Genomic DNA, 72,089 nt, shown 5'->3' with positions numbered 1-72,089 from the left:
CCTTGTAATATCCCGAGTATTTTATATAGTAAAGTTTGGTATAATTTTTATTTATTTTAAAAAAAAAATGTTCTTTAATTAGCGTTTGAGACTAAAGAAACAAAGTTTTTATCTAAATTAAGTTTCGAGGCGAAACTTCTTTTAAGTAGGGTAGATTGTAAACCCTATATTTTATTAACTTTAAGTTTCGGGACGAAATTTCTTTTAAGGGGGATAGATTGTAATACCCCAATATTTTATGATTTCATAAAATATAATTTATAGCAAAATAAAGTTATAATTCTTACTAATCATTTTTCCATTTTATTTAATCTCTTTTAATATTTTTGGAAAATTTAAAACGCTATTTTAAATTTAGTAGGACTCTTATAATAAGCACTATATATATTCCGTTAACCCTAATTAGCTCCCCGGCCGTCACACATTCATTCCCTAACTAATCTTTTCGCTTTAATGGCTGTTTATGCTCAAACTCAAGATTTCGTTTCCAATATTGTTCATGCGCACTTATTTATCATGCATACATGAAACCAATTTTGATATTTAGTTTCAATCCCTTTTTTTTAAACTAATGATAATGATTAGACCTCACTTGATCAGCCAAATCATGATCTTTTATCTACTGAAAATAATAACCGCAATCAGCCTTTTACCTGATTCTTCAATCTGTTCGGATACTTGAATATAAACAATCCTCGGAAGGTAATCACGCACACTTAGTCTCTTTAAATTATTCGTAATTAAGTATTGATCATTATATATAATCATGTATAGGCCTTTGGAGGTGTTTGTTATATATAGTATAAATTTTTATGTCTAATTATAAGTGAATAATGTGATAACGTGAATTAGATATATGCTCAACTCATGGAAAATATTGTTGATTTAGATTTCTTATTTTATTAGTCACTGTTATTTTGTATGTGTGTAGATATCTAAGGGTCTAGTTTATTTGCGGATTGATATTGGAAATTTGGATTGGATCAATCTATATATTCTAGAGTTTTAGATCGTTATAGAGTTTCTTGGCTTTATTAATTAGTAGTTAGTAATCACGCGCACTTAGTCTATTCGAGTTATTTGTACATGTTAATTGTAATCGCATACACTCAATCTGTTCGTATTACTCGTATATATTTGGAGACGTTTGAGTATATAATTGATTTTAAGTATATAGTAGTGGGCTTGTATACTGTGCGATGTATGCTATAGTATGTTGCGATATTATGTTTGTTGTTGGGTTTTATAGATAACAGTAGAAAGTTGCGTAAATGCTTGGTATTATGATGTGGCTGTTGTATTGATTATTAGGGTTTTTATTTTAAGGAAATTAACATTGTACTCTAGTGAGTCTTATCCTTGAAGTTCTAGGGTTACTCGTATTATTTTGAGAAGATAAATAATTATGGTTTAGAGTAGTATTTCCCTAAGTAGTTAAGGTTGAAAAGTTATATGAACCGGTCAAATAGCACATTGTGCTTTATTATTTGGTCGGAGCCATGAGCACGACCCTAGGCTTAATCTACTCCTTTGAGTTAAAAACACTCATCGGGGGGTGTGCACACTTAAAGACTAAGACCTATTTGGTGGTTACATCCAATAGTCCATTACTATTGGGTGGTGGACTAGATTCACATTTTTCTGGTGGTTACATCCAATAGTTTAATATATACTAATGGGTGGTGGACGCGATCCACATCTCTCTGGTGGTTACATCCAATAGTTCAATATATACTATTCGGTGGTGGACTCGATCCACATTCCTCTAATGTTGGACTTATAAGAAATTAACAATAAACCCTTGTTACCTATGGTTATAAGTACTAGTTTTATAAGAATTGTTTATCAATTTGTACTAATGTGTTTGTTAAATTATTATTATTATTATTATTATTATTATTATTGTTATTATTATTATTATTATATGTCTGGTTATTCAATAAGCGTTGATTACTCAGCTATTGCTGACGTGTGTGTTTATTGGCTATGTGTGTTTGCGGCCATGTCTTTTTCTTATGGTGGCCCTGCGACGACCCTTTTGGAATTTGTCCACTATGGTGAGCAGTCAAGATTGACTGGAGCAGATCAATCGTGAAGGATGCAATTACAAGTTGAAGGAGCTCAGTATTATCGTTTAGTCTTGTATGACAGTTTAATACTTTTAGTTTAAATAGACCACTTAGTAATCAAGTTTTAATAGTTTGAGTTTTGTAAGCCTTAGCACTTGACAATGTGATCAAGTGTGGCGGTGATACCTCTGATTTAGGTGTAAGCTTCCGCATAATTTTTATAAAGTCTTTTATATTCTTATTTATTTCTAGTTAGTAAATCGGGGGTGTTACAAAATGGTATCAGAGCCTATTCGGTCTTGGATTTACACAGGGATCTTCATATCCCAGTGTCTGGTTTGAGTTTTAGGATTAAAATGACTAATCAAGAGTTAAGCTTAAAAGATGTAGGACAAGCCGTTTTAAGAGAGTCTCTCTTTTTATGTGTTAGTTATGGGTTCCTTGTGATGTGATTATGAGAATTGTTTTAAGTTCGAGGACGAACTCATTTTTTTTTAGGGGGGTAGAATGTAATATCCCGAGTATTTTATATAGTAAAGTTTGGTAGAATTTTTATTTATTTTAAAAAAAAAATGTTCTTTAATTAGCGTTTGAGACTAAAGAAACAAAGTTTTTATCTAAATTAAGTTTCGAGGCGAAACTTCTTTTAAGTAGGGTAGATTGTAAACCCTATATTTTATTAACTTTAAGTTTCGGGACGAAATTTCTTTTAAGGGGGATAGATTGTAATACCCCAATATTTTATGATTTCATAAAATATAATTTATAGCAAAATAAAGTTATAATTCTTACTAATCATTTTTCCATTTTATTTAATCTCTTTTAATATTTTCGGAAAATTTAAAACGCTATTTTAAATTTAGTAGGACTCTTATAATAAGCACTATATATATTCCGTTAACCCTAATTAGCTCCCCGGCCGTCACACATTCATTCCCTAACTAATCTTTTCGCTTTAATGGCTGTTTATGCTCAAACTCAAGATTTCGTTTCCAATATTGTTCATGCGCACTTATTTATCATGCATACATGAAACCAATTTTGATATTTAGTTTCAATCCCTTTTTTTAAACTAATGATAATGATTAGACCTCACTTGATCAGCCAAATCATGATCTTTTATCTACTGAAAATAATAACCGCAATCAGCCTTTTACCTGATTCTTCAATCTGTTCGGATACTTGAATATAAACAATCCTCGGAAGGTAATCACGCACACTTAGTCTCTTTAAATTATTCGTAATTAAGTATTGATCATTATATATAATCATGTATAGGCCTTTGGAGGTGTTTGTTATATATAGTATAAATTTTTATGTCTAATTATAAGTGAATAATGTGATAACGTGAATTAGATAAATTCTCAACTCATGGAAAATATTGTTTATTTAGATTTCTTATTTTATTAGTCACTGTTATTTTGTATGTGTGTAGATATCTAAGGGTCTAGTTTATTTGCGGATTGATATTGGAAATTTGGATTGGATCAATCTATATATTCTAGAGTTTTAGATCGTTATAGAGTTTCTTGGCTTTATTAATTAGTAGTTAGTAATCACGCGCACTTAGTCTATTCGAGTTATTTGTACATGTTAATTGTAATCGCATACACTCAATCTGTTCGTATTACTCGTATATATTTGGAGACGTTTGAGTATATAATTGATTTTAAGTATATAGTAGTGGGCTTGTATACTGTGCGATGTATGCTATAGTATGTTGCGATATTATGTTTGTTGTTGGGTTTTATAGATAACAGTAGAAAGTTGCGTAAATGCTTGGTATTATGATGTGGCTGTTGTATTGATTATTAGGGTTTTTATTTTAAGGAAATTAACATTGTACTCTAGTGAGTCTTATCCTTGAAGTTCTAGGGTTACTCGTATTATTTTGAGAAGATAAATAATTATGGTTTAGAGTAGTATTTCCCTAAGTAGTTAAGGTTGAAAAGTTATATGAACCGGTCAAATAGCACATTGTGCTTTATTATTTGGTCGGAGCCATGAGCACGACCCTAGGCTTAATCTACTCCTTTGAGTTAAAAACACTCATCGGGGGGTGTGCACACTTAAAGACTAAGACCTATTTGGTGGTTACATCCAATAGTCCATTACTATTGGGTGGTGGACTAGATTCACATTTTTCTGGTGGTTACATCCAATAGTTTAATATATACTAATGGGTGGTGGACGCGATCCACATCTCTCTGGTGGTTACATCCAATAGTTCAATATATACTATTCGGTGGTGGACTCGATCCACATTCCTCTAATGTTGGACTTATAAGAAATTAACAATAAACCCTTGTTACCTATGGTTATAAGTACTAGTTTTATAAGAATTGTTTATCAATTTGTACTAATGTGTTTGTTAAATTATTATTATTATTATTATTATTATTATTGTTATTATTATTATTATTATATGTCTGGTTATTCAATAAGCGTTGATTACTCAGCTATTGCTGACGTGTGTGTTTATTGGCTATGTGTGTTTGCGGCCATGTCTTTTTCTTATGGTGGCCCTACGACGACCCTTTTGGAATTTGTCCACTATGGTGAGCAGTCAAGATTGACTGGAGCAGATCAATCGTGAAGGATGCAATTACAAGTTGAAGGAGCTCAGTATTATCGTTTAGTCTTGTATGACAGTTTAATACTTTTAGTTTAAATAGACCACTTAGTAATCAAGTTTTAATAGTTTGAGTTTTGTAAGCCTTAGCACTTGACAATGTGATCAAGTGTGGCGGTGATACCTCCGATTTAGGTGTAAGCTTCCGCATAATTTTTATAAAGTCTTTTATATTCTTATTTATTTCTAGTTAGTAAATCGGGGGTGTTACAATCCTTGTCGGTTTGGAAACTTGCGTCCCATAGCCTTTCACAATTAATTCATCATCTCCACCATGGACCAGGAAATCATCTTTGTGCCTTTTTAGGTACTTCAGAATATTCTTGGCAGGAGTCCAATGTGCCTCTCCTGGGTCTGACTGGTATCTGCTCGTAGAACTGAGTGCATACGCAACATCCGGGCGTGTACATATCATAGCATACATTATTAAACCAATCAATGATGCATATTGAATCCCACTCATTCGTCTACGCTCATCTAGTGTTTTTGGGCACTAAGTCTTGCTTAGAGTCATTCCATGAGATATGGGTAGGTAGCCTCGCTTGGAGTCTGCCATATTGAACCTTTCAAGCACCTTATTGATATAAGTGCTTTGACTAAGTCCAATCATATTTTTAGATCTATCTCTGTAAATCTTGATGCCCAGTATCACAATATGTACTGTGCTTCTCCTAGATCCTTCATCGAAAAACATTTCCCAAGCCAAATCTTGATAGAGTTCAACATAGGAATGTCATTTCCGATAAGTAATATGTCGTCGACATATAATACTAGAAAAGCAATTTTGCTCCCACTGACCTTCTTGTATACACAAGATTCGTCTGCGTTCTTGACGAAGCCAAAGTCACTGATTGCTTCATCAAAACGTATATTCCAGCTCCTTGATGCTTGCTTCAATCCATAAATTGATTTCTTAAGCTTGCATACCTGTTTAGCATTCTTTGGATCCTCAAAACCCTCAGGCTGTGTCATAAACACAGTTTCTGTTAAAACGCTGTTTAAGAAAGTGGTTTTGACATCCATCTGCCATATTTCGTAATCATAATATGCAGCGATTGCTAACATTATCCGAATAGACTTTATCATTGCAACTGGTGAAAAGGTTTCATCGTAATCCACACCGTGGACTTTCCTGTAACCTTTCGCAACCAATCTGGCTTTGAAAACTTCTAGTTTCCCATCCTTGTCCTTTTTCAGTTTGAAACCCCATTTGCTTCCTATGGCTTGGTAGCCCCATCTAGCAAATCGACCAAATCCCAAACTTGGTTTTCAGACATGGAGTCTAATTCAGATTGCATGGCTTCTTGCCATTGCTTGGAGCTAGGGCTCGTCATAGCTTGTTTGTAAGGCGCAGGTTCATCGCTTTCCAGCAATAGAACTTCATGGCTCTCGTTCGTCAAAATACCTAAGTACCTTTCCGGTTGAGACCTATATCTCTGCGATCTATGCGGGGTTACATTTCTAGATAGTTCTTGATTCTGACCAGATACTTCTAAAGATATCTGAGTTTCAACCTGAATTTCATCTTGAGCATTCTCTAGAGTTTGTTGTTCGACTCGAATTTCTTCGAGGTCTACTTTTCTCCCACTTGTCATTTTGGAAATGTGATCTCTTTCCAAAATGATATCATCTCGAGCAACACAGTGTTGATTTCTTAAGCTTGCATACCTGTTTAGCATTCTTTGGATCCTCAAAACCCTCAGGCTGTGTCATAAACACGGTTTCTGTTAAAACGCTGTTTAAGAAAGTGGTTTTGACATCCATCTGCCATATTTCGTAATCATAATATGCAGCGATTGCTAACATTATCCGAATAGACTTTATCATTGCAACTGGTGAAAAGGTTTCATCGTAATCCACACCGTGGACTTTCCTGTAACCTTTCGCAACCAATCTGGCTTTGAAAACTTCTAGTTTCCCATCCTTGTCCTTTTTCAGTTTGAAACCCCATTTGCTTCCTATGGCTTGGTAGCCCCATCTAGCAAATCGACCAAATCCCAAACTTGGTTTTCAGACATGGAGTCTAATTCAGATTGCATGGCTTCTTGCCATTGCTTGGAACTAGGGCTCGTCATAGCTTGTTTGTAAGGCGCAGGTTCATCGCTTTCCAGCAATAGAACTTCATGGCTCTCGTTCGTCAAAATACCTAAGTACCTTTCCGGTTGAGACCTATATCTCTGCGATCTATGCGGGGTTACATTTCTAGATGGTTCTTGATTCTGACCAGATACTTCTAAAGATATCTGAGTTTCAACCTGAATTTCATCTTGAGCATTCTCTAGAGTTTGTTGTTCGACTCGAATTTCTTCGAGGTCTACTTTTCTCCCACTTGTCATTTTGGAAATGTGATCTCTTTCCAAAAAGATATCATCTCGAGCAACACAGTGTTGATTTCTTAAGCTTGCATACCTGTTTAGCATTCTTTGGATCCTCAAAACCCTCAGGCTGTGTCATAAACACAGTTTCTGTTAAAACGCTGTTTAAGAAAGTGGTTTTGACATCCATCTGCCATATTTCGTAATCATAATATGCAGCGATTGCTAACATTATCCGAATAGACTTTATCATTGCAACTGGTGAAAAGGTTTCATCGTAATCCACACCGTGGACTTTCCTGTAACCTTTCGCAACCAATCTGGCTTTGAAAACTTCTAGTTTCCCATCCTTGTCCTTTTTCAGTTTGAAACCCCATTTGCTTCCTATGGCTTGGTAGCCCCATCTAGCAAATCGACCAAATCCCAAACTTGGTTTTCAGACATGGAGTCTAATTCAGATTGCATGGCTTCTTGCCATTGCTTGGAGCTAGGGCTCGTCATAGCTTGTTTGTAAGGCGTAGGTTCATCGCTTTCCAGCAATAGAACTTCATGGCTCTCGTTCGTCAAAATACCTAAGTACCTTTCCGGTTGAGACCTATATCTCTGCGATCTATGCGGGGTTACATTTCTAGATGGTTCTTGATTCTGACCAGATACTTCTAAAGATATCTGAGTTTCAACCTGAATTTCATCTTGAGCATTCTCTAGAGTTTGTTGTTCGACTCGAATTTCTTCGAGGTCTACTTTTCTCCCACTTGTCATTTTGGAAATGTGATCTCTTTCCAAAAAGATATCATCTCGAGCAACAAACACCTTGTTCTCAAATGTATTGTAGAAGTAATACCCCTTTGTTTCCTTTGGATAGCCCACAAGGATACATTTGTCATATTTTTGTTGAAGTTTGTCTGAAATTAATCGTTTGACGTATACTTCACAACCCCAAATCTTAAGAAAAGACACATTTGGAGGCTTTCTAAACCATAACTCATATGGAGTCTTTTCGACAGCTTTAGACGGAGCTCTATTTAGTGTGAGTGCAGCTGTGTTTCGTGCATGTCCCCAAAATTCTATTGGAAGTTCGGCCTGACCCATCATTGATCTAACCATGTCTAGCAAGGTTCTGTTCCTCCGTTCTGACACATCGTTCCATTGAGGTGTTTCGGGAGGAGTCAATTCTGATAGAATTCCACATTCTTTCAGATGGTCATCAAATTCATAGCTAAGATATTCACCGCCTCTATCAGACCGCAATGATTTAATCTTCTTGCCTAACTGATTCTCCACTTCACTCTCAAATTCCTTGAATTTGTCAAAGGATTCAGACTTATGCTTCATTAGGTAGACATAACCATATCTACTTAAGTCATCAATGAAAGTGATAAAGTAGCTGAAACCACCTCTAGCATTTGTGCTCATTGGTCCACATACATCTGTATGGATTAAACGTAATAGTTCAGTTGCTCTTTCTCCAACTTTAGAGAAATGTTGCTTTGTCATTTTTCCAAGTAAGCATGATTCGCACTTACCGTAATCCTCTAAGTCAAATGGTTCTAGAATTCCTTCCTTTTGAAGTCTTTCTATGCGCTTCATGTTAATATAGCCTAATCGACAATGCCACAGATAGGTGAGATCTGAATCATTCTTTTTAGGTTTTTTGGTATTTATGTTATAAACTTGTTTGTCGTGATCTAATAAATAAAGTCCATTGACTAATCTAATAAATCCATAAAACATCTATTTAAAATAAAACGAGCAACTATTATATTTTATTAAAAAGGAAAATCCCTTAGCATCTAAGCAAGAAACAGAAATGATGTTTTTTGTAAGACTTGGAACATGGAAACACTCTTCCAGTTCCAAAACTAGCCCAGAGGGCAACGACAAATAATAAGTTCCTACAGCTAATGCAGCAATCCGTGCTCCATTTCCCACTCGTAGGTCGACTTCACCCTTGGTTAATCTTCTACTTCTTCTTAGTCCCTGTGAATTGGAACATAAGTGTGAGCCACAACCTGTATCTAATACCCAAGAAGTTGAATTAGCAAGTATACAGTCTAGAACGAAAATACCTGAAGATGGAACGACCGTTCTGTTCTTCTGATCTTCCTTAAGCTTTAGACATTATCTCTTGTAATGGCCAATTCCATCACAATAAAGACAGCTTGATGTGAACTTGTCCTGCTTTGTCTTCTTTCTGGGAACTGACTCAGCATTGCCCTTTGACTTTCCATCTTTCTTGAAGGGTCTCCCTTTAGCCTTGAGTAAATCCTTGGCTTCACAGTCGAGTATTATCTCGGCCTTTTTGACCAGGTGAACAAACACTTCAACTGTTTCTTCTCTTGGTTCACTCATGTATAGTTACTTAAAGCGACCAAACCCACTGTGGAGTGAATTGAGTAAGATTGAGACTGCCATCCTTTTGCTAATTGGTGATCCTAGTAGACTTAAGCGATCAAATAATGAAAGCATAAGGTCTACATGAAACCTTAGTGGAACACCAACCCTTTGTTTAGTGCGAAGGACCTGAACATGTGTTTCTTGGACTTCCATCCTAAAACATCTGTTATGAGAACTATCCTTCAGGCCTGACATTGATTCAATCAACTCATGCATATTTAGGTCTTAATGCTCCGTGTTTCCACGACAGATATCCCTTAGATTCTTGATGAGCATAAAAGGTTCGTAAGCTACAAACCTCCAAGCCCAATCATCAGGGATGTTGTTCAGCATGAGACTCATAACCTTCTTGAGATCCGCATCCCAAGCGGCATGTCTTTCAGGGGTCATGTCTTTGGCGTAGTAGCTTGGCATGGGATTGAACAGTACATACTCAAATCCATTGAGTCTCACTACTTCAACCAGCTTAGCTTCCCATTCAAGAAAATTTGTTAGGTTCAGCTTGATCATAAGCTCAGAACCCATGATGATGTTTTGATTGTTGTTTTCCATAGTTAAAACTACAATTGAAAAGAATAAACAAATAAATAACCATTCACAGATTCTCTTAATAAACTTAAATTCTAGCATTCATGCATATTTCAATATTTATTAAGAATTTTATTCAAGTTACGTGTTCCGGCAGGTGTGAATAAAATGATTCCAAGACCCTTAAATCATTGAAGAATTAAGCACATTATGTATTTAGACTCAATTCTAAAATATTTTAGGTAAGCAGATCCTTTTGCTAATAGTCTAGAAACTACTCTTGGTTGATAGGTACGTCTAAGGACTTATTAGGTAAACCTATATGTTTTTCCACGACATAAAAGGACTCCTTACTTATATCGTTGAGTTTCACCAAAACTAACATGTATTCACAATTATTTGTGTACCTTACCCCTTTAAGATCAATAAGTAACACCTCGCTATGGCGGAAAACTATTACTAAGATTGATGTAAAGGTTATCCAAGTAAGTGTTATTTTGGCATGGCACCTTTTAACTCAATTTTTAAAGTTTGGAACTTAAGGCCGGCCCTTACTATGCTGGTTAGATTTTAAGTGAACTAAAATCCTTAATCATGCAACATAATCAAGCCACAATCTCATGCATAATTAAGACATACTTAAAGCAATAAATAACTTAAAGCATGCATAAGATATAAATGTGATCTAGTATGGCCCCGACTTCATCTTGAAGCTTCAACTTCAAACTCCGTCTTGAAAATGGATTGGAAACTCCGTCTTATATTTCACCATGGGAGGCGCCATTTTCTTCAAATAGGATAAGTTATAATTGAAACTAATTACAACTATTTGATGGTACGCAGACCATATTTAAAATTAAAAACTTTGGTGCATTAGAACAATTTTACATTCAAATTAATGGTACGCATACCATATTTTCTATCCTATTTGTGCCATACTAGTCACTTTCCATAACCTGCAAAACAGTACATTTACAATATACCATTCACCCATTCATTTATCAATGAATCGCCCACATAGCAAGTTAGTAGAACATATTATGCATCACATAAATATTTGCAGCAATTAATCAAGGTTTCCAATAATCTACAAATTATTCAATTCTTATTAATTCTAATCGAGTTGTTTTAACCTTAAAGGAATGTAGACCTAATCAAGAGTTTAATGACTAAAAGCTCCCACTAAAACCAAGAAATTTACATGCTTTACGAATTTTAAACGTAAAATTGTATTTCCTAGTCCAACCGGAAACTTACAAATTTAATTAAAATTTAAAGCTCATATACAATATTATTTAAATCCTTTATTTTATTTTCAGTTGATTAAATTAATTAATTTAAATTTTATCAAGGTTTTAATTTTAGTAAAATAATTAGTATAAATAAATTAATAATAATTAAATTATTCAAAATTAAATTCCGAGACAAAACTAAATTACGAATTTAAATTTAATTAAAATCGGTTTCAACCGAAAAATTAAAACGAACCAATCGGGCAAGACAAGGCCATAGGCTTGCGCCCATGCCTGGTCGAGGCCTTGTAGCAGCAGCTCCTATGGGCTGCCACTCGCATCGGTCGTAGCGCAAGCACGAGCAGCCACGCGTAGATGCAGCAAGCCGAGCAAGCCACGCCTACGCGCAGCAGCTCCCTCGCTGGGTGGGGCAATGCTCGCTGGGCGAGCCAGCGCACACTGCCCGCACTGCCCGGCCTTCGTGCTCGATGCCTTGCTCTCGCCTCTCGCCCACGTGCACACAGCACACACCGCACAGCGGGCCTGCCCCGCGCGCGTGTGCCATGCCTTGCTCGCTGCATCGTACTGCATGGGCGACGAGCTCCCTTGCTCGTCGTCGTGTGCCATGCCTTGCTCGCTGCATCGTACTGCATGGGCGACGAGCTCCCTTGCTCGTCGTCGCATGCCCGCACTATGCAACACCCCTTAAGGGTAACACTTAGCTTCCATTGCTTCGTGCGTGCAAGATTCGTGAACGAATTTTCATAAAAATTAAAATTTGTCGAAAATTTATTATTCAAATTAATTCTCAAATATATTTATTTTCATGGATTCAAATCTAGGTCATAAAATTTTAAAAATTTTCAATTTTAACAAATTTTTGGTGGTTTTTAATCATAGGATCCTAATTAAATTGCTAATTAATTATGAAAATCAAATCAAATTCTAAATTATTCGAATTTCAATAAATTAATTATAATTACAAATTAGGTTGTATAATTAACAAGATTAGGCTTTAAATTTGTTAAACATATACAGTAGGTCAATCATATATTCAAGATTTACATACAAGATTCGCAAATATTTAATTTAACATCATAATTATAAATTTTGCGTTCGAAAAACTAAAACCTCCAAAAAGTCATAGTTAGGCTTCGGCATCAAATCTTTGATTCTATTCAAAATTTTAAAACGTCGTTTACATGCGAAATTCACTATAAAATTAAACGATTCCGACCATTAAATAATCGCATGGATTCGCAATTAATTACATACAACGAAATTAATCACCCCTTTAATTCATTGCAAATTTAAAAAATTTAACCATTTTAACTATAATTGATTATGGAATTGATTAGAGGCTCGTGATACCACTGTTAGGTTATGAAAAATATAAAACATTTATTCGTGCGGTAAAACCATAAAGCCAGGAATTCAAATTAATTGCCACATAGTCAATTAGCATAATTTAGGATACATACATGTGACGCGTGCCTTCCCTAGCTGTTCCCGAACCGAACAAGAACAAGTTTAGGAAGCCAAGTGTCGCCCCTCCGTAGATAGCCTACAACACGTTCGGATCCGCCTTAGATTCAATTAACTAGAATATTATCTAAGGTTTTATGTTATTCGAAAGCTTAATTATTTAGACAAATTATTAAGTTAGTTTAAACTTAAAACTATATGAATACTTATGATTATTGTGATGTATAAATTGTGATTATGTATCACCTATTTACAGGGAGGAAATATCGGACTTAGATTTCCACTAGGATTCAATCTACTAATTCGATTAGAATTCTACTTAAATAAATCCTTTTGAATAATGTGTTTAATCAAACAACTAACTCTTGTGGATTTAGGGAAACCATTAATCGGACAATCCTAAGCGTCTAAGGATTCGTAGCATCGCACGAACACATACACACACACAGCCCACGAAGGGGAGCGTTGTGCGCGGCTCGGCCCAGCAGCGCTGGAAGCACGCGGCCCATTGCTTGGGCGCTGCTGCTGGCCTACCTTGCTTTGCTCGGCTTGGATTGGCCTTGCTCCGTGCTCGGCTAGGCCTGCCTTGCTTGGTTGTGTTCGTTGCTGCTGCATGCTCGTTGTGCGGGCTTCGCTAGGCGCGGGCCTGGCTTCGTGCTGGGCCTTGCGTCTAGCAAGCTCGTCCGATGATTATTTCGTACGTCGCGCTTTCAATTTGTTTTCCGATTCCGGAATTCATTTCCGATTCGAACAATATTTAATATTTCCGATTCCGGAATTTATTTCCGTTTCGAACAAATATTTAATATTTCCGATTCCGGAATTTATTTCCGATTCTGATAATATTTCCAATTCCGTCAATATTTCCGATTCCGGCAATATTTCCATGTCCAATAATATTTTCTGATACGTACCATTTTTCCGTTTCCGGCAACATCTACGACTTGGATAATATTTATATTTCCGTTACGATCCATATTTCCGTTTCCGGCAATATCATCGTTTCCGGAGTATTCATATTTTTCCTTTTGACGATTTCAGCTCCCACTGGAACCGAGATCCGTCGATTCCGAATATTCCTAGATGGAGTATTTAATTCACTTAAATACTTGATCCGTTCACGTACTATTTGTGTGACCCTACGGGCTTAGTCAAGAGTAAGCTGTGGATTAATATTATTAATTCCACTTGAACTGAAGCGGCCTTTAGCTAGGCATTCAACTCACTTGATCTCACTGAATTATTAACTTGCATAATTAATTAATACTGAACCGCATTTATTAGACTTAGCATTGAATGCATACTTGGACCAAGGGCATTATTTCCTTCAGCTAGAAGGTCTCAATCTATTTTCTGCTACTACTGGTTTTCAGGTGAACCCTATCAAATCTTCTATCTACTACAGTGGGTTAGACTCTCACACTAAAGACTGTATCTCCACTCTGTTTGGCTTCACTATTGATAGCTTTCCTTTTAATTACATGGGAGTTCCAATTAGCTCTAAGAAAATTCAAGTTGGTGACTGTAACCTGTTGGTGGAGAAGATGGTCTCTAGAATTAAAACTTGGAGCTCCAGACACCTCTCCTTTGCAGGAAGGATGCAACTGGTTTATTCAGTTCTCATGAGCATTAGTGTTTATTGGTACGGTGTCAATTATTCCTTATCCCAGCTACTATCATCAAAAAATTTAATGCAATATGCAGATCCTACCTCTGGTTTGGTGCTTATGATGATGCTAGGCTAGGAAGTGTTAACTGGGATAAGTTGTGATATACTAAGGAGCAAGGTGGTCTTGGCTTCAGAAATCTTGCCACTTTGGAATCAAGAAGCAGTTGGCAAGTTAGCTTGGGCTGTTGAGCAAAAACAGGATAATCTATAGGTAAAATGGATCCATGCTCTACATGTGAAAGATAAGATTTGGAAGCAGTTGGTCCCTTCTCTAGCTGACAGTTGGCTTGTCAAACATATTTGCAAGGTCAAAAATTTGTGTAATGAAAAGTTCCAGGGGTCTGCTTGGCTTACCTCTCCCACTTACTCCATCAAGAACACCTACACTAAGTTGTGCATGCAACCTGAAACCACTCACTGGTCCAGATACATCTGGAACAGGATGTCCATACCTAAGCACAAGTTCTCTCTTTGGCTAGCTTTACTTGACATACACAAAACTAAAGTTTGATTGTTCTAGTATGGCATTGGGTCTGACAACCTTTGTGCCATATATGGTAGTGGCCTTGAGACCATTAGCCACCTTTTCTTTGACTGTCCTTACAGTTATGGTTGCCTTGCTGAGGTGTCAACCTGGCTAGGTATTACTCACAAAAGAAGAAATGTTTTGCAGGTTCTTAAGACAAGAAGGTACTGCAGGAATGCATTCAAGTGGAAAGTCATTTTCGCAGCTGTTGCAGGCCTAGTGTATCAGATTTGGAGAGCAAGGAACAAATCAGTTTGGGAAGGACCTATCCCTGCAGCTACTACTATAGTCTAGGCTCTAAAAATTGATTTACAATATAGAATTCAACAAGTTTGTAAAAATAGACTCTGTAGTGAAAATAGAGATTGGATGTATGCTCTATAGCTAGTCTAAGTTGTTTAGACTCAGGTTGTTGAGTCTTGCTGTTGTTGGCAGTTGGTTCCCTTAGCTTCCCAGTTGGTTGCTTTGGTTCCTTCTGTCTAGGCTGTAACCAGTTTGGTTTATTAATATATTTCCTCTCTTGCTTGTAAAAAAAATTGTTGCGTCGTGGATTCTCATTGCCCTAAAATGCGATTATGTGTTACCTCCCATTGCAGTAGAATAGAAGCGGTCTCCATCTAGGATTAGCGCACCTCCGAATCAAAAACCGAATGGAGTCATAACATATGCCCAAAATCGAGGAGTATTTTTGAGAACAATGTGTTTGATTATATGAAACTTCTTTGTAACGTGTTTGATTTAACTAAAACGAATGGGTACCAAAAAGAAAAGGTAAAAGCACAAACCCACCCCACACCCGCGAATCGTATTCCCTAAGTCCCAAGGCCCGAGCCCGCTCCAACTCTGTCGGTCGGCCGATTCTCATGTTGGTGTGTGTGTGTCCACTAATATAACTCTCCCACTTTCTCCAACAAGTAGTATACCAACCCCCAACTTTATAAACAAGGGGAAAAGATGGTTTTCTACCAATGTGGGACAATTTCCACTATACACTTTTCACTTTTTTCTTGGCTTTTCTCAAATAGAATTTCCAACAATATCCCCTACAGGTTTGAAGATGTGAAAATAAAGAAAGAAGATAAAGAAATTTGTTTTGGGGAAAACAAAATAATTGATAAGGTGTCAATGTATTCCGACTTGAATTAATACTTAGTGATATTTGAGCTAGGATCTCTTTCCTACCCGTGCCTCAAAGCACATAATTGAATATGTATGATATTCTAACTTCGTGAATAAAAGTGATGTCTTATACTGGTCATACGTATGACCTGGATATGCTCATAGGTTCTCTAGAGAATGCTCATATTGCAATTCTCATATGAAGAGGTCACACTTCCACACTTAAGTAGGTAAATCCCATCAAGTGTGAGCTACAATTACACCAACAAAAATATGGACATGGGTTCATTAAGAGTCGTATGCGCATCCGCTTTCCGATCGTAGAAAGCACATAATAACATCTAGGAATGGACAAAAACTAAAATTTTGTCGAATTCCATGATGTTCCTCTTTGAACTCATTGTAAGTAGGAGTTCATTACTTTACAATTCATCCAATGGGTGTCAAGCTCATCCCTTTTTATGTTTCCAAAACTAATTTTCTACATAGGCCTTTCGTTAACGGATTCGCGCTATTCATTTTAGACTTTACATAGTCCAAATATATCACTCTATTAGCTAAAGAACAAATCTTTAACTGTCATATACCTTCAACTAATGTGTCTTTTCTTCCCATTGTAGCCATTGTTATTTGCCACAACAATAGCAGCTTGCGAATCACAATGAAGCGTAACTTAAAAAGTTGGCTTCCCCTATAGTGGAATATCAGCAATCACATTTCTCAACCATTCTGCCACATGATCTGCCAATTCAAGAGAAATAAACTCAGATTCCATATGAAACATAGTAATACAAGATAGCTCACCAGAATTCCAAGACACAGCTCCACCCTTTAGCTAGGGTGAAGACATGACGACTGGTAAAGTTGATTTCATCATTGTCAGATACCTAGTTGGCATCACAATAGCCTTCTAAAGCTCCTGGAAACTTAGAGTAGAGCAAACCCCAATCCATGGTACCCTTAAGCTACCTAATTAAGCAATCTTTTTCGAGCGTCCCAATGATCATCATTTGAGTTATGAGTATACATGATCAATCTACTCACAAAATAAGCAATGGCATTCCTAATTTAAGTTCATAAGAAACATAAACCTACCACTAAGCTTAACATATTTTTCACTAAAAACGTTTTACACCAAACCAAACGGAACCTTAATTGAAAGAGAAACTTTAATTAATGTCATTAATGCATTAAGTGTTGGAGTATGAGCGTTCATTTATATTTAGAAGTCAAAGATTTTACTGCATTGAATTACTTCTTTGTTTTCGTATTTTATTCCTACTTAGTAGCAACCGGAGATTATTTTTGGGCCCCTCTCATTCTCAGGCTTGGGAGGTTGTACCCTTGTAGGGTTATTTTCACGTCCCTACCCCACTAAACCTTACTTTCATATGACACTTTTTGAGGGAAATTTTGGCTTAGGAAATTTAGGAGTTTGACTTTTGAGAATGGGTCAAATTAGGAGCCCCAGTGAGTTTCCAAGGAAAAAATCATAAACATTTAATGTTGAATTCGAATAGGGACATTTTGAAGGAAATAATGCCCTTGGTCCAAGTATGCATTCTATGTTAAGTCTAATAAATGCGGTTCAGTATTAATTAACAAGTTAATAATTCAGTGAGATCAAGTGAGCTGAATGCCTAGCTAGAGGCCGCTTCAGTTCAAGTGGAATTAATGATATTAATCCACAGCTTACTCTTGACTGAACCCGTAGGGTCACACAAATAGTACGTAAACGGATCAAGTATTTAATGGCATTAAATACTCCATCTATGAATATTCGGAACCGACGGATCTTGGTTTCAGTGGGAGCTAAGATCGTCACAGGCAAGAAATGAATACTCCGGAAACGATGATATTGCCGGAAACGGAAATATGGATCGTATCGGAAATATGAATATTATCCAAGTCGTAGATGTTGCCGGAAACGGAAACATGGTACGTATCGGAAAATATTATTGGAAATGGAAATATTACCAGAATCGGAAATATTGCCGGAAACGGAAATATTGTCAGAATCGGAAGTATTGCCGGAAACGGAAATATTGTCAGAATCGGAAATATTGCCGGAATCGGAAAATAATTCCGGAAACGGAAATATTAAATATTTGTTCGAAACGGAAATTAATTCCGGAATCGGAAATATTAAATATTGTTCGTATCGGAAATAGATTCCGGAAATGGAAATTTAATCGGAAGCGTATCGTACGAATTAGCATCGGACGAGGCCTGCCGGACGAAGGCCCAACACGAAGCCAGGCCGTCGCCCAGCAAGCACGCACGCCACAAGCCCAGCGCGCGCCAAGGCCACGGATGCGTGGGCCTTGCTGCGTGGGCTGCAGCTCGCACGCATGGGCAGTCCTTGTGGCTGCCGTGTGTGTGTGAGTTTGTGCTCATGCGTGATTCCTGAATCTGCAAGAGTCAGTGTATGATTAAATGTCTATTCCTAATTGGATAAATTAATTAAATAGAATTCATGTAGGATTCTAATTCCAATTAATTCGCATCCTACTAGGATTACGATTCCTTTTCCATAACTCTATAAATAAAGGCCTAGGGGTCATAATTTATATACAAGTTTCAAAGTATTCAAAAGTGAGTTTTTTGAGAGAAAATTAAAACACATCTTGCTCATAAAAGTGCCGAATTTTCTAGTACCTTAAGGGCGATTCTAGTTGGTCAATCTTAAGGCGGATCCGGACGTGCTGTGGACTATCTACGGAGGGACGACATTTGGAGTCCTAAAAGACTTGTTCTTGTTCGGTTCGGGCGCAGCTAGGGAGGGCACGCAACAAAGAGTATGCATCTAATTATGCTATATGATTATGTGTAAATAATATGATTCCTGGGTTAATGGTTGTTTCCGCATGATTTATGTAAATGTCATATGTATCATAACCTAACAGTGGTATCACGAGCCCCTTATTATTTTCATAATCTAAATTGCATGAACATGGTTAAATATTACAAATTTGCAAGAATTAAAAGGGGTGATTAATTTTCGTAATTGTTAATTAATTGCAAATTGCGTTTATTTAATTATATGTACGCAGTTTTTCGGCAGTTTCTTCATTACTCATCCGAATTGAGTGATTTATGTGTCAATTCCGCATGTAAAAGGCATTCTAAAATTTTGACAAAAATAGTGTTTTTCTGCCGAACCCAGAATTCTCAAATTCGAAGCCTAACTATGACTTTTCGAAGGTTTTAGTTTTTCGGATGCAAAATTTCGTAAATTTAAGATGTTAAATTAAATATTTGCGATTCCTGTTGATAAATCTTGAATTTTTGATTGACCTACTGCATATGTTTAACAAGTTTGAATGCCTAGTCTTGTTAATTATGCAATCTAATTTGTAATTATGATTAATTTGTTGAAAATTAGAATAATTTAGAATTAATTTGATTTTCATAATTAATTGTAATTTAATTAGAAACCTATGATTAAAAACCACCATAAAAATTGTAAATTTACGATAAATTTTAAATTTTTATGACCTAGACTTGAATCCATAACAATCGGAAATCAATTGGATAATAAATTTTCGATTTTTTCGCCCTAAAATTATGAAATTAATAATATTTATTAATTTGTCATTAATTTTAAATATAAATTTTAAATTTTCTTGCGATTCGTTCAAATAACTTGCACGCACGAAGCAATGGACGCTTCGTGTTACCCTTAAGGGGTGTTGTATAATGCGGGCATGCGACGACGAGCAAGGGAGCTCGTCGCCCGTGCGGCACGAATGCAATGAGCAAGGGCGTAGTGCACGAGCGCAAGGCAGCAGCCCTGCCTTGTGTCGTGTACCACGAGCAATGAACGTATGGGCATGGGCGAGGGGCGAGCCAAGGCAGTCGCGTGTGGGCAGCAAGCGAGCTGCGCCACAACGCGCGCTGCCTCGCACAAGTGCGCGCAGCCTCGCGCGCAGCGAGCGCAAGCTCGCGTGCCACGAGCGCTGCGCACAGCATCACTCGCGCGCACAGCGCGCGATGTCGCCCGCCCAGCGAGCGATGTCGCGCACCAGCGAGCGATCTCGCGCGCCAGCGAGCGATCTCGCGCCCCAGCGAGCGATGGCTCGCGCGCGCAGCGAGCGAGCTTGCGCGCCCAGCGAGCGATCTCGCGCGCCAGCGAGCGATGTCGCGCGCGCGCGCTGCGAGCGATAGCTCGCGTGCGATGGGCGCTATGCGGAGGCTTGCGTTGGGACAGCAGCAGCTATGCTACGAGCGCATGGGCTGCGCGCACATGGCCAGCAATGGCTGTGTGCGTACGGCCCATGGGCGTGCAACGCGTAGGGTGTTTGCGTTACGATTAGATCGTTTTGAATGTTTAATTTGAAAATTTCAGTTCACGTAATTTTAATTAATTTTAAAATTAATAATTTGAGTTAATTTCTTGGATTTTAATTTTGAATATTATAATTATAATAAATGGAATTTATTTTACTAAAATTAAAATCATGAATTAATTTAAATGCGACTGAAATTAAATTAAATTTTTGGATTCAATTATAAATTTATATGAGCTTTAAATTTTAATTAAATTTGTATGTTTCCGGTTAGACTAGAAATACAATTTTATGTTTAAAATTAGTAAAGCATATGAATTTATTGGTTTGAGTGGGAGCGTTTTTAGTCATAAACTCTTGATTAGGTCTACAAATCCTTAAGGTTAAAACAACTCGATTAGAATTAATAAGGACTGAATAATTGGTAGATTATTGGTGACCTTGATTAATTGCTGCAAATGTTTACGTGATGCATAATGTGTTTTACTAACCAGCTATGTGGGCCATTCATGATAATGAATGGGTGAATGGTATATATTGTATATGTACTGTTTTGCAGGTTATGAAGTGACTAGTATGGCCCAAATAGGATAGAAAATATGGTCTGCGTACCATTAATTTGAATGTAATTGGTCTAAAGTACCAAAGTTATTTTTCAATTCAAATATGGTCTGCGAACCATCAAATAGTTGTAATTAGTTATAGCTTATCCTATTTGAAGAAAATGGTGCCTCCCACGGAGATTTTCAAGACGGACTTTGAAGTCAAAGCTTCAAGATGAAGTCGGGCCATACTAGATCACAAATATCTTATGCATGTTTTAAGTTATTTATTGTTTTAAATATGTCTTAAAATGCATGAGATCATAAGCTTGATTATGTTGCATGATTAAGGATTTTAGTTCACTTAAAATCTAACCAACATAGTAAGAGCCTTAAGTTCCAAACTTAAAAAATTGAGTTAAAAGGTGCCATGCCAAAATATACACTTGCTTGGATATCCTTTACATCAATCTAGTAATAGTTTTCGCTCAGCGAGGTGTTACTTATTGGTCCTAAAGGGGCAAGGTACACAAATAATTGTGAGTACATGTTAGTTTTGGTGAAACTCAACGATATAAGTAAGGAGTCCTTTTATGTCGTGGCAAATTCGATAGGTTTACCTAATAAGTTCTTAGACGTACCTATCAACCAAGAATAGTTTCTAGACTATTAGCAAAAGGCTTTTGCTTACCTAAGATGTTCTAGGATTAAGTCGACAAACTGTGCTTAGTTCTTCAATGATTTTAGGATCTTGGAATCATTTTATTCACACCTGCCGGAACACATAACTTGAATAAAATGCTTAATAAACATTGAATTATGCATGTATGCTAGAATTTAAGTTTATTAAGAGAAACTGTGAATGGTTATTTATTTGTTTATTCTTTTCAATTGTAGTTTTTAATATGGCAAACAACAATTCATTCAACATTCGATCAATTCTCGAAAAGGAGAAGTTGAACGGGAAAAACTTCCTTGACTGGCAAAGGAACTTGCAAATAGTTCTTATGCAGGAAGAAAAGGAGTATGTCCTAGATGAGGCGATGCCCGAAGCTCCTGGCGACGGGGTCACTCAGGCTGCCCTCAATCGTTGGATTGATGCCAACAAGGATGTGAAATGTCTAATGCTCGCCACCATGAGTGCGGATCTGCAGAAAACGTTCATCAACTCAGATGCTTTCACAATCATCAGTGAGTTGAAGAACATGTTCCAAGATCTGGCTCGAGTCGAAAGATTCGAGACTCATAGGCAAATTCTTGAGACCAAGCTTAAGAAAGGCGAGCCCGTAAGTCCACATGTTCTCAAAATGATTGGACTCATTGAGAATATGAGTCGGCTGGATCAGCAATTTTCTCAGGAAATGGCTATAGACACCATCCTCCATTCTCTTCATAGCGGGTATGATCAGTTCAAACTGAACTACAGTATGAATAGTCTGGACAAAACGCTCACTGAGCTTCACGGTATGCTGAAGACCGCTGAAAAGACGCTCAAAAGTGATAAGCAGGATGTGCTTATGGTGCGTGGGGGCAAGTTCAAGAAATCTGGAAAGAAGAGGAATGCTAAGAAAGGTGGCAACAAGGCCAGCCCAACTAAGCAAACTGGCGCCAAATCTGCAAAGAGGAAGGTCAGTCAACCCACTTCTGAATCCGAATGCTTCTACTGCAAGAAGAAGGGGCATTGGAAGAGAGATTGCTTGAAGCTAAAGGAAGATCAGAAGAACGGAACAGTCGTTCCATCTTCAGGTATTTTCGTTATAGACTGTATACTTGCTAATTCAACTTCTTGGGTATTAGATACAGGTTGTGGCTCACACTTATGTTCCAATCCACAGGGACTAAGAAGAAGTAGAAAGTTAAGCAAGGGTGAAGTCGACCTACGAGTGGGAAATGGAGCACGGATTGCTGCATTAGCTGTAGGAACTTACTATTTGTCGTTGCCCTCCGGGATAGTTTTGGAACTGGAAGAATGTTTCCATGTTCCAAGTCTTACCAAAAACATCATTTCAGTTTCTTGCTTAGATGCTAAGGGATTTTCCTTTATAATAAAAGACAATAGTTGTTCGTTTTATTTTAAAGAGATGTTTTATGGATCTGCTAGATTAGTCAATGGACTTTATTTATTAGATCACGACAAACAAGTATATAACATAAATACCAAAAAGGCCAAAAAGGATGATTCAGATCTCACCTATCTGTGGCATTGTCGATTAGGCCATATAAACTTGAAACGCTTAGAAAGACTTCAAAGGGAAGGAATTCTAGAACCATTTGACTTAGAGGATTATGGTAAATGCGAATCATGTTTACTTGGCAAAATGACAAAGCAACCTTTCTCTAAAGTTGGAGAAAGAGCAAATGAACTATTGGGTTTAATCCATACAGATGTATGTGGACCAATGAGTACAAATGCTAGAGGTGGTTTCAGCTACTTTATCACTTTCACTGATGACTTCAGTAGGTATGGTTATGTCTACCTAATGAAGCATAAGTCTGAATCCTTTGACAAATTCAAGGAATTTCAGAGTGAAGTAGAGAATCAATTAGGCAAGAAGATCAAGGCACTGCGGTCTGATAGAGGCGGTGAATATCTGAGCTATGAATTTGATGACCATCTGAAAGAATGTGGAATTCTATCAGAATTGACTCCTACTGGAACACCACAATGGAACGGTGTGTCAGAACGGAGGAACAGAACCTTGCTAGACATGGTCAGGTCAATGATGGGTCAGGCCGAACTTCCATTAGAATTTTGGGGACATGCACTAAATACAGCTGCACTCACTATAAATAGAGCTCCGTCTAAAGCTGTCGAAAAGACTCCATACGAATTATGGTTTGGAAAGCCTCCAAATGTGTCTTTTCTTAAGATTTGGGGATGTGAAGTATACGTCAAACGATTAATTTCAGACAAACTTCATCCAAAATCTGACAAATGTATCCTTGTGGGCTATCCAAAGGAAACAAAGGGGTATTACTTCTACAATACATCTGAGAACAAAGTGTTTGTTGCTCGAGATGGTGTCTTTTTGGAGAAGGATCACATTTCCAAAATGACAAGTGGGAGAAAAGTAGACCTCGAAGAAATTCGAGTCGAACAACAAACTCTAGAGAATGCTCAAGATGACATTCAGGATGAAACTCAGAGATCTTTAGAAGAATCTGGTGAGAATCATGGTCAATCTAGAAATGTTACCCCGCGTAGATCGCAAAGATATAGATCTCAACCGGAAAGGTACTTAGGTATTTTGACGAACGAGAGCTATGACGTTCTATTACTTGAAAGTGATGAACCTGCGACTTACAAGCAAGCTATGACGAGCCCTAGCTCCAAGCAATGGCAAGAAGCCATGCAATCTGAATTAGACTCCATGTCTGAAAACCAAGTATGGGATTTGGTCGATTTGCCAGATGGCTACCAAGCCATTGGAAGCAAATGGGTTTTCAAACTGAAAAAGGACAAGGATGGGAAACTTGAAGTTTTCAAAGCTAGATTGGTTGCAAAAGGTTACAGGCAAGTCCACGGTGTGGATTACGATGAAACCTTTTCACCAGTTGCAATGCTAAAGTCTATTCGAATAATGTTAGCAATCGCTGCATATTACGATTACGAAATATGGCAGATGGATGTCAAAACTGCTTTCTTAAACGGCGTTTTAACAGAAACTGTGTTTATGACACAGCCTGAAGGTTTTGAGGATCCAAAGAATGCTAAAAAGGTATGCAAGCTAAAGAAATCAATCTACGGATTGAAGCAGGCATCCAGGAGCTGGAATATACGTTTTGATGAAGCAGTCAGTGACTTTGGTTTCATCAAGAACGCAGACGAATCTTGTGTATACAAGAAGGTCAGTGGGAGCAAAATTGCTTTCCTAGTATTATATGTCGACGACATATTGCTTATCGGAAATGACATTCCTATGTTGAACTCTGTCAAGATTTGGCTTGGGAAATGTTTTTCGATGAAGGATCTAGGAGAAGCACAGTACATATTAGGCATCAAGATTTACAGAGATAGATCTAAAAGGATGATTGGACTTAGTCAAAGCACTTATATCAATAAGGTGCTTGATAGGTTCAAGATGGCGGACTCCAAGCGAGGCTACCTACCCATGTCTCATGGAATGACTCTAAGCAAGACTCAGTGCCCAAAAACACTTGATGAGCGTAGACGAATGAATGGGATTCCATATGCATCATTGATTGGTTCAATAATGTATGCTATGATATGTACACGCCCGGATGTTGCGTACGCACTCAGTGCTACGAGCAGATACCAGTCAGACCCAGGAGAGGCGCATTGGAATGCTGCCAAGAACATTCTGAAGTACCTGAAAAGGCACAAAGATGACTTCCTGGTCTATGGTGGAGATGATGAATTAATTGTTAAAGGCTATACGGACGCAAGTTTCCAAACCGACAAAGATGATTTTAGATCACAGTCTGGGTTTGTCTTCTGCCTCAACGGAGGAGCAGTAAGCTGGAAAAGTGCTAAGCAAAGCACCATTGCGGATTCTACAACTGAAGCGGAGTACATTGCTGCACATGAAGCAGCAAAGGAAGCTATATGGCTAAGGAAGTTCATAGGAGAACTTGGTGTAGTCCCCTCCATTAAAGGACCAATAGCCCTGTATTGTGATAATAACGGAGCTATTGCACAGGCAAAAGAGCCTAGACACCACCAGAGAGTCAAGCATGTACTTCGTAGATTTCACCTTCTACGAGAGTTCGTTGAAAGAAAAGAAGTCGAGATAAGCAAAATTGGAACTGATGACAACATATCAGATCCATTAACTAAACCTCTGCCGCAAGCGAAGCACAACTCGCACACTGCAGCTATGGGAATCAAGCATATTGGAGAATGGCTTTGATGTCTCTGTTTAATGTTTTAAAGTTTTAGAGTTTAAATCTTTGTAAAACATTATTGGTTAATCATTCACAATAAATGAAAGGAATTCATTTTTCCATTTAATTCGTGGTTTATTAAATGATGAGTCCCTTCAACTTGACGATATATTCAAGATAGACTGTCAGGACCAGTCCTGTGACTAAGAAATGTCTATCAAGTGAACTTGAATGTCAAAGGTTGAAAATGGTCCCTAATCGGAGTTTTCTATAAAATTGGACGCATAGAAAACGTTAGACGATTAGAATGCAAGATGACTAGTAGTTCTGTTTCTTGAACTATGTGGACATGGCAATGTCATAATCATTTGCATAGATACTTACTTTGGGAAGACTAGTATCGGACAAGACCTATGAAACTTTACTGTAAGAGATGAAAGTCTGTCATAAGTAAATTTCATTAAATTATTAGACACTAAATCCTCAATACCTGAGTGATTTGAGATTACTTGTTTGAGAACTGGTTGCTTTGACGTTGACCAACCGTCGCACCGTAAAAGGAGGCTATAAAGGCAACGCTCAGGTAATCACCTATCAAACGAAGTCTAATCTCAAGATCGCAAGATTGGGATTGTCCTCCCATAAAACGGGATGAGATGCTTAAAAGTTGTACAAGGCCACTCGGAGAGCTAGAAACTGTGAAATGCATGGCCGTGCTCGGATGAATCATAGGCTATGATTATCTGTTTATTTGATCAGTTGAACTCTGAAACCGAGGAACACCTCTGGACATAATAAGGATGACAAACTCTTACCTTATGTTCAAGAGCAAGCATCGAGCGACAAAGGAATTAGGAAATGCACACTTGTCCCTAAGGACAAGTGGGAGACTGAAGGAAATAATGCCCTTGGTCCAAGTATGCATTCTATGTTAAGTCTAATAAATGCGGTTCAGTATTAATTAACAAGTTAATAATTCAGTGAGATCAAGTGAGCTGAATGCCTAGCTAGAGGCCGCTTCAGTTCAAGTGGAATTAATGATATTAATCCACAGCTTACTCTTGACTGAACCCGTAGGGTCACACAAATAGTACGTAAACGGATCAAGTATTTAATGGCATTAAATACTCCATCTATGAATATTCGGAACCGACGGATCTTGGTTTCAGTGGGAGCTAAGATCGTCACAGGCAAGAAATGAATACTCCGGAAACGATGATATTGCCGGAAACGGAAATATGGATCGTATCGGAAATATGAATATTATCCAAGTCGTAGATGTTGCCGGAAACGGAAACATGGTACGTATCGGAAAATATTATTGGAAATGGAAATATTACCAGAATCGGAAATATTGCCGGAAACGGAAATATTGTCAGAATCGGAAGTATTGCCGGAAACGGAAATATTGTCAGAATCGGAAATATTGCCGGAATCGGAAAATAATTCCGGAAACGGAAATATTAAATATTTGTTCGAAACGGAAATTAATTCCGGAATCGGAAATATTAAATATTGTTCGTATCGGAAATAGATTCCGGAAATGGAAATTTAATCGGAAGCGTATCGTACGAATTAGCATCGGACGAGGCCTGCCGGACGAAGGCCCAGCACGAAGCCAGGCCGTCGCCCAGCAAGCACGCACGCCACAAGCCCAGCGCGCGCCAAGGCCACGGATGCGTGGGCCTTGCTGCGTGGGCTGCAGCTCGCACGCATGGGCAGTCCTTGTGGCTGCCGTGTGTGTGTGAGTTTGTGCTCATGCGTGATTCCTGAATCTGCAAGAGTCAGTGTATGATTAAATGTCTATTCCTAATTGGATAAATTAATTAAATAGAATTCATGTAGGATTCTAATTCCAATTAATTCGCATCCTACTAGGATTACGATTCCTTTTCCATAACTCTATAAATAAAGGCCTAGGGGTCATAATTTATATACAAGTTTCAAAGTATTCAAAAGTGAGTTTTTTGAGAGAAAATTAAAACACATCTTGCTCATAAAAGTGCCGAATTTTCTAGTACCTTAAGGGCGATTCTAGTTGGTCAATCTTAAGGCGGATCCGGACGTGCTGTGGACTATCTACGGAGGGACGACATTTGGAGTCCTAAAAGACTTGTTCTTGTTCGGTTCGGGCGCAGCTAGGGAGGGCACGCAACAAAGAGTATGCATCTAATTATGCTATATGATTATGTGTAAATAATATGATTCCTGGGTTAATGGTTGTTTCCGCATGATTTATGTAAATGTCATATGTATCATAACCTAACACATTTAGGGATAAATCGATTTGGACATATCCACATAAAAGGCTCCTATTAAATTATAAGAGAATTTGACTCCAAAATGGTCAATAACCAAAGATGGATACAAGAACAAGAGTACAGGTTGATATTGTAATCAACCTGATCACTTTCGGCCTCTACTTTGATTAGCATAATTAATTGGGAATTGCAACACAAAACCTACCAACATTGATTAAAGCCCTAAACATTAAAGGAACTAGGTTCGTTCATTTAACAAATAAGACTTATTAACGTGACCACTTTATTTAAACATCAATTTACAAGGAACCTAATTATATTCAATTGCCCAAAAATATCTTATTTGGCGTGAATGCAATTAACATGTCTTGTTTAGAAATTAAAAGGTGATAAATGGACAACAAGAATGATACAAACATGAATAATATGACAAGATTAATGAATAATTAGATTTAAATCATCCTACATAAAAATTGATAATTCATAATTAATATTAACAACAACAACAACAACAACAACAACAATAATAATAATAATAATAATAATAATAATAATAATAATAATAATAATAATAATAATAATAATATGTACGATTTGTACACTTAATTTAATTGTACCTACACGAGGAAATGTTAGCGCAATGAAATAAATAAGAAAGAAATAAAGCAAAAGCTTTTCCCGCCAGGTCAGAAGAGCCTCTCCTGCTTCAAGCGTACATCGCCAGAAGCAAGAGGCATCTACAACCTCGTTGGAAGCATGTGGTGCCTGCTAGGTACAATGAGTAACACATACTTCTAGCGACAAACACATGCTTTAGAATTTATTCACCTGCACATAAAATAAATACAATTAAATGCGTAGTTAAATGCACTACTAGTGTATTAATTAACATACAAAATAAAATTAAGTTAATCACAAAAATAACAATAATTAATACATGAATTTTTCAACAATTATGCTTTCAAAACCTATAAAAAAAATTATTTTAATAATAATAAATATGGAGTAAGTCTTTTACGTACCTACACCATTAACACATAAATCAAACAATATCAAGCATAATAATACGCAAAATTAAATGTATGAAATGAAAATAATAAGGAAATTAAATTTTTTTATGTCTTTAGAATTTTTACCGAGTTTTATTGGGGTTTAGCGATGTACGAACCTTCAATGGGGGCGCACTCCCGTAAGGGTTCAATTATGATTAATTCGATGAAAAATGATTAATGAAATGTTTAATGCGATTTGGGAATGAAAATAAGAAATGAATATTGAGAGAGAAATGATAAGTTTTCTATCAAAAATGAATGAGAAAACGACGCATTGAATTAGGTAGAAATGCACTGTGTTTATAGCAAAACAGTACAACTAGGGCAGAAAATGTGACCCGTGGTCAAGGCAGGCGATCAGTGCTAGGACCAGACGATTCACACTTGGTTCATGCGCATGTCGTATTCTTAGATTTGCAGAATAATATTAGCGGCGGATTAAATTGGGTTAATTTGGGATAAAGCGTGTTTAATTTAGGGCTTAGTGCTTGCAGCGGTCAAATAAAAAAACTATTTTGTAAAAATGCAAAATGGTTTTGTTTGTTCAATTGGTCAGTACGGTCTCATATGAATAAGGTTCGGACCAATTTAACAAACACGGATACTCTGAACATATGACACTTTTGAAGAGACATTTTTAGGTATCTACACCATGCCTACCCTTAGGGTCAGGGATGCTATTAACAAGTATATTTTACCTTGTCTTTAAATTAGGGATTGAACAAAGTTTTTTATTAATGCTTATCAATTTCTGTCAAAAAACTTTCATTAAAGTTTGTGAAAAGGAGCTAACACATACGGTGATCTGCTAAATCAAGTGTTTCTATACTATCTCTATTTGATTATGTCAATCCAATGCGTTATATTATTTTATAAGTTTGACTATTTTAAAATTGTCAATCCAATAATTTATTGTATAGGGAAATGCAAAAATCCTTTGAATTAAAAAAATATCCACCATATTTGGTATTTATGAATTATTTGAACATTTGTCAAACTCTAAATGTATGTTGTATAAGTTTCCTTTGTTATTAATAAAATTCTCTTCAATCTTCGTTTTCCTTAAAAAAATTACGAATTATTGAAGAGTATAGCACGAAAGTGTCCAAATTGATAGAGTTATGTTATACCTTATAAGTTATATGTTAAGATAACTTGACGTTTATGTAGACGCCTACATTTGGTTTCCGGCTAGAAATGATAAGTTCGATGATGAAACATAACAACCACTTGGCAAACACATTCCTAAACGACGAATATTCTAAGACTAACTGACTCATTAGTTACCCAAGCCTAAAGCTTCCATTTATAGTAGCTGCTATTTATAGTAGTTGCTATTTATAGTAGATGCCTCTTTAAGTATCCCCTAAAAATAGTAAACCGTCCAAATATAGATTTTTGTCAACGGAATTTTAATTGCATTCCAATTAAAATTGTAAGACTTATGGGAATTTTAGTTGCACTTCAATTAAAATCCTAAGAAAGATTGAAAAGCATTTGAGAATTCTAGTCACATTCTGATTGAATTCCTAAAATCCTAAGAAAATAGAAAAAGGATTTAATAAATTTTTAGTTGAATATATTGAAAAATAAGGATTTAAAAGAGTTTTAATACAGCGTAAAACCGAATTAAAATCAGAAAAGAGAGAAAAACGCATGAAACTAGAATCATGCGCAAGAAAATTCTTGCGCACAAGGGCCCATCGCAATTGATTATTCGCGCCACACTTCATGCGCAAAACATTTCTCACGCCGAGCAATCCTAATTTGACTCTAACTCAAATACAAGCAAATCTGGTGTCGGTACCTGAGCGTGAGACATTTCTCACGCCCAGGTGCCAGCGCGAGATATTTCTTGCACCAGCATGCTTTTTAGCATATCTCAAAACTCTTACAAATCCCTATCTTTAACGCCACCTTTTCACTATAAATTGAGGCTAAATCAGCCGAAGTAAAGGCACAAAAATCATATTCTCATACTACCCAAGAGCTATAAGCCTAAGTCAAAGGTCCTTATACGTCCTTATACGTCCTTATAATCACCTTATACGTCCCGTAGTTCCGTCGTCTTAACTCTTGTTAAGCGGAACGCTGTCCGTATAAGCGCCCGAATTAAGCCTGGATCTTGCCCAAGAGTCTACTCAAGTCGAGGAACGCTCGTTGAATAAAAGGAAAGTGAGTAAAGCCAAGTGGTTAGTTCCTGAGAACAACAATATAGCAAAAACTATATTGTAATGTGCCATAAAACCTGTTTTATTGCTTTAATCACCATTATAAATATGTCAAACATAATCTGATTATTTATCACGGCTAATAATATATTCTTTGGACAATCCGGATTTATTGTTAGGTACCTTAAATCAATCTAAATCACCCTTTGACGTTCGTTAGTTAATACTTGTGCTTTTAAAAGCAACTCGGATTAGTAATGTAATCTAACGCATGTCCCGTCTTCAATTCGTTACATTGAACTAGTAAGGACCGCTTCATGGGCTAATGCGTGTCACTCCCCGTATTAGTTAATGTCCCTCGAACCCTCAATCTCTACTCTGCTAGATGTATGTTGAGTGATTCCCACACCAGGAATTACAAGGGAACCTAAGGCTGTTGTGTTCAAATACGTTGAGCCTGGGTCTCACAAGCCTGTACTCACGTATCACAATAACAGGATTTTGTCAGTTTTGTAAAACTGAATGGCGACTCCATAAACTAGTAAAAAGAGGCTAATTCCCCACAGTTAGTCCGATTTTACTTAATAATGCTTGCCACACGTATATCCGCGAGGGAAGAAGTAAGAAAAGATTATAAACCCGTCTTTTACGACCTCCCTCACAGTTTAATATTTTTTAAGGGAGATAAACTAAACTGTAACGTATTGGAGGGTTGGAAACTTTCTAAATCAATCTGGTCAGTATTAGTTATCGAGTTACACACTGTGAGTGGCGGGGTGGGGGTGGGGGTGTCTAGGATCCTCTCCTTCAAAGTGACATAGTAAACATTGAACCCCTTACCTTTTAATTGGAAGGTGATGTCCTTCTCAATAGGCCAAACTTAGGTCGATAATAACATCTAAAATATATGAGTAATATGCATGACTAATCTTTTGGTATATTATTATTGCACGTGATTACTAAGATCTTGTTAGATTGGTTTTGGTATGTATTTCAGAATATCAACTTTTAATAATTTTTTCATATATAGAACTGTACATTATTAATGGTTAAATAATACATTAGAGACCGTGCAAATAGTAAGTGTAAGAACTTTAAAGAACGAAGGTAATATAAAGTAGAACCTGGCCAACATAACTTGTGTCGGATGGTGTAGGTCTAATGCTCCCGCTATATATTCATAGGAGTTAGAATTGTTCTCCATAGAGTTTATAAAAATTAGGATTTCTAAGTTGTGAGTTTATGAAAAACTTTATTTCATGTTTTAATTTGTATGGAGTAGTATTAATTGGAGTCCAATACTCTACTACTATGGAGTATCAATTAAGGAAACTACTCTGTACGTAGTACTCTGTATCACACAATAAATAAATTGTCAATTAATTTATGCAAAAATAAATTGTCAATTAATTTATGCAAAAACAAATTGTCAAAACGTGTCAAGTAAATGGAGACGAATGGATTATATGGGAAAATAATATTTTCCACACAATCGTAAGCTTTACTTTAAAGATCGATTTTCTTGCACAATTTTGCTCTATATATAAGGAAATGTTATTGTTTTATTTCTTTTGTTTTAACTTTTTATTTTTTTACCACTAAAGTCAGGCTATTGTTGACATATGACTGAAGTTTTGGTCAGTTTCGTCTGTAAAAATGTAAAGCTAGTAACTTATGTTTCACCTCTGTTTCTAAGTGGCCTTTTCTCACTATGCGCGCGGAGTTACTGATCCCAGGGAAGTACATGCAAAGAAAAAACCCCACATTTACTAATAAATCAATCAAAAAATTCATAATATAGTGAGTGGAAAATTAAAAGAAAAATGATATAGATCGAAAAAATTTGATATTTTTGAGGATATTTTTAAAGATTTAAAGGTGAAACTTTAATTACTTGACATATAAATATATAGCGAAATAAGTTAAATGAAAGTGTGCTTTCTAAATGTGCTTACAACAATACCACAACCGTATCTTTTTTGAGCTTACTTCAATAGTAAACTTCATCCAAACACCATTATATTGTTGTAGTGTAGTGAGCGAATCCGAAAAGAAAGGAAGAACAACCGCTTTATTTAGACGTGTGAGATGACGAGTTTGGGATATCCATAGGCCACCATGTTAAAAATCATGCGAACAACAATTTTAGTTTGCATGTTTATGCTATTACATATATTGTCAACATAATCATATTACCAATTTAGTTAGTGGATTATGTTGCTCCCATTATAATAGTTGGAGAGAATCTAGAAAGAAGTTTATCTTCACACAACTTAATTGCTTCATTATTTGGAAGCGTGACCATTACTATTCTACTTAATTTCCCTTCACTGGGATGAGAAGGAAGCACCAATACTTTCCCTTTCTCCGCTATAGATGACTCGTTGTAATAACTGATTCTGATTGGTTCGTACCTGTCCATGAACACTGTCGAATAAGGGTCCACATTCTCCAGGTTCAAAAATACCAAATTACCCTTGTCGGACGAAGAAGGTGGCGGGAAATTATTGCAATTATCCAACCATTCAACTAAATCAATAATTCCCTCTTTGTTTACGTTTTTAATTGCCTCTCCTGTTAATTTCGTTGCTAATTGTGGATCATCCACTCCAATACCACCTCCGTTTACTTTTGTGTAAATCATGCAATTACCAAAATACCCTTTGTCCAACCCTAAAGTCTTCCTCATATCTAAGCCCATGGACATATCTACTAGCCCGTTTGTTGTCTCTCCTTTAACTCGACTAATGCAAACCCAAAGAATTCCAACAAGAGCGGCAAAGGGCGAAGGATCCGTCCCATTAGTTGGGCAATTCAAGTGGGCCAGTTTGATACAAGCTTGGACCATGTGGTCGGAAAATTCAAGCGCGACTGTTTTGGACTTTTGGGTTGTGGGTGAGCTTGGGATTGGGCTTTCTAGTATGCTTTTGTAATGATTGATCAAATGGTTATTGGGCTGTTGGTGGGATTTGTGAAAGCCCACTGATCTTTTGGGTAGAGGGTGAAAGAAGGGTGGAATAGAAATGTTTCCCCAAAGTACTCGGTCGGCCCAGGCCTTTATAAGTAGGGTTGCACTAAATGGGTCAGTTAGAAGATGCGAGCAACTCAAGCCTATTGCCATTCCACCTTCTTCAAATTCTGTCACCTGAATTAGGGGAAAAAAAGTTAATCAATGGTTAGAAAATTTTAATCTTCTAATACTTTGTATATTTTCGTTTTCATACAACTTAAAAATATAATTTACAATCAAATAGTTAATGGGTACTGTTTACTAGGGTCCGCTCATTATAACTGTCATTTATAATATTTAAGTTTCATAATTTGAAGTTCGTGTGATTTAGAAGGAGTCACGGACCTAAATTACTTGTGCCCATTAGCCCACAATGATCAGGTTGATAAAATTGGTAAATACTACTCTTTTGGGTTTCAATATTTTATTTTTAATTTTCTAAGAAATAAAAAGAAGTAGTTCAAATACAAGTATGAAAAAATCGAGTCATTAAAACTACATGACTTACCATAACATAAAAAGTTGCCCAAAAATAAGAAATATGATACATATCTTCCCAATGAATAAGCTTCTTTTCTTTCTCAGCATCAACATTTTGCAACCAAGTCTCAACACTCCCTTTAGCAATAGCTTCAACAATTCTAATTCCTGCATCATTACATTTAATAATCCATTTTTCATCATTGTTTCTTATTAATCTTCCTGTAATTACTGAAAAATACGACGTAACTTCCGCAAAAAGTATCCTAAGTTTTGTAGTTAATGTTCCAATTGGTAAAACTGTTGGAGTTTTATAGTAAAAAACCATTTTAAGATGATGATTTTCCATGAGAAGATCAAGGCTGGATAACTCTATTTTTTTACCAGGTTGTATTGGTATTGTGGATGGTAATAATTTTTTGCGATAAAATGTGAACTCTTTTTCCATATTGTTTTAATAATTATTAGTGTGTTAGAGTAAATTAATTGTTTTTTTTTGGAGTATTTATGGAGGTTTTTGAAGAAAATAACTCCATTTTTACAGGGGAATATCATTTGCATGATTATATAAACAATTCAAATTCTGTTTAAGGAGGTTTCTTGGTTGTTGTTTTATGTGTAGTGCTTAATAACATGCTACGAAGTAACTAATTAATTGACCATAGCCGCTACGAGTGCCAATGAGCATATATATTTGTGAATTACTCGTGAACAAGCTTGGCCAAAAGTCGTATATTAACTTAAAAAACAAATGAACAAATTTTTGAGCTCGTTGAGTAAATGAATCAAGCTCAAACAAATTCACACTCGACTCGTTAATTCGTAAACAACTCATTTAAGTTTGTTTGTAAGAGTATTATTCATGTGCGAGCCTAACTCATTTAAAATCCCACTTGGCTCGCAAAAGTATTCGGCATTTCAAATGAGAATGTCCGTAAACAAACGTCGAACTAACCAACCTCTTAGGAGGTAAAACTCAAATATATAAGAATTTCCAAAGCTCATTTAAGCTCGAACCCTTAAAGTCATGATCAAGCTAACTCGAACGGACATAAACTCCTTTATTGTTGAGATACATTGAGTATGCATATGGAATGTTTTCTTTCGAGGGCGTCAAAATCGCAGTCAGACATGTATTATGAAATACATGCCATGGGCTTGTTTGTAATTTCTCAGCCATTTTGAAATTGTTGAATAGTTAACCCCGTTTGCCAACTTGGATCCCATATAGAAAAATTGAGTACCATTTTAAAATATTTAGCACCATTTTTGTGATATTAATACCACTTTATAAAATTTAGTACAAAACGAGTACCATTTAAGGAAAATGAATTTCATTTAAAAAAAGTTTAGTACCATTTTTGTAATACCAATACCAATTTTGTAATACCAATACCAACTCAGCAATGTCAAATCACCACCCCGTTTTACAAATTTACAATTTCGTTATACATTTCCCCCCAAAAATATTTAACATTTACATTTACCTTTTTATTTTGGGTTGGCATGTTTTTGCAAATACATGTCAGGCGTGTATTTAGACTTCCTCTTTTCTTTTAGTCAATCAATTAGCATTTTTGACGTTTACTTGTCGTAGTAGGCTAGTAGCTATTACATTGCCAAATACTTGCAATTTCTATTATGTACAGAGTAGTATTTTGCCAAAGTTCCTCGGTCACAAATTACTCGCACCATTTTAACTTTTTGCACTATTCATATAATTCACTTTGACCATATTTTATTTCTAATATATGAAAGCAAATGTTAGTGTTGTTGGCTTCATCTTAATATACCCGTATATATTTTCAAAATATTAATATTTTATAGTTTTTCTAATATGTAATTAAATATTGATGATCAAAATTATATATTGACAAACGTATTCAGTCAAATTGGAACAAAGAATTTGGGACATAGGAAGTACTAAGTACTTCGTAATATATAGGAAGTATTACCTAAAATGCCAAATATTTTGATGTGCATATTCGTGCATATTCGTGTTTGTGAATTTTGATTAGAGGAATATATAGGAAGTATTATCTAAAATGCCAAATATTTTGATGTGCATATTCGTGCATATTCGTGTTTGTGAATTTTGATTAGAGGTTTAAAACATCTTCAACCCTAATGAAAAACTCTGATTTTTAAAAAAAGTCAATTAAACTTATGTAATGGATATGATATAGAAGCCCATGTTAAACTTCTACCTTTAAGTTCACTATAATCCCTCAATCCATAATGATAGTTTCGATTTCTATTTTTCACATTTATCAATATAACGTACATTTAATATCAATTATATACTCCGTATCTAATTATATATTAATAAAAATTGTAAAAATATTATATACATTCGATCTTAAAGTACTTATTGAGACGAATTAAGCAAAACCTCACATTTTTTTTGTGTGTTGGTAATTACATTTTCTTCAAGCGTGAATAATGTGAAATCCTGAATCGAGCATCATTGTGGAACAGAGGTGTATATTCTAAGAGAATTAATAATAACAAGGATACGTTGTAAAAAAATATCCAACCTTCACACTGTCCTCTAAAAATATTATCATCAATGATTAATTCAGGAATAATTCAAACATTGGGTGATATCTTTGACTACTAGAATTAGCATCTTTAACAACAAATTAATAACGACGAACTAAAATATCTGTCGTAAAAACTATTATTTTCTGCTTATTAACAAGAAGCATACTGTAGGTCGTTAATGAATAAGCCTAAAACTATAAACATATTGTTTTTTAATTCCAACGTCGTCGTTAATGCGTGCAGCAAAAAATAAAAATTAATAAAAATATAACTTGTCGTCGTTATTCCTACAAAATGGGAAGCGGGATTTGATAGCGGGTGATTTTCACCAAAAACTTAAAAAAACTCAGAAGATACCAAAACTCAAAAAACCTCAGAAAGATACCAAAACTCATAACCCTATTCGCAAGCGTCAATACCAAAACTCAGAAAAATCGGAGTATTTCTCCTTCTCAATCTCAATTCCTCCTAGAAATTGAATTGGTAAAACTGAATCTTCAATCCTTAACCAGATTTGACGATTATTGGATTCGAAGGTTGAAGAATTTTCTTGAATTCGATTGGTATGTTTTCCTTTTCTCTATTGTAGTATGTCTCCTTTTCCTTTTCAAAAATTCTGATTTTCAATTTTGGGTGAATGTTTTGGCCATGAAATCCCCTATTTCTAAATTTACGGTTTCTTGATTTTTGGTTTTGTTATGGTTGATGACAATTCAATTCAAATAACGTGATTTTTTTTGAATCGTATACTGTAATTTTCATTATCAGTTTGTTTGAGGATGATGATAATGTAAATTCAACTCTCCAGGTTACTCGTTTGGAATTTTGTTGCTCTTGTGTGCCTTCTGCCCGCGTGCCTTCTGGTTTGCTTCAGGTCAAAATTCTTGGCCTTTTACTATCCCAAAAGTAATTTTATCTGTCTAACTTTGAACTAATTTATCTGTCTTTAGTCTTTACCCGTATGATTATAGGCGAGTTGGTGTGAGTCTGTTATGTGTGTGTGTGTGCCTACGTTTATTTAGCTTTGTTGGTGAAGTCTTTGGAAATCGTGTTTGCCATGTCGTTGTCTTTGCACTCTAAATACAGTCAAAACTGGTTTACTACTCGATCATTAGGCCAATTGTGTTATTTGAGTGACCAGTTAAAAAAAAAACAACTGTGAATTGGTAATTTTTGTGTAAATGGTATCTTAAATTTTGTATTGAATTCTTCCTGCCTTAGTCTAAGACTCCTAGCCCTCTGCCCTCCTACGCTCAATTAACCAAGTAACAGCTTACCAGGTCCCAAGTACGCAACACTTGAGCCAGTTGTTGTTGTTGCTGCTTCTCTGTTTTTATGTTGAATAGTTTTTGTACATTGAATAGTTTTCAAATCTCGGTATTTATTTGCTTGAATTCGTTATATGGCTCATTAATCTGCCCAATCAGAACTTTGTACATAGATGTTTAGACTAGAGTTTCATCAAATTCAATTTGTTCAGGAGGTGTTGTGAGGGGAGGGAGGCATTTTATTGCTTGTTTCTATTATTCTATATGGTATTTTTTTTGTTGATTGTTGTGCAGTAAAACATTCATATAATTCTTGAATGATGAGAATGGGATACATGGTTTTGACAGTGATTATGAGATCTGGATAATGATTTTTTTTTAATTCTTGGCCTTTTACTATCCCTCTGACTATATTTTATATTTTTTCTGTATTAAGGTTTCTTGATCTTGTTCCTGATCTTGGTAGGTTGCTGTCTTTTCTGTGTTAAAAAGAACTCGTCGTTGTTCTGTTAGAAAGCTTAGCTGACCAAATTGGATCTCTAATTCTTGGAATAGAGAAGGCATTACTTGTAAGTGCCTTATTCAATTCATTCTAAGCTGGTCTTTTTGTAAGTGCCTTATTCAATTCATTTTAAGGATACTGTTGGATCATTCATGTGTTTCTCTACTTCTTTCTAAATGGAGATGTCTTTGCAATGTGTTCATTTATGTAGATTCTAGTAATAATGAATTAATTGCATTTTTGTCTCCTTAATTCTCAGCTTACCAGTGTCTTACAGTATTTCATATCACCATATTTCACAAAGTAAATGAAACTGCACCTGTAATGTCAGATAAATATGCTCAACATTGTAGTCCAAAACCATACATCAGTTGGTTTGCAAGGTTCTGTTCACACGCCATTCACTTATATATACCGACTAAGAAAACCAAAGGGTGTAAGCAAGGGTGACTTAAGTTGAACTATTAGCCGTAACTCCCAATAAAGACTACTCTTGAATCTTGATGCTTAATATATTTGTTAGATACATAGTACAAATGCCAAACCTTTCCATTATGTTGTTATTTCCTAAACTTATTAAGTCAAAAAATAGCAGATTACCCTATAATTAGAAAGCTAGAACCAATATATATGTCCTATAAGACGGAATCTGAATTAGAAAGCTTTATTTAGGCTAAGTGCATTATTGACTAACTAAAACTTAAGAACCTACATGTTTGATATTCCACTAACAGCCCACTAACACAACTAAACAAATAAACTGACTTCCTAATAACTTGCCACTACCTAATTGAATTAACAACAAATATTTATCCCTGAACTTTAGAAACTTTGAATAATAAAAAGAATAATAAAAATAAAAATATATGTCTAGATTAATGGTGCTTGAATTAACACTGGAGAACTAGGCAGGATCTACGCCTATTTCTCGAGATATGATTGTTGGGGTTTATGTGATTAGACCTTTGTGTATAAAAGAGCATAGAGCTTTTTTCTTTTATCTCCTTAAGAACTTATTATCTCCTTAAAAATCAATGTTTAATTCATTGTCGTGTCCTAATTCTAGTTTCTCTCAGTATTTATGTTCAGTGTTCTTTGATCGGTTTTAAGTTAAAAGTTTCTAAGTTGTTTCTTCTGTGTGTGAATAATGGGTAGTAGAGACTTGTGTGTTCTATAGTTTGTATTCTGGTGTCACTAATATTTTTTATGGCATTTGATATAGGTGTTTTATATAGATACTTATGGTTTATCCCCACTTAAGGTTTACTTAATTAGTATTTGGGTTCTTTTTTCTTCTTTGCAGCTGAGTTAGGTCCTTTATCTGTTTTCCTTCTTTTTTGTTTTCACTTTGGGAAAATGACTCCTAGTAAGGATTGGATGGCGATCGAAGATTACGTTAATGACCCATCATTTGAAGTGGGAGTTAATAGTTTTTTAGACTATGCATTTCAAAAGTTGGGAACCGATAATATTCGTTGTCCTTGTTGCGTATGTGTGAATGGTGAGTTTGGGGACCGAGAAAAAGTGAGACAACATCTTCTAGTTTATGGAGTAGTCAAAAGGTACACCTTTTGGTTTCATCACGGAAAAAAGGTTGGAGCAAGAGCCTCAACTTATGTGTGATGGGGATGATGATGGGGATGATGATGGGGATGATAATATCGCGGAAGAAAATGGAAACGAGTTAGATGAAATGCTTGGTATTATTCGGGATTTATATCCCGAGTGCAATAATGTTGGTTCTTCCTCGAATGATAGTAATCTTGAGGAACCAAATGCAGATGCCAAAAGGTTTTATAACTTGTTGAAGGATTCTCAAGATCCGGTTTATGAAGGTTGCAAGAGTTCTAGAATGTCTGCCCTCTTAAAACTTCTTCATATTAAGACTTTGGGTCGTTGGACCAACGAATCATTTACCATGCTCTTAGATTTCTTAAAGGAGGATCTTCTTCCCAAGGGATCAAATTTGCCAAAGTCTTATAATAAGTCTAAGAAGGTAATGAAAGACCTTGGTTTGTCATATCAAAAAATTGATGCATGTGTCAATGATTGCATGCTTTATTGGAAGGAGAATGAGAAGTTGAATACCTGTGACATATGTGGTGCATCAAGATGGAAGAGTAACAAACACAATGGGGAAGAGAAGTGTAAATCGAATGGTAAGAGAATACCTCAGAAGACACTACGATACTTTCCATTAAAATCGAGGTTGCAAAGACTATTTATGTGCTCCAAGACTGCTTCTTTGATGACATGGCATCATGGGAAAAAGAAGAAAGATGGTACAATGAGACATCCAGTTGACGGAACGGCTTGGGAGTCATTTGACACAGAGCATCCTAATTTTGCATCAGACCCTCGAAATGTCAGGCTCGGGCTTGCTAGTGATGGTTTTCAACCCTTTGCAAATTCAAAAACATCATAAAGTATATGGCCTGTTATCCTTATTCCGTATAATGTGCCTCCCGAACTTTGTATGAAGCAGTCTAATATGATTTTGTCAATGCTTATTCCGGGTCCTAAAGGTCCTGGTGATGCAATTGACGTATATTTGCAGCCTCTAATTGAGGAATTGAAAGATCTGTGGGAAGTTGGTGTGGAGACCTTTGATGCAGCAACGCAACGTCATTTTCAGCTACGTGCAGCTTTAATGTGGACCATTAATGATTTTCCAGCCTATGCGATGTTATCTGGTTGGAGCACTAAGGGGTATCTAGCATGCCCTTGTTGTCTTAGGGATACTCGGTCAATGAGGCTACCTCACGGAGGTAAGGAATGCTATATGCGTCATCGCTGCTATTTGCCAATGAATCATAGATGGAGAAAGGATAAGAAATTATTTGATGGAACAGTCGAGCGTGAAGGACCTCCACAACCTTCTTCAATAGATGATATTCTTAATGAACTTAAGGATCTCGAGAACATTATATTGTCTAAGGATCCAAGTGTGAAGACAAAAATATCTCATGAAGTTAGGGGGGACAATGGGAATAAGAAAAGTATTTTCTTTGAACTTCCATACTGGAAGACTAATCTCTTACGACACAATTTAGACGTGATGCACATTGAGAAGAACATATGTGATAGTGTTCTTGGGACAATAATGAATATTCAAGGGAAGACAAAAGACACTTTAAAATCACGTCATGACTTGAAAGATTTGGGGTTGCGGCCTACATTGCACCCTATCAAAGTAGGGGACAAATGGAAGATGCCTCCAGCTCCATATTCCTCCTCCGAAAAACAAACATTCTGTAACTTTTTGAAAGAGCTAAAAGTCCCTGATGGTTTTTCATCAAATATATCTTATTGTGTAAACTCGAAGGAAGCTAAGATTTCGGGTTTGAAGAGCCACGATTGTCATGTAATACTTGAGCATCTTCTTCCTTTAGCAATACGTGGTCTTCTCACTCCACTTGTACGTGAAGCATTAATTGAGTTGTCATTGTTCTTTACTTTATTATGTGCGAAAGTACTTAATGTGGATGATTTGAAGCAACTAGAGTCCCAAATTCCTATAACTCTGCAAATTGGAGAAGGTTTTTCCTCCTTCCTTCTTTGATGTGATGATGCATTTACCTATCCACTTAGCTAACGAAGCTATAATGGGAGGGCCAGTTCAGTTCAGATGGATGTATCCAACAGAACAATACATGTATAAGCTGAAGTCTTACATAAGGAATAGGGCTCATCCGGAGGCTTCGATTGCGGAGGGCTATGTAGCAGAAGAGTGCATGAATCGTTGTTCTAGGTATATGCAGAGTATAGAGACCCGATTTAATCGACTTGATCGAAATTATGAAAATAGCCAAGGTCATGATGATACCCTGCCTATTTTTAGTCATTCTGGTCGAAGCCTAGGGGCTGCAAGTGTTAGAGATCTTGAGAAGGGGGAATTGGATGACGCTCACATTTATATTTTGAAGAATTGTGATGAGGTTCAGCTTTTTCTTAGGTAAGAGAACGAGTTTTATTAAGTTAATTTCACTTTTCTTAATAACTTCCTTTTCTTTTTTTTATAAAGTTTGTCACTTCAAATGAATTTTTATTAATATTATTCACAGAGAGTATTCTGAAATACAAGCATTGACGAATCCTGGAATCTCTGAAGAGGAATGGTGCAAAAACTTTAAAAGTTGGTTCAAGATGGAAGTAAGTACTGAACTGTACAAGAACTGAACTATTCTGATCTGATCAGAACTTTTTAGAACAGAACAGAACAGTTCTGATTAGTCTTGATCTGATTAGAACAGAACTGATAAGTTCTGAACGAACAGAACTGAACTAATCAAGAACTGAACTGTTCTGATCTGATCAGAACTGTTCAGAACAGAACAGAACAGTTCTGATTAGTTCTGATCTGATCAGAACAGAACTGATAAGTTCTGAACGAACAGAACTGAACTAATCAAGAACTGAACTGTTCTGTTCTGATCAGAACTGTTCAAAACAGAACAGAACAGTTCTGATTAGTCCTGATCTGATTAGAACAGAACTGATCAGTTCTGAACGAACAGAATTGAACTAATCAAGAACTGAATTGTTCTGATCTGATCAGAACTGTTCAGAACAGAACATAACAGTTCTGATTAGTTCTGATATGATCAAAACAGAACTGATAAGTTATGAACGAACAGAACTGAACTAATCAAGAACTGAACTGTTCTGATCTGATCAGAACTGTTCAGAACAGAACAGGACAGTTCTGATTAGTTGTGATCTGATTAGAACAGAACTGATCAGTTCTGAACGAACAAAACTGAACTGTCTTTATAAATTAATAAATTAATTCTTAAATATTTCTTTTTGGTAGGTTGCGCGGTTATATGAGAATAATAAAAGCATGGAAATGGAAAATTTGCTTGCATTATCACGTGGGCCAACACGATATGTTACTTCTTTTACCGGTTATATTGTTAATGGATATAGGTTTCACATAGAAAGTCGTGAAATGTCTTTGAGTACACAAAACAGTGGGGTGGTTGTTATAGGAAACACAGGGGATGGAGATGAGAACATTGATTATTATGGAGTAGTAACAGATATAATAGAGATCCAGTATCTTGGGCGAAACCGAGTTGTGTTATTCCGTTGCAAATGGTGGGATGTTTATGATAAGGTAAAGGGAGTAAAAGTTGATGAATATGGAGTTGTTAGTGTTAATTGCAATAAGCAATTAAAAACTAATGAACCATTTATTTTGGCTAGTCAAGCCACACAAGCTTTTTATGCCGTTGACAACCTAAATAAGGGTTGGAAGCTCGTTTCAAAGACTCAACCGCGCAACTATGATGAAATTGATGATAATGAGGAAGGTGATGCGTATCAGCACGGTGAATTATTCAAACCTACATACGTACCATCCTCTTTGACAAGCGCTAGTGCTGAAGTTTGTAGAAGTAGGGATGGCGTGGATCCAATTTTTGTGACCGATGATATAATAAGTGGAGAGCAAGGATCCATGAAGAGGCTAAGAACAGAATAGTGCAATTACTTATTTTTTTCTTTAAAGATTTTCTTTTAGGATTTTCTTTTATAATAGTGCAATTATTAATTTTTTCTTTTAGGATTTTCTTATAGGATTTATTTTAAACTTTTTCTTTAATTCTTATTTTTTTGATTTCATAGTTTCCGATTTTTTTGACATTTAAGATTGGCTACTACTTTGTTCAACTGGTTGTTGTTATTATGGCTCTTATTGCTATATTTATTGTTACTTTGATGCTCATTTCTAAATAGTCATGTTTTTTGCTTGGTGGTACTTACTGCATTCTGATTTTCCTTGGTACCTTGCTCCATTTGCACATTTGATATGATATTTCAAATGTTAGAGGTTTGTATAATATCATAACTGAGGTTTTCTAGTTTGGTTACATAGTTGTTTTCAGCAAAGTATAGTTAAGAAGGGACAACAATTCATGCTCACACAACTGTAATGCATGCTCACATTGATATACCTTTAGATCATTTCTCCATGTTCTTTTCTTTTTTTTAATGTGTGTTGTGAGTGCTGTTCGTACAGACTTGCACTTTCTGATATTCTTCCTGTTCATGCAGAGTGATATTCTTCCTGTTCGTGCACATAATGCAGAATGTTAGCGGTAAGATACTCGATTAGTCATTTCCTTTATACATTACTAGGTTTATTTATCATTCTATTGAGATAATAAATATTGTTTATGAATACTTGAAATTGTATTCACTTATTGCAGGGAAAATGGTTCGTTCAAAGGAGGAAGTAGTTCGTCTAAATGAGAAAACGATTCAGCCAACACATAAAGCTTCTTTGCCGGGATCTAAAAGGAGCTATGTACCACCTCAATTGTTGGCTAGGGGACGTGGACAAAGGTTAGCAGATATGTATACTTTCAAAAGACAAGCTACAACCACTTCTTTAGTAGGAATTGGAGTTGGGACTAAATCGTCCACTGCAGTAGGCAGTCAGGTATTAAAGCCCATTCAAGGTCAAAAGAATAATTCCAAAGGGCTTCATACTGGGGATGATTCTGATGTTAACGTAGATGGAGCTTCCTTCGATCCATTATTTACTTACCCCTCTGCCACAAGTAATAACGTAGAAGACTGGCAGTTATCACCTGAGCCAGTTCATGAGGAAAACATGGATGATGAGCTTTCATCAGAAGATGAGGATATGCACATTCAAAATGGAAACGAGAACTTTGATAACCATGATAACGAGGCTTGTGAAGACAGAATTGAAAAGGAACATGTCAATGAGATAGAGATATCTCAAACAATTCAAGAAGATGTGAACGGTAATGGTTTATCTTTTTAAAATTTCCTTGATTATCCTATATACTTAATACTTTTATTGATTATTTGTTTTTGTTGAAGGTGTTGGCTCTTCTTCCACTGTGAAGAACGTGAATCAGAAAAAGAGGGGAAGAAACAAATGCAAGGAAATTGCCAAGCTTAAACCCGATGAGAAGTTGGAAATTACATTCTACAACAATAGAGCTGTTGGAACGAATCATAAAGTATTTGCACGGCATTTGGGGATTATAGTGCGAGATACAAACATTTGCCCGGTGAGAGTGCGCAAATGGGATGATATTGGAGATAAAGAAAAGGAACACATGTGGAGTGCCGTCACGGTAAGAATGTAATTAGACATGTAACTTTCAGTTTGGACCTGCTTATAAATCATGTGAATTACTGTTCTTAACTTGTTGGCCTAGAGTGGTGTCAAATCTTTTGTTAGCGACTGAGAGTATTTATATCACTTGTCCTATTTGGATAGTTGTGTCACTGCTGGTTATTCTGAACCTTTCTATTCTGTTACTCATCCATTCATAGACCTAGAGATACCAAAAATTCATTTAGTTACAGTTAGCCTGTCAAAGTTTCTAAACATTTGAATAAATTTTATAATTTTTCAGTTACAGTACTTGTTGAAGGACATTTGTTACTGGATATGACTTGTAGTTTTCTAGATCTTACTCTATGACTTCGGCGTTGCTTTGTGCTTATTTTTGGTGGACAAAAAGATATGGTACAAAGAATTTTCTTGTATTTAAAGCAGGTTCAAAAGCCTTTGCGACTGGTGAACTAGTCATGGTTAGTTGGATATTTTTTGACATAAACTACCTACTCCGTATTAGATATGCACTTGGGGAAACAACTACCTTTTCTTTTTGTTTTATTTTTCCCAAAAAACTAACCTAAAAACTCAGAAACTTTGAGTAGTATGCATGAACCTTAAATACGAAACCCTAATTCTAGCAATTAGGTAAATCTAAAATACGTCTAAACCCTCTCTCTCTGTTCTGTTTTTTCACCTATCTGAGTTAATGGCGTTAAGGTTCTTGTGTTTTCACTAGTTCTCTCTTCTCTCTTTCTGTTCTGTTTTTTCACCTATCTGAGTCACTGGCGTTAAGGTTCTTGTCTTTAATAAGTAAGACCTCCTTTTTCATTCTGATCTTTACTCCATGCCATCAAAGTCACCAAACTCCCCCTCCTGTCTACCTCCACCCAACTAGCAGTTCTTTCTCTCGAATATTCCCCTAAGCTTTCTCACTTCCTCAGCTAAATAACATATGTAAAGAGGCTACACTTGTACTAATTTTCAATATAGTGAAGCCTGGTACTTCTACAATAGTATTTTTTTCAAATGTGTTTAAACTGATTATCTGTTTTTTTGTGCCTTATGTACCCATAAATAACAAAAATGCTAATAACAAAGTTGATCTGAAGTTTTACTTGAATAGCCAGTACCTCACCTTTCCCCTTGCATGTCTATGTTTTCGTTGTTTATTCTTGCACTCCCCACGTGTGCCCAGTAGTACCCTAGGCTACCTGTTTGTCGGGAGTAACACTGCTAATGCAATGATGTCTGACGGGAAGATTGACACTTTGGTACATTAGAGAATTGAGAGAGGTGTGTGTTGTCTGTGAAGAAACAATATTAGCTCAGAGCTTTTAATTAGACTGTTTATTCAAGCCAAAAGTCATGCGGGTTTGAATTTGGAAGTCCAATTCTGAACCCAATGCAAATGTAGACAAATATTAATCTTCTTCCTAATTAGCTTCTACGCAAATCACATTATACCAAGCTAACAACCTACTTCTGTATACTCGACCTATTACTCTGGTGATGTGGAATAAGCTAACTGACTAAGTTTCTGTGGAAGCTGCCTGTGATGAACTGAGTGCAGTGACTTAACAGTTATCAGAGATTGTTATTTCAAATGGTTTATACTTTATACTGCACTGAACTTATTTTTGCTAAACTAACTTAATTTCTGATAAATTAGAGCTTATTTTTCGTGAAAGGTTTTGCATTCCACAAATATGAACACACCAACTGATTCAGGTTTTGGAGGTTTTGCAGATTTGGATACAGATTGCACAAATTTCTTCTTCTTGTTCTTTTGTTTCTTTACTGATGATGATGATGATGAAACTTCTTTTACATTAGGATGTCTTCACTAATGAAATAAAAAGGGAATCACCTTAGAAGCTGCATACAAAGGTGAGCCACCTAGTGGACTTGACGATAAGGATTGGAAGTGGCTTATAAAGGAGGTTTATTCTGACGAAAAGTTTAAGGTAAATTCACTTAACTACATGATATGCTTTTTTTCTTATATATGCAATGATGATAATACTTAAATAAATTACAGGAAAGGAGTGCAAGGAACTTTGAAAATAGGCGCAGTTATGCAAAAGAGCTAATGCATCGAATAGGGAGCAAGCCTACTAGACAAATCATTTAGGATGAATTGGTGAGAAAGATAATTAAAGTATTATTTTGTGTTTTTTGAGATATATGTGGATAAAGTATATTTGACTATTGGTGCTTTGTTATTTTGTGGAAGGGAGCGAATAAGGGGAAAAAACCAACTTTGGTAGATGTATTCCACGCAACTCGCAAGAAAGGCACTAACCTCCCAAATGCAGAAACGACACAAAAATACGTATGTCTTTTCTCACCTATGTTAGGTTTATGGTGAAATAAACTACGTTTTCACTAGAATAAACTTTGCAAACTGCTAATAGTTAGATATAATGTGATTATTGATTTCCAAGCTTTGCAAACTGCTAATAGTTAGATATATTGCGTAGACTGGTTAGTGGATTACATGCTACAACATTATAACTGAAAATTTTGTATCAAAATAGCATGAGCTAAATGGAATGAGTAGTTATGAAAGCCTTAAGCTATATATTCACTGGCGATGCTTTAAAGGTATTCCTGATCAATATTGAATGTGGTTTACATAAAACTGTTATTATAGTGGGTTAGCAATCATTTATATACTATTGTTGGAGTATAATATTGAATAAGGTACTGTATTTCTTGAAGAGAATTGTAATTATCTAACAATGCTGCCTTCTACCAATTCTTTTTCCTTCACTTCCAAAAGATTGTTGTTTTCTTCAAATTCACTACTCTTCATATTCAGCTCCTCTCGAAGAGTAGACACTTCACTGGTTACTTTTTGCAAACAACACTTCTCCTCATCCAATTCCCCCAGTAGATTCTGCAATAGACCCCTCTTCAATGATAGATCAAGCTCAAATTCCTTATTCAGAGCCTCTGCAACTCTAAGCTTTCCTCTTTCACTTTCTATTTCTAGTTGGGCACTTTTGAGACTACTCATGTAAGACACAATTGTTTCATGTTGATCATCTAGTTTCAGCTGTTGCTTCTCAAGAACCAACTCTTGTTCCTCCATTTTCTGTTTTGAGGTAACCCATGACTTTTGGGATGAGACCAACTCAGATCTCACATCAGCAAGAAGCCTTATAACTCTCCGAAAATCTTTCATAGTTTCCTTGCTCTCATCTACGTGCTTGGATGCCTCCTCACCAAGCTTTTTGAGGTCTTCCTGTGCTTGCAACCACTCCATTGTCTGTTTCTCCAACTTGGTCTCCGCAGCCTTTAACTTCTCTCCTTCAAGCTGTTGCGTACATAACAATTCTTCCATCTCTTGTTGTTTTCCGTGAAGGACATTTCCGAGTTCCTGAATTTCAATATCTTGCTTTTTCACAACGTCGTTGGCTTCGTCCAAGAGCTGAGCTTTGGATATAAGCTGCATTGCATTCTTGGCAGCTTCTTCATTCTTTCGTGTTGCCCGGTAAATTTTTGTTTTGTTATACAACGAGACAACTTATAAGAACAGGTTGGTAAATAATGACCCTAAATTTTGTCACTCATACTCATCAAAAGTAATGAACTAAATTAAAAGAACCTGGCATTGTAATGCTTAGTCTTTTCTGGATACCCTATTAGGTTTGCAGGATACCAACTTCACAGAAAGCACATAATCAAAGGTCATAGACTCATAGAGTAACCTAGAGCACAAGCCTCCATCCTCCTACAAACCTACACCTATATCGAGCCCCAATAAAAGGCAGGTATATAAGAGGCTTATGATAGGGTGACACAACTTTGGGAATCACCAGTGGTCTAGTGAGTCACCAGACTCGCCACCACTCGAAGGGGAGAGGACTAAAGGGTGAGTGTTTCGATTCCCATAGAACTGCAAGAACTTAGAAAATACACCCGAGCTGAAACAAGGCAGCCGAACATATCAGACCAAGCCAAACCAACACTCAAAATTCAAATTACCCTATACTTTGCTTGTTAACAATCTGAATATAATACAGCAAACTGCAGCCGGCTTTTCCATGAATATGTGATTTCTTGAAGTTTCTTTTCCATGTTTTTTACAGCTTTTGAATGAAAATATACGAATTAGAAAAAGTGAGAGGTGCCCTGTTGGGGTGCGGGATTTGTTGGATATGTCAAAACAAAATATTGTTGGATCTTGAAATTTAACTAGTAGATTAGAACTTTGACAATTGGCCTTTAATTAGAGCCACCCGTGTATGATACTAATTGAGATGGTTACATGTGTTGTAGGAGGAAATTCAGAAAATAATGGAAGAAGAACCAACACTTTCCCATGTACAGGTACTTTTTCTTCATTTATATGTTTTTTGGTTTTATTTTTACTTTCCCATGCCATGATATTTAACTTTTTTGATTCTTTATATAGGTAGCACAAAAGGTGTTTAAGTCGAAGTCTCGTGATCGGTTTTGGGTTTTGGAGGAGGAATAACACTTAAAGAATTATCAAGACCACAACCTAGTAGGGTGGAACTTCAATCTAAGTTGAATGAGGCAAACAAACAAAATCATGTTCTTACCAATCGCGTGGATACGGTACAAGAAGAAAACAATGCACTTAAGAGTCGCATGAGTTCAGTTGAAGAAGAGCTTAATGCATTTAAAGAAGTGTTCTTACAACGCTTTTCAAAAGATGGCACTCCAAGACAGAATACTTCAACTAGTTAGATTTTTATTTTGTTCTTTTAGATTGAACAAGAATACTTATCTTTTAGCTTTTTTAGAATTTAAAGACAAGGGATGTGATTTTTGATTTAACATAACTTGAAATTCTATTGTCAAAAATATTTTGAGTAATGAAATTTTAATTTGTTTAATTGATTTATAGTTATTTATATTGTTGGATAGGGAAAATGTAGGTGCTTTGAAAAGCGCAAATAGTATTATTATGATTGCAATATTAACGACAGAATAGTTGGTCGTTATTGCCAAAATTCAAATTTTTGGCCCGTTGGAAAGGACATTTTACAAGGGATATGTTGGTTGTTATTGTTTAATTGATCATAGTGAATAAGCATTTAACGACGAAATACAGTTTCGTTGTTAAGCATTAACGACGGATTATTGTTTCGTCGTTAACTTTTAACGATGAAGTTCTAACTTCGTCGTTAATTTTTAACGACGAATTATGATTTCATCGTTAAAAGTTAACGACGAAACAATAATCTGTCGTTAATTGTTAACGACGAACCGATAATCCGTCGTTAATACTTAACGACGAAACAGTAATTCGTCGTTAAGAAAGATTAATTATTAACGACGAACATCGTCGTTAAAGCCAATAACGACGGAACCTGTTACAACGAACATCATGGCCGTCGTTAAAGGTTTTAACGACGAAAATTAAGGCTTTTAACGACGAAATTGTTCGTCGTTAAATGTCATTTTTCTAGTAGTGTTTCCAAAACAGTACATTCTATCTAAAACCTTAGTAGCAGGTAACTTTTTTCCATAACGGTGCGGGGGTGGTAGAGGAGGAGAGAGTCTGCCATGGGAGAAGGAGAGAGAAAGAAAAGGTGGTTTATCAACAAGTCAAATACTGTTTGGGAAGATATCCTTCAAAGTTTGGATTAATCCCGAACTAATAAAAAATAATACTATTTTTGGAAGATAAGACAAATGTTAGATTACTTTTTAAAGCAGCAGCAGCAACAGCAACAACAACAACAACAACAACAATAACAATAACAACAACAATATTATTACATTGTGTTCTCAAATAGTGTCTGTTTTAATGATAAAACTAGATTTTAGCCCGTGTGATGCACAAATTCTATTAAATTGTTAAGTTAAAATAAAATTCTTATATATACCAACTGCTATATTTTATATATTATATCAGAATAGTTTTTGATTTTGGTTCGAATTTCATTTTATATTTATTTTTTAATTATCAGAATGTTTGTTTTTGGATGAAGTTGTACATGCGTAATATTAGTAATTAATTAATAAAAATATCTACGTGGCACCTAATTATTTATCTACGTGGCACCCGACTTTTTTTAATTTAAAAATAATTTTGAAAATCTTATTTTTCATTGGCCGAAACCATTAGATTTCCTACATAGCGCTCTATTATTTAATTAGTGTTTGATTTTGGATTGAATTTTAATTTAGATTGTTGTTTGATCTGGATGAATTTTATTTTAGATTTTCTTTAAATTTATTAGAGTGTTTGATTTTGGATTGAGTTGTATATATCAGTAATTAATTAATTAAAATATCTATGTGGCACCTAATTAATTATCTACGTGGCACTCAATTTTTTTAATTCAAAAATAAATTAGAAATCTTATTTTACATTGGCCGAAATCATTAGATATCCTATGCGTCGCTCTAACAATTCAACAAATATACCTCCTTTATATAAAGGGCTAGATTGATTTATTTAAGGGGCTATATATATACTAGTCTTATATGCACGCGATGCATGCGCATATAAGAAACATATTTGTGTTATTACGTTTAAACCTGAAATAACATGTAAAAAATATAATATAAATGCGATGCGATGCGTGCAAATATAAAAAACATATAAAAATAGAGCCGAACACATATAAACAATTTGATTAAAATGGTAAGAATTTATTTAAAGGGCTAGATTGATTAAAATGCTTCTTTGGGCTTTTCCTATTGGGTAGGTTGTCATTATATTCTCCATTCTATAAGTGTGGAGGGTATTATAGTAATCCAAGAGGGACACCAAAAGTGGATTTACTAAAATAACCTCACATTTTCACTTGTATAATAGAGATTTAAACTTGAAATAATATGTAAAAAATATAATATATATGCGACGCGTGCGAATATAAAAAAACATATAAGTTAGATAGAGTCGAACTCATATAAACAGATTGATTAAAATGGTAAGAATTTATTTAAGAGGCTAGATTGATTAAAATGTTTCTTTGGGCTTTTCCTATTGGGTATGTTACCATTATATTCTCTATTCTATAATTGTGGAGGATATTTTAGTAATCTAAAGGGAATACCAAAAGTGAATTCACTAAAATAATCTCACATATTCACTTATATTAATAGAGATATTAGATTTGTATCTCATTACTTGAATAATTGAACCAAACCCTATTAGAGACACTTTAGAAGAGAAGAACGAAAGATTCTATTACCCTTTCTTCCTAGTTGCCCATAAATTTAGACTGCTGGATTATTGTACTTTTTACGCGCTATTTATAGTCTATTGATTTAGGGAAAAGATGGTTGTGAGTCGGGTCAGGTCGAGTTTCTGGCCGAGCTAACGGGCAGTGGGTCTGAAAGGGTCTGGTCCATGTCAAGCCCGCTTGTAAGAGGTCGGGCCAAAAATTTCAAAAATGCGCCCATGCACGCGTGCCCTCGGGTCGGTCCGGATCATCGTGCTTAAGCCTAAATTTAACGTTCTTTGTCGTGTCGGGATGGGTGGTGCCGTGACTTGTCGTGTTTTTTTTTAAAAAAAATTGCGGTACAAGTCAGGTCCACGGCCCACAACTTTGTGGTCGTGCCGGGCCTCGGGCTGGCTCGACCCACAACCATCTCTAATTTAAGGTACATCATGATTTTCTCTTATTTTACATGAATATATATTAAAAATTATTAAAACTTATTTTAGTTATAAAATGTACTCCCTCCGTCCCAAAATTATAGTCCTGTTTTCAAATCGGGCGTCCTATAATTATAGTCCTATTTCCTTATTTGAACACAAAAAATTTCCATGTTACACTCATTTGGTGCCACAAAACAAAAAGAAAATGTACTTTATTCCTTTTAACATGTACTATTTTCTCTTCTCCGTGTATTTTATTCTTTTTTACATGTACTATAATTCTACTTTTTCATCATAAATGTACTATATTTCAATTTCCAACACACTTAATTCCACTTTTATTAAAATTCGTATTTTTAGTCAATCGGGACTATAATTTTGAAACGGAGGGAGTACTTGGCTGACCCTTACTTTTTATAAATTTATGTTATCTGAAATTATGTGAACTATTTTTTCATGAAATAAGTGGAATTAATCTTACATCGAACTCACATCCGAAATCGAACCTAACAAAGCAAGTTCAACCCAACCCAAAAGTTCTCCAAAATCCCATCCCAACTTCACAAAAGCAACCCAAATCCCATCCCATCAGTGCTTATCAGTTATCACCAAAAACACAAGCCCACATGAGTTAAAATCCTCCAAAATCTGTAATTTTCCTGAATTTCTCTCTCCTCTGACACCACCACCACGAACACCCCAGCATCTCAAGATCAGATCACAAAAACCCACAAACGAAATTTCCCCCAAATTATCAACAGAGGAAGAGAGAGAAAATAAAGAGATTTAGTAATGGTGTACCCGGTAACAAGTTCATGGGCGAGAGCTCTGGTTCAGATCTCTCCTTACACCTTCTCGGCCCTCGGCATCGCCCTTTCCATTGGCATCTCCGTCCTCGGCGCCGCCTGGTATTTCTCCATATTGCAGGCCCTTTTTTTAGGATTTTATAAATTAATTGAATCTGATTTTTTGATTTTTTTTGTTGTTGCAGGGGAATTTATATTACTGGGAGTAGTTTGATTGGTGCGGCAATCAAAGCTCCTAGAATCACATCCAAAAATCTCATCAGGTAAATATGAAATACCTTAAATTTTGTAAATTTGACTACTGAATTTTTTTTTTAACAAATGTGTGCTGTTTTATTATTAATATGAGCATTATGTTCTGTTATGATAGAAACCTAGATTAGATGATGGAAAACTTTGATCTCGTACTGTATTATGTTAGAACCAAACTTGAAATAAGTATGTATAGTTGGTGTTAATTTACTTTGGTTGGAGGGGAGAGGGTAAAGAAAAAAAACAATTTGACTAGTTCAATCGTAATCGATCTCTTTTGCTAGTGAATCGCAATGCTGGATTTATGAAGAAGTTATTGTAATGTTTCGTATGTCGATAGTGTGACGGCGCTACCAAACTCTAGATTGTTAAGTTAGATGCATGAGTTGAGAAAATTTGTGTACAATTTCTTAGTCAGATTAAAAGTAACAGTTGAGTATGCTTTTCAGAAGCATGATTTTATCCATTGTTGGTGGGCTGGCATGAATAGATGATGAGAGCTGTTTATTCGGAGTGTCGAAGAGAGCATAATATTGTTTTGAAGAGACAGTTGAAGAGGTATTAGAAAGAAATGGATTTGAAATTAAATTAGAAGATTACAGTTTCTATTGAAGTATTGAGTGTCTTAGGAGCACAAAGCTCAAAAGTGTAGGATTTTGCTCAACTTGGTGACAAGTATATTGGGAGAAATTGTAGTTTAAGATCACAAGTCGGAAGGTATTGTAATATTTGGTAAGGGGAGATTAAGAAGTATATTGAATTGACAGTTGTATATATTAGGTATCTACTTTGGGTCCTTGCACCATACAATTGTTTTGTTTTGAGAATCTCAACATTGCATGCTCGCTTATGGAACTTTAGTTAGTGACCTCCATAAGTTGGATTGAACTTAGGTACAACATAGGTATAGATTTAATCGAGTTGGGTCAAAGCTCTTTTAGTTGGTTTGCACATTAGGATTTAGGCTTGATGAAATTACCACTTCTTATTTGCCAGTACTTTTACTATGGTCTCCTTCAATTTTTTTTTTTATTTTACTTCCTCTGAGGAACAATCACTGGATAAGCTGGTTTAACAGTTCTTATTTAGTTGTCACAATTTGACTTTAGCACTATACACTCTTTTGACCGGATTTTGCTATTTTTGCACAAGGTAAAATATAGTCCGGTGAAATCTTGTTTTTTTTCCCCTGATCAGTAGCAGTTTTTCCCTTGCAAATTCTCCTTTCAGACTTTTAAATTCTGTTTGCATGTAATGATCTGTATGTCTTAGCTGCTCAAATGTCCCAACTTTTTATGACTTCAAAGTTCAAATTAGGTTAAATTTGTTCACTACACCAAATTTCCCCAATCCCCCTCCCCACCCCATATAGTCCAAGGTACTAGTGGATTCATGGAATGGTCTAGTAGGATGCACTCAAAATATTTACTGTGAGAGAACAGTGCTATCGTTGTTTATATGGATGAAATAGCAAACATGTCAATGGCATGTGTTTGTATATATACAAAAAAAGAAGTTCTGTACGTAATATATCTATTTGCCGGCTGATTTTGTATAACCAAAATTCTTTTTCTTCTCAGTGTAATCTTTTGTGAAGCTGTAGCTATTTATGGAGTAATTGTCGCTATCATTCTGCAGACAAAGCTAGAGAGTGTTCCTTCATCTCTTATTTACGAACCTGAGTCACTTAGAGCAGGATATGCAATCTTTGCATCTGGACTTATTGTCGGCTTTGCCAACCTTGTTTGTGGGTGAGTCTTATACTTCCCTTTACCTTGAATGAAACTTCTAGAAGTAGAGGTGGCCAAAACAGGTGGACTGGACTAGAACAGCTCTGTCGGAGTTTTAAACTATTCTCACCCACTTGGTGGACCGTCCAAGCGGCCATGAAGCTTGGCTGTGATGGGTCGGAACCAGCCCACTGGCCACCTGTATTATGAGGGTTGGTCTGTTTTGTTAATTTGATTGATAAGTCACTTATGACTCTGCAACAGGTTGTGTGTGGGTATAATTGGAAGCAGTTGTGCTTTATCTGATGCTCAAAACTCCACGCTGTTTGTGAAGATTTTGGTGATCGAGATTTTTGGAAGTGCCCTTGGGTTGTTCGGTGTGATTGTTGGCATCATTATGTCAGCCCAAGCAACATGGCCAAAGGCTGCATGATTTGCATTTTGCACAATCCATGAGAGAAATTCGTGTAAAATAGTGAACCTCACTCCATTTCCATGTTCAGTAGCGGGAATACAGGTCTTGTTGCGGAATTACTTTTATTCCCATTGTATATCTAAAACACCTTGTCGAAATTGAGATCATAATAGCAAATTGATGATGTATGATTGAGATCATTTTGCCTTTTTTGGTAGATTTATGTTGTTATTCTAATTCTTGAATAATGAGGGAGGAGCTCACCGCTTCGTTTCCTAAAACTCGTTTGTTCATCTTGTGAATTCTTTATTTATGTACACAAAATAAAAGTTTTGTTTCCAATCTTTATCAGGCCACACTTTTTCTATGAATGTCATGTTTTAGTGCAATTAGTGTGATTAATCCTTTTAGCCTCAAGGTTTGCTTTTCAGTTGGTCTTAGAGTACTCAATAAAGAGGAGTTGAGGACCAACTCCGTTGTTGTGACGTTGAACAAATGAAGTATACCTTCTAGTTTCGTTATTTTCAAACGGAACTATGAAGGTTTGGGACTTGAATGGAAACTTGATCTAGTATTGATAACAGAGCGGTTCAGCGGCTGAAAGAATTTGGTCCAAATGTGGCACAAACGACTGCAAGACCAATTCTTTCAGCTCCATCAAGGTTGAACTCTTCATTTTACCTCAAATAATTTTTGTACTTGCAAAAACAATTTTATAAACAAATGTGAAGATTATCATACTGTATACAAAGTACTACGTATGTATTGTTGATGTAGTGCAGAATAGGTCACCAATTTTCAGTTGTTATTTTTAGCATTTTATATGTCAGGAATGCTAAAGAAAGGTACATTCTTCTGTTGAATCTCAAAGCAATTCTCAGAAGTAGCAGTATTCGGATCAAAAGGGTGGCGATCAGGAAGACTGAGACCTTGTTTAATCCTACCAACATGCCGAGAATGGAGTACCTGATTAGCAACAACAGGCAATCGAGCTGACTGGTATTCTGTAAGAGCAGACTGTAGATATTCCGAACCCCATTTCTCGAGACATTTGCCTAAGACTGCTGCATCAATAAGAGACATGTTTGTGCTTCTCAAGCAATGAGGAGTTGAAGGATGAGCTGCATCTCCAACCAGTACTACATTGTCCCAGAAGATCTGGTCAAGGGGGTCAGAGTCGTAAATCAAATTCACAAAAGGCTCCTCTGTAGCTTTGATGAGTCCTGCCAGTTCAGGAACCCATATCTTTTCTGCATCTTCGTGCATCTTCTTGATTGTGTCTTTGCTCACTTTTAAGGTTACTGAATTTCCCTGAAATCACATTCCACATATTTTAGAATTGCTAATTACCCAAAAAATGTTCAGTATAAAGTCTGGTAAAAATCAATTTTCACCTTCTTATCTGGCTCTGGCTGATTAATGTACCAAATCCAATTCATCTTTTTGTTTAGAAGTTGGTAAAACACACAATGAGTTTGCGGTCCAAGATCAAAGTATAAGCATTTTCCGAGATCTGGGTACACCCTTCGTATCCCTCTTATAACCTCGGAATCTTCATTCTCTGAAAAATCAAGCACCCCTCTCCATGCACAGTATCCTGCATACCTGCAAAAATGGTGGTTACATGAAACGCATTACTGCAGTACGTACTGTAATTTGTAAATGATGTAACAAGACTAATGTAGAAAAGGTGAGAATGATGTAATGAGTAAACAGGAACCTTAGACTATGGTTGGGAAGAAATGTTTTTCGAATCGAAGAAAGACACCCATCTGCAGCAATAAGAAGATCACCAACGACTTGTATGATTTCGCTAGTTTTAAGTACTTTAACCTTCAAAGTGACTGAATTCTTGTCATCAGAAATGCAGAATGACAGAAACTGATGACCCCATAAGAATATTTCTGAAGGCAATGAATCAAGTAAAAGGCCATGAAGATCAGCCCAGTGAGCTGCTCTGAAGTTGAATTCCTCATCTCTTGTTAAAGTCCGGCTAGTCTTCTTGTCTATGCCTGTTACTTGATTCTGTTCAACAACCCACAAACTCACTTTATTAAGATTTAGTTATAATATATGCACATGGATTGGTAAAGTGTCCATGAGGAGAGAGATAGATAGAGAGAAAACAAGTGGAAAATTTACGGGCAATCTTAAATGGACATCCAAACAAGGAATATGGACAATCTTTTAGGGACGGAGGAAGTATTTTTCTAAAATTTAACGTTTTTCCACGCACTACCACAAGGTGTTATAAATTACGTGTTATACTTGGAAACCTAAACATATGCCATTTAAAAGGAGTGGAATAACAAGACCGCTATTATAAAGGCTTAATGCCCTAAAGGATTGTTAATTGTTAGCCAGGGATAGTGATGATACTCTAAAAATGGTTATTGATTTTCTTGGACACTTGTAGACAATAAGCTGGAATAGCTCAGTTGGTTAGAGCGTGTGGCTGTTAACCACAAGGTCGGAGGTTCGACCCCTCCTTCTAGCGTTTTTTGCTTACTTTTTTGCTTACTTTTTTTGCTTAAGAGGAGAGAGCCAGAGAGGGGATTCGATGCTAGAAGTTACAAGCGGTTATACGACGAAGTCCTTGAAGGAGTTGGAAAAACTAGACGAAGTCCTTGAAGGAGTTGGAAAAACTATTTAACAAAACTAGCTTTTCGGCCAAATTTTGAAAGTTGAAATAATACATAAATTAAATGGTGCATAAATATTGAGTAATCGGAAGACGAAGTGGAAGATGTTGAATGAATGGATTGGTGAATTGATATTGTACTAGGAAGATGAAATGAAAGAGACAATTGGAGTTGTGTAATATATTAAACAACAAAGAAAAAATAAAATAAAAAACGAAATTGATGGAGGAAAGAATGGACGACACATTCATCTAATCAAGTGCGTTGTCACGTGTCATCTAATCAAATGTGATTTTGATTTTTAAAGAATAGGTATAGATTAAAGCATATTCAAACCATTGAAATTTGAACTACGGTAATTAATTAGAGCAAATTTATTTGATTTTTGCAAATATAAACAACTAAAGACCTGGTCAATGGTAAGAGGCATGGTAGCCTTGTAAAGAGGTACGGAATCACCGAGCCAAGAGCTGATGATGTTGCAGGCCAAAGGGTCCAGGCCCAGCCCAGCACCAGTTGGGCTGCCGGTTGTTGGTCCAGCTGATTTGTCGAGCACCACAACTTGCCAACCCGCGGATATGAGCGCGTGAGCACACGATACTCCAGCTATGCTTCCTCCTACCACCACTGCCTTGGGCTGCTCCTTCTCACTTTTCATCATGGCCACTGTTTTAGCTTTCTTCAACCCCTTTTTATCTCTCTAAGATTGTAACTTTGTAAGTATGTAAGAAGATAGTACTAGAAGTTGAAGTAGAGGTCATAAAAAGATGGTCCATTTCGGTCTTAAATGCCAACAAGTGCAAAGTTTGGGTTGGAATTTGCAACTTGTTTGTGTTTGTAAGAGCACTCTCACCGGAGAGGAAAAAAGTTCCCCACGAGTGAAAAACTGTGAGATTAAATTAGCTCACACAACATATTAATGGGGAAACGGAAATTAACTCACGAGGAAAATTATATTTCCCTGTGCGGCGTTCTCTTTGTTGAAATTTACTCACGACATTTGTGGGTCCCCTCTGTGTTGCTGCAGCTGAATATTACAGGGATGGCAGGCGAGTATTTGGTGAGAAACTTGAAAAGTAACCGTGGAAGAGTTGTTTGAACATTTATTTCCAAAAAGAAAAGTTAAATGATAATGCTTGGCCAATGTAAGCATGACACTTGTCAAAATTATTTTCAACCAATCACAAAATTCCTTACTTTTTGTAACGTCTATGTTTTGTTTACGACTATTTTAGCCGAAAATACTTAATAAAAAAATAAATAAATTATATCAACGGTCATAAAATTTCAAGATCTATAAATATAGACCGAATTTGCTATATTTTGACACACTTTCAAAAATCATTTAATTTTCTTTATGTTATTTAAATTTATATATAAAAATATAAATTTTTATAAAAATATTAACGTAAATTAAATTTTTATGTAAATAAAAATATTAACGTAAATTAAATCATTTATCTTAACTAATTGTTAGAATTCATTTAAATTATTAATATAATTGAATAAATACAAAATGGATGGAGTATGTGGGAAATAGAAAGTGTGGTGGAGTTTAGTGAATAGTAAAAGTAAAAGTGGTGTTTTTTTTAGTTCATTGGTGGGATGAATTTGTTATAACAAATTTTATATGTGAGGAAAGTGATGTGGAGGAGTAAGAAAGTGGTAGAGAGATAGTGGTGAGATTTTTTTTTCTCATTAGTGAGAGTGGTCTAAGTACTCCGTAGAATTTAAATTTTATTTTCAGAATTTTAGTTCATTTCTTATCTTATTAAAAAGAGAATGGCTAGTTTGTTTTTAAGGGGCAGATGAACAGTATCATCTTTCTAAAAATTACCGTTCATGTCCTTTCACTCCTTTGTAGACTCGTCGTTTTCAAGATGCGGCTCCACGTACTACATCTACACGCAGGTAGCAGTAGTATTTGTAGGTGGAGCCATATTTTCCACTTTTGCATGCTTAGATTTTTTTTTTTTTGATTTTTTTTTTTGTGACAAGAGTTTGCATGCTTAGTTGTACAACACCTTAATTTTTTTTGGAAAATAATAATAAGCTTTATTTACCAAGTAATCAGAGTATTAACAAACTCTGAAAACACCAACTGTCCACCCAACCACAACAGCAGCAACAAGATAAACACCACAAACTAGCTAAGGCTTACAACAACCATTACTGACATCTACACTCAACATTAAACATAATGTTGCTAACTACAGCTTTAACTGGATCAACATGATCCCTAAACACTTTAGAATTTATTTGCAACCAAATACAGTAAACTGACTCAATGAAAGCTATACATACTTGCAAGCCTTCTTCTTTTTACTTCTGCTTCTCTTCACTGCAATCTGGACTTCTTCCTGCCAAGGCAACACAGCTCTACTCACTCCTAGATGGATCAGAACCTGTCTCCAAATCTCCTTAGAATAAGAACAAGAGAAGAACAAATTATCCAAACTTTCATTTTCCAACTGACACAGGCCACAAATACCATCTATATTCAGTTATCAGCTTATCAATCAGTCTTTTGTAGCAAGTCTGTTCTGCACTGCTAACCAAGTAATGAATGTACTCTTTGGACTAGCATGACTATTACAGATCAATATCTTCCATCCCACCTGTACTCCAATTGGATGAAGAAATTTATACATTTTCTGAATTCTAAATTTTCCAGCATGCACAAACTGATCAACTCCATTAGCCTAAAGAAAGACTTCTCTATTATGCCATATTTTCCTTAGAGACCAAGTTAAGCCATTAGGGATAGGCATAGTCCAGAAGTCTCTATGCTGAATGTAATAAGCATGAACCCATCTCACCCAAAGTCTATCCTGCTTCAAAGCTAAAGCCCAGCAATGCTTTAATACTGCTGCTTTGTTCCACACAGTTAAGTCTTTAAGATTCCACCCTCCACAACTCTTAGGAAGACATAATTGCTCCCAAGAGACTGATGCTTTCCTAGATTCTACATCAGTGCCAAACCACAAGAAACATCTACAAATTCTTTGAATTTCTTTCATCACTTTTCTATGCATAACAAATATCTGGCACCAGTAAAGTTGGATACCAAATAGAACAGATTTCACTAATTGCAATATGCCTGCATAAGAGAGAAATTTAGAGGTCCAACTCTTGATTCTAGCAACACTTCTGTCAATGAGAGGCTTGCAGTCTGTAAATGACAGCTTCCTAGTTGTAAGAGGAACACCCAGGTATCTGAATGGAAAAGACCCTTGAGGGACCCCAATTGAGCTGACAATACTGGAAGTAACATGGTTAGGAACTCCAGCCAAATAAACCTCACTTTTATGCAAGTTAGCCTCCAATCCAGAAGCCAAAGAAAACTTAGTGAAAGCATCAAATAAAGCCTTCACAGCACTCTCATCAGCTCTGGAGAACATCAGCAAATCATCAGCAAACATCATATGGGTGAGATCCATCTTTTTGCATCTAGGATGATAAGAGAACTCGGGATTATCAGCAAGGGAAGCAAGACACCTTGACAGATATTCCATACCCAAAGCAAACAAGTAAGGTGATATGGGATCACCTTGCCTCAACCCCTTCTTTGCAGGAATTGGTTTTGTGGGGCAACCATTTATCATAATAGAATATGAGACAGAATAAAGGCATTGCATCACCCAATTCACAAACTTCACAGGGAAACCTAACTCTGCCAGCATAGTCTTCAAGAAAGGCCACTCCAAGGAGTCATAATCTTTTTTCAGATCCACCTTGATCATACACCTAGGAGAAATATATTTTCTAGAGTAGCACTTCACCAGCTCACAAGCTAGCAAAATGTTATCAGAAATAGCTCTACCAGGGATGAAACCAGACTGAGAACAACTCACAACTTTCCCAATAACACTTTGCATTCTAGCAGTAAGAATTTTGGAGATAATTTTGTAAACAACTGAACAACAGGCTATTGGCCTAAAATTCTTCACACAGGAAGCATTCTGGATCTTAGGAACAAGAGTAACTGAAGTGTTATTCACTTGCTTCAGCATAACTCCAGTTCTAAAAAACTCTTTCACTGCTTCATAGACATCTGCTTTTACAATCCCCCAAGCTATAAGGAAAAACAAACTATTGAACCCATCCAGCCCAGGAGCTTTATTGATGTCAATCCCTCTGATAGCTGCATCAATTTCTGTATCTGAAATAGGAACCACCAGCATTTCTGCGTCAGCAGCAGAAAGCTGTTTCCCTTTCCTAACCACCCCAACATCCACACCAGTCAAGGAACAAGCTGCAGTACCAATCAAATTCTTATAGAATGAGCTAACTTCCTCCTGAATTTCCTGAGTAGTACTTAACTTCTTTCCAGTATCATCATATAGGATATCAATACTATTCTTAGCTAACCTCTCCTTCATTGCACTAAAAAAGAATTTAGAATTAGAATCTCCCACTTGCAACCACTGAATTCTTGCTTTCTGTCTATAGGCACTTTCCTGAATATGCAGGAACTTCTTGAGAGTCTCACTACACTCCCTCTCACTTTTTTGCACAGCACTATCAGTAGGGCAAGAGGCTAACTGAGTCTGAATTTGACACAAATCAACCCTTAACCCCTCAATTCTCTCATCAAGCTTAGCAAAATCCTTGTGATGAAGCTCCTTCAAGCCTTGCTTTACTGCTTTCAGCTTAGTCCATACCTTCAGCACGGATCCACTCCTTGGACAGGAAACATCCCATCCCTTTCTAACCACATCCAGAAACTGAGCATGATCTGCCATATAATTAAAGAATTTAAAAGGCCTACTACCACCTCCCAATTGAATATTACATGACATAACCAGAGGGGAATGATCAGAAATCCCTGGAGGCATATAATTCACCACAGCATCAACAAACTTAGAGTGCCAAAGAGCATTGGCAATAGCTCTATCTATTCTGGAACATATTCTCAAACTACCTTGCCCCTTATTGCTCCAAGAGTAGTAACTCCCACAACTTTTAAGCTCAGCCAATCCTGCAGAATCCATACAACTATCAAAGTCTTTAGTTTCTCCCTCAGTGACTGCATTGCCATTAACCCTATCAGTAGCTAATAAAACTGCATTGAAGTCACCCATGACTAGCCAAGGGCAAGAAACAGTACTACTGAAGTTGGTAATTCTCTCCACATAGGTCTTCTAGTATCAACAGTGTGTACACCATACACAGCTGTAAAGTTAGCACTAAATAGGCCATTTTTTGTAGCAACAGTACAGTGAATACAGAACTCAGTTTTGTGAAGAAGCTGAACTGAAACCACAGCATGCTTCCAGCCAAGCCAAACCCTTCCCCTAGGAGAACACTCATAGTTCATAATCCACTGCCACCCATTCCCTATTTTCTTCTGAATTTTACTACTATTCTTCTCCTGAACTTTAGTTTCTAACAAAGCTACAACACTAATGTTATTATTAGCCAAAAACTTCTTTATTTCAACTACTTTAATGGGATCATTCAATCCCCTAACATTCTAGGTACTGATATTCATGTTGGATCAGTTGAGAAGTCCACTCCATCACCACCAGCAACCAAATCCCCCCCACTCATGTGAACCTCAGCAAGCCCCACAGCCTATGCTGGAGTTCATATATCTCTCCTTCTCCTTGAAACAACCCTCCACCCTTCATCATGAATTGGAGCAAGTGGAGTAAAAGGTTTATCATTAACAGACATCTCTTCATTCTCTCCATGTAACACCCCCAACTTTCTCTCTTTTTAAAACCAACATTTACTTGAATAAAGAGAAACTTAGGAGTATTACCGCCACGTGATTACGTTAAAGGCTAATTAACTCAACTAATGCAGCGGAATAACTCAAATACTTTTCTTTATTGAATAATAATAATGGAAATGATAATAGTGTATATTCGATAAACCCTTAAAATTAAAATACTAAAATCTGAACTCATTAATGAAACCAACTTAGAAAAGTAAATCCTAACTAGTGAACTCTCCATTAATCCCGTATGAAAGCATGTCACATCATCACATCAAGTTCCTGAAAACTGCTCACCAAAAGGTGAACGGGGCCAAGCCAAAACAAATAGGAAATACGGGTTGGCAAAAGCTAAGTACGAATATATGCAAGACTTGTAAAACATTTATATACAGTTGAACATACTTTCACAAACCATTTACTTCAAACTTGCTTAATTGAAATTATAGAAGATTCATTTTCCAAAATTAGAAACTTTCCATAAATAGTAACTTTCCAAATATAGTAAATTTTCAAAAGTATAAACATATCAAGAATACATATTTTTAAAATAGAAACTTTCCAAAATTAGAAACATTCCATGAATATAAATATTCCAAATATCTAAACTTTCCAAATATAACAATATTCCAAAAGTAGAAACTTTCCAAAATTAGATTCCAATTAGAATATGAAAATCAAAACACCTCTTCTTATCTCCCCTTCCTTCCTAAATGTGCACACCCCCAATCTAGTATTTCATCACAAATCTATGCATTGGGGTACTAACCAAATAATAGTCAACAAGTGACCCTCGACTTACACAACAAGTGATGCGTATGAACTTTAATGTTCCATGAGATCCATTCCATTTTGAGACTTTACAAAAGTATAATAATGTCATGAAAGACTTTCCAATTCCATTCACAATGATAAACGAATAACCTCCTTTTTATTTAATCAAACATAATTTTTTTTGATTAAATACATGTGTAAATAAATGATTAATTATTAAATCATTAAAATTCATCAATAATTTTGAAGTGACCTTTTATTGAATCGTTGACACTTGAAAATCCTTACATTAATATAAATTCGAAATCCACAAATCATTTGTCCATAAATTCAAGAATAAAAACAAAATCATAAGTTCATAATTCAATTGGAAATTGATTAATCAATTAGAATATAACAATTCAAACCATACATAGATTTAACACATAATTATCAAGCCACATACACGTACCTTGATCAAATAACACCTCACACAAAGATTGGTTTGATCCTGCTACGGATCACTCACGAGTTCCTAACAATTAAATAAATAAAACCCTAATTAATTCATGATTAAACAATCAAATTAATAAAAATAAATCTAATGGACTTAAATTTAATTAATGAGTTATAAATGCATAATAACAATATTATAAATCAAAATTTCGAACCCATGTGATGTGGGCTTGAATAAATCTCCCACAAAGCCCAAAGAGGCAGCCTACGACTCATACTGATCAGATGGGCCCAGACCTGGAAAGAAGGCCCAAAGTCCTGCTACTCCACCAGAATAAAGACAGAGCCCCATTTGGCAAAGCCCATTCTCTTTAAAAGCCGGTCCAAATATGGAAGGTCCATCATTGCAGGCCGAAGGCCACGTGTCCTAAATCCCCAAGGGGCACGTGTCCCATAGCTAGGGTTGAGGGTGCAGTCCCCAAGGAACTCTAGCACTATAAATAGCTCAGATCCCAAGGTAAAAGGGCATTGAATTCTTGCCCAACAACAACAAACCTATCTTTGCTCTGCCTTCTCTCTACAAATTACTTATCTCTCTAGCTTATACTTACTTAAGCATCGGAGGGAATATTCCTACGGGAATATTCTTGTTTTGCAGGTTGCCAGAAGTTCGTGCCAGGTCATACTTGATACCTTCGAGGAGCGTGTGCCACGTCAGCACCGTAAAAGTTCCCACAACATTTGGCGCCGTCTGTGGGGAGGTACAGTGTCATGGTTGAAATTCAAACTGACTGCGGAAAAACCAAGGGTAAATCAAAACTCCCAGCCAGAAAAGGAGTGTTTAAGGACGGGTCCAACACTCAATGTGACACGGCAGCTAGCCAGCCTGCTGCCGTCATTCCTATTCGACCTTTGCTGGATGGTCCTCACGGAGTTAATCCTAAGCATGATAATGGTAGGATGGTAGAGTTTCTGTCAGAAGATTCTGACTCACCTATGAAGAGACGCAACCTGGAGGAAGCTAGTCGGCATGTCAAGGAGGTTCGTCCAGGAAGAAGGACGAGACGAATCTTGCAGAAGAAAAATGCAGACCGTTACTCTCTAGAGGCTCTTATAAGACAACATGAGAGCGTCGCCCGAAGGAAGAATGGCTGTGGCTCCAAAGAAAAAAGGGGGCGAAGGAGGACGTCCTCTAGAGGTCCCTTCAAGTTCAATACGGCTCTTGACGAGATCCTCCTTGTGGAAGGACCAAGTCTGGGAATAGAACCGTCCCCCCGACGATCGTCCACCTCCTGCCCACAAGTACCTTTCTGTGCTTTTCACAACGACGAAGGGCATGACACCCAAAGTTGTCGGATGTTGAGGAAGATATTAACTGATCGCGTGGCTGAAGGGCACCTTCGCCAGTACGTCCATCTAGAGGACGCACATAAAGAAGCGAGCCCCACCTCTAAGTATTCAAACGAAAGAGTTATGGTAATATCAGGAGGAGTAGCGGCAGGAGAACCATGTAAGGAGGGACGACAAAAAGGTCCACCTCATCTTCGCCCAGCACAGAAGAACCTACTCTCTGTAGAAATTTCCGAAGACGACTATAGAAGGGCGGCCGCGCCATATGATGATGATCCTCTGGTTATAGAGGTTAAGGTGGCTAATCTTAAGGTAAAGAGAGTACTGGTGGATACGGGAAGCTCGTCTGACATAATCAATCTGCAATGCCTGCGAAAATTAAGGCACAATCCAGAAGACATAGAAAAAGTTTACGGGCCCTTGGTAGGATTCGGGGGGAGCATCGGTCGTCCAATTGGCTCCATTTTGCTGCCGGTTTCTTTTGGAATTCCCCCAGTAATCAAAGAAGTTGTCATCAGGTTTATAATAGTGGCAAACCTCATCACATTCAACATCATACTTGGTCGTCCAACACTCAACGACCTAAAAGCTGTGATCGTCCCTCATTTACTGTTGGTAAAATTTGTTGGAAGCAACAGACGCGTTGGATCTCTCTATGGAAATCAACAGTTGGCCAGGGATTGTTACTTATCGACATTGGAGCCAATGGCCTGGGGAGCTTCTCCAAAGGGAAAGGAACAAACTAAACCTCCAGCAAGCCACCGTAAAACCCGGGAAATACCGACAGAGCACAATGCAGAAAGACGACCTGAGCCAGTGGGAGCACTTTATGATATAATTCTGGACTTAGCGGATCCGTCTCGAACAGTCCCCATTGGGGTCCACCCTGACGACCCCATGTCAGCAGCATTAGTGCAACTACTCCAAGAATATAAGGAGATATTTGCCTTCACGGTAGAGGAGATGCCCGGTATAGACCCGGCGGTGGCCGTGCATAAGTTGAATGTGGACAGTACTGTGAAGCCAGTACGACAAAAGAAGAGGAATCATGGAGAAGCAAGAAATTTGGCCGCCGCTGCCGAGGTTAAGAAACTAATGGATGCAGGCTTCATACGCCCATGCCAGTACCCAGACTGGGTAGCCAACGTAGTCCTGGTACCCAAGCCCAATGGGACGTGGAGAATGTGTGTTGATTACACTGATCTCAATAAAGCATGCCCTAAAGACAACTTCCCACTGCCGAAGATAGACCGACTCGCCGACTCCACCGCCGGACATGCCATGATGACCTTCATGGACGCCTACTCCGGATTCCACCAGATTCCATTATGGCCCGAAGATCAGGAGAAGACGTCTTTCGTCACGGAACAAGGATTGTACTGCTACAATGTAATGCCGTTCGGTTTAAAAAATGCCCCTTCTACCTTTCAACGGTTGGTAAACACAGTTTTCGTAAAGCAGCTGGGGAGGAATATAGAAGCCTATATTGACGACATGATTGTAAAAAGCAAGCAGAAGAAGGATCACCTTGACGACTTGAGAGAAACCTTCGAAACCATCAGGACATACCAGATGAGACTCAATCCCAAGAAGTGCATATTTGGGGTATCTTCTGGCAAGTTCCTTGGCTTCCTGATTGACGAAAGGGGCATTGAAGCAAATCCGGACAAAGTGCAAGCGGTCATTGATATGACGTCGCCAAGGAAGGTTAAAGACGTGCAACGCCTCACTGGGTGTCTCGCCGCCTTGGGACGATTCTTATCTAGAGCTGGAGACAAGTGTCACTACTTTTTCAGTACCATAAAAAAGGGCACCCAGTTTGAGTGGACGACGCAAGCTGAGGCTGCCTTCCTCCGCCTAAAAGAACATCTGCACACTTTGCCACGGCTGGCCAGCCCTCTCTTGGGGGAAGTTTTGTATCTGTACCTTGCCATCTCAGAATACGCGCTAAGCGCCGTCTTACTTACAGAGAGGGATGGAACGCAACTACCTGTGTACTTTGTCAGTCACATGTTGCAGAATGCTGAACTCAAATATCCAACAGTCGAAAAATTTGGTTTTTCTCTGTTATTGGCTAGTAAGAAGATTCGTCCATATTTCCTGGCCCATCGATTGGTAGTATACACGGATCAACCGCTTAAGCGACCTTTCACCAACCTTGAAGCGTCAGGAAGAATGCTCAATTGGGCAATTGAGCTTCACGCGTTTGATATCTCATATGAACCGAGGAAGGCAATAAAGGGACAGGCATTTGCTGACTTCATCGCAGAACTGACCAAGCCACCCTATTTGAAGAATGAAAAAACTCAGTGGATAGTACATGTGGACGGCTCTGCCACTCAGAACGGGTCAGGAGCCGGCATTATCTGTGAGTCACCAGAAGGAGATATCTATGAATATGCAATGCGATTTAACTTTCAGGCGTCAAACAACGAAGCTGAATACGAAGCCCTGATATGTGGAATTCAGATGAGCAGAGCCGCAGGGGCAGCAGACTTCCTGGTTTTGTCTGACTCGCAATTAATTGTCAGTCAGGTCAAAGGAGAGTATGAGGCCAAGGACGAGGCCATGATAAGATATTTGGAAAAAGTCCGCCAAGAAGCTCAACAGCTGTCTAACTTTGAAGTAAAACACATCCCCCGATCTGAAAATAACAAGGCATACGCTTATCTAAACTGGCAAGCTCAGCATCCTGCGACACGCCACGTCATGTATTCTGGGAGGTAAAACAGTCCAAAAGCATTGACGCCTCGAGAATAGACATCTTGGACCGAACAGCCACCTGGATGGATGACATTGCCAACTTCAAAATGAATGGAGTACTCCCTGATGACCCCAAGCAGGCAGAAAGATTACAAAAGAAATGTACATGGTTTGAGATATGGAATGGAACACTATACAAAAAAGCCTTCTCACGGCCACTTCTCCGCTGCGTAACCCCCGAGAAGGGGCAAGAGGTACTGGAAGATCTTCATCAGGGATTATGCAGTTCCCACATAGGAGGGAGGGCCCTGGCCGAAAAAACTTTAAGAACCGGATACTATTGGCCCACTCTCAAAGAAGACGCCCTCAATATGGTCAAGCGTTGTGATAAATGCCAACGATTTGCTCACCTAATTCGACGACCAGCACAGAAACTGACGCCAATCACCAGCCCTATACATTTTGCCAAATGGGGGATGGACTTATTAGGCCCCTATACGACGGCACCAGGAGGACTGCGTTATGTAATAGTAGCCGTCGATTACTTCACTAAATGGGTAGAAGCTGAGGCTTTAAAGAACACTAAAGCACAGGATGTGAGAGCATTCATCTGGAAAAACATAATCACAAGATTTGGCGTGCCTCAGTCTATCGTCTTCGACAATGGGCCATAATTCAAGACGCCCAAATTAGAAGATTGGTTGGCCGACCATGGTATCACAGCATGTTTTGCATCAGTAGGACGCCCCCAAGCTAACGGACAAGTAGAGGCATTCAACAAGATTATCTCTGAAGGGATGAAGAAGAAGCTTGATGAGGCAAAGGGTTTATGGGCCGACGAGTTACCCAATGTTTTATGGTCTATACTGACCACGGCAAAAAATTCCACAGGAGAAACACCATTCTTGTTAGCCTATGGGGCTGAAGCCGTCCTACCCATTGAAATGTGCGAACCCACCCTGCGCGTCATGTTGTTTAATGAAGATGCCAATTGGGAAATGATGAAGGCGGCTTTGGATTTCTTACCAGAAACCAGAGGGAATGCGGCTCTACGACAGCAGCTATACAAACTCCGAATGACGAGGGAATACAACAAAAGGGTTTCTAGAAGAATACTTAAAGTTGAAGATTTTGTGCTTAGGAAAATGGAAGCCGTCGGACGCGCCAATGAACAAGGGAAACTCACCCCTACTTGGGAAGGTCCGTATGAGATTTACGAGGAGGTTCGAGACGGAACATACCGGATCCAATACATGCAGGGACGTCCGATTTTGCGTACTTGGAATGCGGATAACCTCAAAAAGTACTTTTTCTAGATTGACACTTGTCTAGATTATATGCATTGTAAAGACGTCTAGAGCCTAGACGCACCATGTAGCATGTTTTGACCATTAAATGAAAAATTCACTACAAGCCGGTCTTGCTGGGAAATCCTTGTGAAAAGAATGTTATCAAATCTCTCGGAGAAATGCAAACTAATGCTCTCCCAAAAGACTAGTCGTTTAAAGGCCTAAGAAGTGGTCCAGATTAGCACCCTCACTAGGCTGATCACCTAGAACACAGGGGTTACACATTCCTAACACAGCTATATAAAGTAGCAAAAGACCTTGGCAAAAAGACCAAGGCAG

At 36.9% G+C, this 72,089-nt stretch overlaps 4 protein-coding genes and 1 non-coding gene across 5 annotated transcripts; 3 read left to right on the top strand and 2 right to left on the bottom strand.

The window, feature by feature from the left end:
* Positions 1-33,183: 33,183 nt before the first annotated feature.
* On the bottom strand, positions 33,184-35,075 carry LOC110795827 (protein ECERIFERUM 26-like). The gene is made up of 2 exons (XM_022000854.2): positions 34,651-35,075; positions 33,184-34,277 (listed from the first exon to the last, which is right to left on the bottom strand). Exons 1-2 carry the CDS (start codon positions 35,068-35,070, stop codon positions 33,345-33,347), a joined length of 1,353 nt encoding a protein of 450 aa, XP_021856546.2. The 5' UTR covers positions 35,071-35,075; the 3' UTR covers positions 33,184-33,344.
* Positions 35,076-37,513: 2,438 nt separating this feature from the next.
* On the top strand, positions 37,514-50,826 carry LOC130465978 (uncharacterized). Its single transcript, XM_056834743.1, has 11 exons — positions 37,514-37,729; positions 37,975-38,040; positions 38,901-39,003; positions 44,994-45,037; positions 45,149-45,712; positions 45,792-46,051; positions 47,875-48,005; positions 48,080-48,181; positions 48,275-48,373; positions 50,326-50,376; positions 50,462-50,826. Exons 4-7 carry the CDS (start codon positions 45,022-45,024, stop codon positions 47,911-47,913), a joined length of 879 nt encoding a protein of 292 aa, XP_056690721.1. The 5' UTR covers positions 37,514-37,729; positions 37,975-38,040; positions 38,901-39,003; positions 44,994-45,021; the 3' UTR covers positions 47,914-48,005; positions 48,080-48,181; positions 48,275-48,373; positions 50,326-50,376; positions 50,462-50,826.
* A 3,394-nt stretch (positions 50,827-54,220) lies between these two features.
* LOC110795835 (V-type proton ATPase subunit c''2) lies at positions 54,221-57,177 on the top strand. The gene is made up of 4 exons (XM_022000860.2): positions 54,221-54,540; positions 54,624-54,701; positions 56,271-56,441; positions 56,685-57,177. Exons 1-4 carry the CDS (start codon positions 54,425-54,427, stop codon positions 56,851-56,853), a joined length of 534 nt encoding a protein of 177 aa, XP_021856552.1. The 5' UTR covers positions 54,221-54,424; the 3' UTR covers positions 56,854-57,177.
* Positions 57,178-57,621: 444 nt separating this feature from the next.
* Positions 57,622-60,489, bottom strand: LOC110795836 (uncharacterized). The gene is made up of 4 exons (XM_022000861.2): positions 59,887-60,489; positions 58,556-58,860; positions 58,230-58,440; positions 57,622-58,146 (listed from the first exon to the last, which is right to left on the bottom strand). Exons 1-4 carry the CDS (start codon positions 60,136-60,138, stop codon positions 57,655-57,657), a joined length of 1,260 nt encoding a protein of 419 aa, XP_021856553.1. The 5' UTR covers positions 60,139-60,489; the 3' UTR covers positions 57,622-57,654.
* TRNAN-GUU (transfer RNA asparagine (anticodon GUU)) lies at positions 59,259-59,332 on the top strand. The gene has a single exon. It is a non-coding gene; the product is annotated as a tRNA-Asn (tRNA).
* Positions 60,490-72,089: the final 11,600 nt, after the last annotated feature.

This window comes from Spinacia oleracea, chromosome 1 (genome assembly GCF_020520425.1).
Source record: "Spinacia oleracea cultivar Varoflay chromosome 1, BTI_SOV_V1, whole genome shotgun sequence".
NCBI classification, from domain to species: domain Eukaryota; kingdom Viridiplantae; phylum Streptophyta; class Magnoliopsida; order Caryophyllales; family Amaranthaceae; genus Spinacia; species Spinacia oleracea.
Note: the sequence above shows the minus strand (reverse complement) of the source record. Positions and strands in the feature narration are given on the sequence as shown.

Coding starts and splice junctions, on each gene's coding strand:
- LOC110795827 (XM_022000854.2), bottom strand. CDS start 35,070: ATGGAAAAAGAGTTCACATTTTATCGCAAAAAATTATTACCATCCACA. Junction 34,278..34,650: donor GGGCAACTTTTTATGTTATG/GTAAGTCATGTA, acceptor CCCCTAATTCAG/GTGACAGAATTTGAAGAAGG.
- LOC130465978 (XM_056834743.1), top strand. Junction 45,713..45,791: donor AATTCAAGAAGATGTGAACG/GTAATGGTTTAT, acceptor TTTTTGTTGAAG/GTGTTGGCTCTTCTTCCACT. Junction 46,052..47,874: donor ACATGTGGAGTGCCGTCACG/GTAAGAATGTAA, acceptor CTTTTACATTAG/GATGTCTTCACTAATGAAAT.
- LOC110795835 (XM_022000860.2), top strand. CDS start 54,425: ATGGTGTACCCGGTAACAAGTTCATGGGCGAGAGCTCTGGTTCAGATC. Junction 54,702..56,270: donor ACATCCAAAAATCTCATCAG/GTAAATATGAAA, acceptor TTTTCTTCTCAG/TGTAATCTTTTGTGAAGCTG. Junction 56,442..56,684: donor TTTGCCAACCTTGTTTGTGG/GTGAGTCTTATA, acceptor ACTCTGCAACAG/GTTGTGTGTGGGTATAATTG.
- LOC110795836 (XM_022000861.2), bottom strand. CDS start 60,138: ATGATGAAAAGTGAGAAGGAGCAGCCCAAGGCAGTGGTGGTAGGAGGA. Junction 58,441..58,555: donor CTTCCCAACCATAGTCTAAG/GTTCCTGTTTAC, acceptor CCATTTTTGCAG/GTATGCAGGATACTGTGCAT. Junction 58,147..58,229: donor AGCCAGAGCCAGATAAGAAG/GTGAAAATTGAT, acceptor ATGTGATTTCAG/GGAAATTCAGTAACCTTAAA.